Genomic DNA, 51,426 nt, shown 5'->3' with positions numbered 1-51,426 from the left:
AGACTAGCTTGTGCCCGCGACTTCGTCCGCGTGGAATAGTGACTTCCGGCAGAAAAGTATAGATAGCTGTGTCCGCGACTCCGTCAGCGTGTAACTCCTTGTGTATTAAGTTAATGTATTGGTAATATTTATTATTATTATTTATATTGGTAATATTGTTTAGATCACGTTCACATAAGGCTTAACCCTTTATAAGACACAGAACTTAAAAATATTTATAGCTTTTAAACTTTATAATAATGTGTTAAGGTTCAAATTCTGGTGGCAATATAAGTACCACTGCCTTATAAAGGTAAGGTAAAGGTACCTATAAAACGAAAATACTTTAGTGCAAAGCTTCCGGGTAAACTATATTGAAAGTTGACCCGTCCGGCACGTGAACATAAAGACTTTTAGAACTGCTAACACGGGAAAGAGCAACATACAACTGACCATGTGAGAAACAACTGACACTGAGATCTACTCCAGCAACACGAAAAGTCTGCCCTTGAGCCTTGTTAATTGTCATTGCATAACACACCGATACTGGGAATTTGCGTCCTTTTTAAATTGGAATGGAAAATTATTTGGTATTAAGGGTATTCTGGGAATAAAGACGGTTTCTCCTGCACCGCACCCTGTTAAAATTTGAGCCTCGATTATATTTTTGTTGCAACTGGGTTACTTTTAGTCGAGTTCCATTGCAAAGTTGTGGTGGTTTTTAAATTTCGGAGCATAATAATCGGTATCCCAATTTTTAAACAAATTTCATGAGAGGGAAGTCCGGGCATATTTAAAGAATTCTATCGGGTAATTAGTGGCTTCTTGTTCATCGACCATTCTATTTATTGATCTATAAACTTTGCCTTTCCCCCTGTATATTCGACAGTATTTTGTTATTGATCTCAGATGCCTGGTCATTGCGAGGAGTTAAAATAGATCTTTCGCATAGCCAAGAATTGTCCCTATTTAATATATTTGTTACGTCACCGTAAACCGACGATATAAGATGTGGTTGAGATTGCACCATACAACATAATTCAGGCGTCAGTATAAGTTTTCCTTGGTGTAGTTGTGGATAGGTACCTTCACCAATCTTTAATAATGTGTCAGAAAATTGACTATTCATCCGGGTTATCTCCAGTTCTCACTCGCATATTTATAGTCAAATGCACCGATTGTATATCTCGCCATAAATAAGAGCTTTTCAGGCAAGCCCTAACCTCATCAGCTCGGGTTCCCCGTGGTATTACCGGTAAGGTTTGTCGGAAATCACCACAAAATAAAACCGTGATACCGCCCATTGGTCGATCATTTTGTCTTATATCCCTTAAAGTTCTGTCTACCGCTTCTACTCCTTTTCGATGGGCCATCGTACATTCATCCCATATGATTAAACTACACTCGCGTAATACCTTAGCTTTGTCGCTATTTCTTGAAATACTACAGGTTGGATTTTCCGTGCGATCTAAATCAATTGGTATTTTAAACATACTGTGAGCAGTTTACCTCCTGGTAGCAATGTTGCAGCTATCTCTGATGAAGCTACGGCAAGAGCAATTTTACGCTGATTTCGAACATAAGCCAATATTAATTTAGTCAAAAAGGTTTTTCCAGTTCCTCCAGGTGCATCTAAAAACCATATTGTTCCCAAATTATTTTGAACACTATTGCACACGCGGTCATAAACTGAACGTTGTTCTGCAGTCATCATTGGGACACCGTTTTCTAATGTTGTCAGCAGTTCCGTTAAATTGTAACCAATCTCTGCGGAATATTCCCTATTAGTTACCTCTCCGACTGAGGTTGGTGTTGGCAAACCATATTCACAGAGTGATTTACCGCCTACTGCTGTTAAGTCATCCTGAAGAGCTAATAAGCACTGATTTATGGCAAGATCACGGAAATTATCATTAGTTGTGCCTTTATCATTGTTAGGTATATTTCTAAGAAAGTCTTCTGAAAATTTTTCTTTATATTTTTCCCATAATGTTACAGCATCTGACAAATTACAAAATGTGAGTAATGTTACAAATAAATGGCGTAACCGTCGTGGATTATCACTAACACAGGATTCTGCTAAAGCGTCATCCCAATGCTGATCATTTTCAAGCAAATGACGCGCTTGGCAAGCTGCTTGATAAGTGGGATAAACAACATCGTCTACTTTTCTCAAATCTATAAATGAGGTTGGTCCTCGCACGGTATGTAATAATAATCGCAAATAGAAACACTCAGCGTTGTTAGGATGAACGGTGTACACTCTACCAAGAACATGTTCTTTAAAAATACCTGACTCGCCATCTACAGGCCTGCCACGGCGTCTTCGATTAAAGACACCCCGTTGCTTATCGTAGGTATAATACGATGGAACTTCCTCATACAAAAGAGATTTGCAAAATCATCAGTTTGGCAAAGTCGAAAGAATGCTAATAAACTTGTTTGCCTAGGGTTCTCTAACCGTTCTGTGACATTTTCGGCGTTGAAATATATACGTTGGCCGCCTTCAAGATGAACATCCAGATGAGTCACAGGTGGATATCTTTCGTGAATGTTGAAACTTAAGATCCGCCACACAGCTTCTGAAGAACTTATATATCTGCCTGACTGAAATCTTGTAACTTCATCATGTTCATTTCTCAAAGCAAATGTAGCTTGGTCACTGCCCTTATTAATATACTTACAAATATATTTTATTGACTCTACACTATTACACATTTCAACATTTATGTGAGCTTGAAATGCTCTGGACAACACAGGAGAATACGGAACGACCCACCTATTATCTAAAGTAACTTGTTGTCCAGACACTCGCTTTTCAACAGTAAAACCATCATTATCTCTTGAACGGCGACGATATAATGGGTATCCATCATGTCCTGTTACAGTGCCATCCACTAAGGCTTTTGGATATCTTTTAGTGCAACGACCGTCTTGCATGCAAGGAGAATTCCCGTTAAACGAACCACATGGACCATGTATCATATGAGTTTTAACAATGTCGTATAACACGGGATCTGCAATCGGACTTGGAATTTCAGCACTGATTAAACTGTCTACATCATTAGGTCGAACCTTATCTTTTAACCAAAGCAGGATATGTGCGTGAGGTAAGCCGCGTTTTTGCCATTCAATACTATACATATAACACAATACTTCTCCAAAAATTTTATCTTTGGTAAGTAGATCTATCATTGATTTTAATTTTAAATGAAAAACTCTTGCTATGATATCATGGCGGTCATGCGGTGCTTGACCCTCAAGAAGCTCCCGAGTAATTTCATCCCACTTAGGATTGGTAGTTACAGTAATAAATAAGTCGGGACGTCCATATTTTCTTACGTAACAAAAAGCATCTTGAGTACGTTCGTGCATGTATCGTGGACCACCAGTAAAAGAAGAGGGCAAAATAACTAAACGACCCATATTCACCGTATCGTTATCTTGCTGCATGGCGTCGCGAAGGTGCACGTATTCTTCAACGCGCAGCTGCCTTTGATTAGATCGTATATAAACTAATCTTTCGGTTTCAATTTTTGCGTACATGTCTACAATAAACTGATTGAATAAGCCACGAAAACGTTGAAAGTATACAAACCTATTCCGTCTTACTTGCAAGTGGTAACAGTAAAATTGAAGGCATGAAATCTTTTTATTATAATTAGGTGCGCCTGTACGCGGATCAGTTTGGTATAAAGCAAAATTATAACCATCTTCCCCTCGACAGTATATCAAAGGATATTGCAAACTGTCGTAAGCCCTGTGGGTTTCATAAATACGTTGCAAACGATTATCTCTGGAACGGATAACGATATCACGCCTATCACATTCCTGGTCGACCAATACCACAGCAACTTCATTCGTGGATGGAGCATTATAACGCCCAGGGTGTTCCTGAGTTGGACGCCTATCGGCATTTATAACAATTTTATAATTGTTATCATCATCTCGAGGAAGAGCTTCTAATGCCGATTTAAAACTGCATACATACGAATTAACCTGATGCAACATGTTCTGAAGTTGTGATATGAGTTCAGTATTTAAATTCGGGAAATATTGATTTCTTATATTCGACTGTTCGTTGTAGTCGGATACAAAATATATTTGAAGAAACTTAGGTTGGTTTTCAGGCAAAAGGGATCCTATCAAATGGTAAACCTGACCTTGTATCTTAAAAGTAGGCATGAAATGACCTTCTGAGATTTGTTTGAGCGCCAAAGGATGTCATTTGAAATGCACTATTATAAGTGCGAATATTATCTAAAAACTGTTTAGATTGTATATGTTCCCCTAAAAGTAGTGATTTTCAAAGGTTCCGGTGGGTCTTCGAATGAAGGCAAATTTATTTTACCTGTAGAACAACAGAAACCAGCTGACTCCTTACTCCACTTTGAAGCATTACAAAAACGACATACCACGTTCATATCGCCTATTACAGAAGATGATCCATAATCAATTGTGAGGTTATAAGCAAACCCACTTTTATATTTGTCGGACCAAGCCACCGAATTTCTAGATTGATCTTCTATGTGTACATCTAAGTTATTAAGGCTATGTCGAAATCTGTCTGCAGTAAGACGGGCCTCTCGCTGTTCGTCCGTTTCAAGAGACCGAATATTTTCGATTCTTAATCTTTCATTAGACAAACTTACTGATCGTTCTTGTCTCAAAGAATTATAATATTCGCGTACCGACTCTAGTCGTTGTTCATGCTCATGTGCGTCTTCGAGAGATCGAATAACATTATGGTGCACCCTATCATTTGTCAAACGGTCTTCATATTGAGTTAAAGTTTCAGATTCTCGAGATAAAATATGACGTTCGCTGTCAGCTGTGAGACGCAATTCCCTCTCAGTGTAGTTTTCTGACTCGCGAGACAATATATGACGTTCGAGGTCAGCTGTGAGACGCAATTCCCTCTCAGTGTAGGTTTCTGACTCGCGAGACAATATATGACGTTCGCGGTCAGCTGTGAGACGCAATTCCCTCTCAGTGTAGGTTTCTGACTCGCGAGACAATATATGACGTTCGCGGTCAGCTGTGAGACGCAATTCCCTCTCAGTGTAGGTTTCTGACTCGCGAGACAATATATGACGTTCGCGGTCAGCTGTGAGACGCAATTCTCTGTCAGTGAAGGTTTCTGACTCGCGAGACAATATATGACGTTCGCGGTCAGCTGTGAGACGCAATTCCCTCTCAGTGTAGGTTTCTGACTCGCGAGACAATGTATGCCGTTCGCGGTCAGCAGTGAGACGCAATTCTCGTTGTGACGCAGTTTCAGCATCTCGGGATAACACATGTTGTTCTCGGTCAATGGTAAGCCTCAGCTCTCGTTGAGAAGAGCTTTGAGACGCCCGTGATGTAGCTCGTCTCGCTCTGTCAGCTGCTAATCGCATCTCTCTCTCTGGAGAGCTTTCATTGGCTCGAGAGGTTGAGGCACTAACTCTCATAGAGTTTAACCGATGTGCTCTTTCCTCTGCCGATTCTTGAGAACGCGCATTTCTCATCCTTTTAGCATCTCTCGAATTTCGAGATAAAGATGGTCGTTTTTTAGGTGGCATTGTGTATTTTTAATCGACGGTAACTGAAGCTACCTTACACTTACAATTATATATAGTTATTATGTAATAATTACGAAAATAAACTATTAATATAATAAAACACTACCAATTACGAAAATAAACTATTAATATAATTAAACACTACCAATTACGAAAATAAACTATTAATTTAATTAAACACTACCAATTACGAAAATAAACTATTAATTTAATTAAACACTACCAAATTACGAAAATAAACTATTAATACAATTAAACACTACCAAAATAAATAATATAAAAATTACGAAAATAAACTATTAATATAATTAAACACTACCAATTACGAAAATAAACTATTAATACAATTAAACACTACCAAAATAACTAATAGGTGTACCTACTACTAATACTATTAATCTAATACCTATTATATAAACTAACAACAAAACAATTCTAAAAATAAACTATTCAAAGACTAAAAGTCGTGCTGATAAGCACGGTTTGCAAATAACAATTATTGATTGTCAATAAGGTCGAACAGTCTGAACGTCTATTCGCATCAACAGCCAAATATTGTATGACGCTCGAGCGCGGACCCCCCGCCTTTTTATACCTCCCGCCACGACGCGCGTCGAGCGCGGCAACCGATACACAAAAATAATCCTTATAGCATGACTCTGTATTCACGCGCGATTTCTTATTATTTCATGTATAACTTTGGTGTTTCTACACCGATTTACATGATTCTTTTTTTATTGAATAGGTAATAATGTTAACTTTTTTAATTGGGGATGAGTGATAGTGTTGTAAACGTTAGAGTAGACATACAATCAGAAATCTCCGAATTGCTAAGCTATCGGGAGTTTCACGTGTTATTGTGAGTCAACCATAAAAGTTAGACATATGCTGTCGAGGAATATTTTTTATATAATTTTAGGGAGAATATTTCCGTCATACATGATTTCTATGTAGCTTTAACCTATAAGCCTGCACACGTGACGGAAGCTTAAAAAATGGAGTAACTTACCCCGTTTTCCCAATATTTCCCTTCACTGCTCTGCTCCTATTGGTCGTAGCGTAATGAAAAGTATACTATAACCTGCCCAAGAGTATGAAGAATAATTGTGCCAAATTTCGTTAAAATCCGTCGAGTAGTTTTTGTTTCTATAACGAATATACAGACAGACAGACAGACAGACAAAAATTTTACTGATTGCATTTTTGGCATCAGTAGCGATCCCTAACCACCCCTTGATAGTTATTTTTTAAATATATTTTATGTACAGAATTGACCTCTCTACAGATTTATTATAAGTAAGTATAGATAGATATAGATGTACAGAATTGACCTCTCTACAGATTTATTATAAGTATAGATAAATGTAGTTCGAACATCGGTTTTTCAAGTGCCTAGATTAATAATAATAATAATATGCATTTATTTTCTCTTCCACAAAGGTGTCTTACATCTACACTTAATTAAAATTATTTGTTAGACTCAGCCTTTGTGGCTGCCTGCCTTGCCTGTGGGAGACTGGTATCTGCACTAAGAAACCCTGTCACACAGATTACCAGGCCTCCCCATTAGACAGCGAAAACATTTCATAGGACCTTTGTTACTATTTTAGTTTTTAAAATAATATTTAACTTTTATACAAAAGAAAAAGAAAAAAGAAGATATATATGTGTATGTGTTGTGAGTATGTGTGTGTGTGCGTGTTTGTGTGGTGTGTGAGTGTGTGTGTGTCTGTGTGGTGTGTGTGTGTGTGTGTGTGTGTGTGTGTGTGGTGTGTGTGTGTGTGTGTGTGTGTGTGTGTGTGTATTTGTTTGTGTTAATTTATACAGTTATTTTGGTATGGTTAAAAGGTTTTCTGTGTCATCGTAGTCACATGATAATAGATAAGAAGTGAGAGTGCTTGCACTTTAATTTAGTCATAGGGTATATATTTAATATTGAGTTCATTATGTTATACAAATATGTTCCAAGAAAAATGTGATGGCGATGCGAAAGTTCATACTTGCATAGTTTAGTTGTACATACTTTTGATTTTTTACGTTTATGCGTATTTATGTTAGGGTTGTAAGTCTGAGATGAGTGTTTTCGTAACACAGTATGCAAGATAAAAAGTTGACGGACTGTTAGAACTTTGCACTTTTCGTATAATTTTTCAGTGGGGTATAGAAACGGTAAGGAATAAGCTGTTTTAAGTATAGCTCTTTGTGCGCGTTCAACTTTGATCATAGATGTCTTGTGTGATCCACCCCACGCCGTAATGCAATATGTTATAACTGATTGGCATAGCGCAAAATATACCGATTTGATAACCTTCGCATCAGCAACATGTTGTAGGTTCTTAAATATATAAATAAGCTTTCTTATTCTCTTAGCTAGCAGTTCTATATGAGCACTAAAGTTTAGGTTTTTGTCAATTATAATACCAAGGTATTTAATGGAATCGACCTTTTGGATATTTGGACAAGAGCAGGAAGCGTGGGTGTGGTTGCATGAGTGGTGTATTATGTTGAGAGATGTGATGTTAGTATGATGTGAGTTTGCTGGAGAAAAAGTAATGTATTTAGTTTTGTCTGTGTTCAGAGTGAGTAAGTTATTATAGAGCCAAGTTGTTACTTTAGTGAATCCTATCTGTGCATAATTGTAGACCTCTTCCCAAGTATCACCGTAGAAAAGAAGTGCAGTGTCGTCCGCAAAGGTATATATACGGCCATTTCTGAGAGAGATTTTGCAGAGGTCGTTTATAAAGATTAAGAAGAGGGTAGGACCCAAAACACTACCCTGCGGAACGCCGATATTAACCGCACAATCATCACTCATCCATTTATCGACTACAACACGTTGAACTCTACCATTTAGGTAACAGTGAAATAACTTAAGTTGAGTACCACGAATTCCAAGGTGTTCCAGTTTATTCAGCAAGAGTGGTGCAGAGACTGTGTCAAATGCTTTGGCTAAATCAAGAAATATTGTTATAACTTTTTTCTTTTCCTCAAGTTTATGTACTATTTGTGTCCGTGAGTTGATTTACGGCGTCGTTAATCGATCTACCACTCCGAAATCCATATTGATTGTTTGATAGTAATTTGTTTGATTCTAGATATTTAATAAGTTGTTTGTTAATCACTTTTTCTAATATTTTAGATAATGTCGGCAATATTGAAATTGGGCGGTAGTTATTGACACAATCCCTACTACCACTCTTGTGAATCGGATGGATGAGTGATTTTTTCAAACTATTGGGAAACTCACCTGTATACAGACAACGGTTACATATATGTGCAATAGGATCTGATAATTGTTTGGCATATCTTTTTATTACATTACTAGGAATATCGTCACATCTCATTGAAGAGGAAGGTTTAAGACCAGTTATAATAGTTATGATCTCGTGAGCATCAGTCGGTAGTAGAGCTAGCGACGAGAGGCAAGGTTGAAAGGGAGTTTGGTTAGTGATAGGGTCAGAGTTAGGACGCAATTTATTATCTGCTAATGACTTGCCTATACTAACAAAGAATGTGTTTATGTCGTTAATAGATTTAACTGGATTTTTTGTGTCTATTAACTCTATGGGCGACGTATTTACTTTGGTAGTGGAGGTGATAGTTTTGGGTATAATTTGTCTTGGGTATAATTTTTATTTGACCGGGTATTTCACCTTATTTTTTTACAAACAAATGACCAATGACCAATGACACTCATACCCTGATAAGTTATGAAAAAATATCGGTATGAATTTAGGTACTTTATGTTGTAGGTTGCAATGTCGATGAGCTGCACCACGGTACTTGCCTGTTATGTGACAGTGATCTCTAACTCTGTCAGATAACAGCAAGTTTTCACATATATGGCACTTAAATGCATTCCTAAAATCCTCAGCATCTTTATCAGTAAATATCATAGGGTTGATTTTAGTTGGTATTTTATATATTTCAATTACATCCTGAGTAAGAAACTCTATAAATTTTGCAACACAATCCTCACCGCGATAACTTCTATATCGTTTATTATTGTAATCATTAAAAGAAGATACAATGTTATAACCAAAAGCGGCAGGGGTGTGTCGCTGGGTATAAGTTGAATTAGCAGTGTCAAATTCATTGCTGGAAATCGGTACTAGCAGTGTTTCGAAATCGGCATAAATAACGAACGGAATGTCTTGTTTTCTTTGAAATTTTTTGAACATTAGTACTGATCCCTTGTCTTGCAAAATTGTGATAACCCCTCCACACAGATGTGTTTCAAGTTGATTAGGCGTAGGAAAAAAAAATAAACAAGATTCGCAATGATATAATTTACCATGATGTTTAGAAATTTGAGTTCGAACTAATCGAGGTAAATTCTTAATAAAACAGTAATGGGATTTTTTTATGATTTTCTAAATACAATAAGTGGATGCTCCTAAATTTTTTATTTATAGATTTATATAAGAGTCCTACAACAGTCCTATTATTTTTCAATCCATATACGTAAATATTTATATGACGATTATTTTTTTCAAAATTGGTAATGTCCGTGAACGTGATGGGAAATGACAAATCATTAACATTTAAAACATCCTCAAAACGAGGATATGATGAAACTCTATCGACATGCTTGGTTGCGGGATACAAAGCAGCCACAATACACCATGGAAAGCAATACTTGTCGTTGTTCTTAATATTCAAGCAAGCTTTTTTATTTTTTATAAAATACGGTAAGGGAATATATTTGGATTCACTGAGAAGCTGGTATTTATTAATATTTATTTCAAAATAGGAGTTATTCAAAAATGTCCAACCGCTATATCTTTCCTGAAGCTCTTCTACATTTCTAAGAAGTAATGAAATTGTTGATTTAAAAATTGTATCGAAATCGTAATTTAAATTAATAATAAAATTTCTTGTTGCAAATGATTTTATTTCTTGGTGATCGTTTTTGAACAATAGAAAAGTCGAAAATATTTCAAAGTTAACTTTAACAGATGTATGCCTTTTTAGTGCTAGGTCTATCAGATCCTTGACTTGTTCTCGGATTTTTATTAAAAAGCTCTCTGGAAATGTATGGGCTTTACGTCCTTTAAAAGGGGACTTAATTATTTTTACATTACTGCTTAAAGGAGCTATGCTATTATTTTTATGTATATTACTTCGTAAATGACCAGACCACTGACGATTATCTATAGGTACATGACACTCTGTGCAGTAAGGCATTGCAATTTCAGTATGAATGCCCAAATCAGTATTAATAGGCAAAGATTAATGTTTTTTTTTTTTCAGCGTTGAGATACAAGTATCAATATTAAAATCGTATATCTTAATATGTTGTGCATAAATATACCTTTCATACAGATTTACAGCGTCAAATATGCATTAGAACCAGCACCTCCCTCAGAGTAGCTCTCGTTTCTCATCTGTGGCTTTTTCAGTTTTGAATTTATTGCCCATAGTCTGAAAAAATAAAATGCAAAGAATTATTAGATATGAACTTAGATTGATATTTTAACAAACACTTAAAGTAAAGGGTTCTTAATGTTATATTTACCTAAGAATTATGTGTCCTAATACACTTGGAGGAGTTATCAGATTAAAATTACGTAGCTTCGAAATATTTTCCTTATGAATAAACCTTCATATAATTGTAATTTGTGTTTCATGTTTATCTGAAAAAAAAAAAAATATATTGTTATTTAAATCACAAATTTATGATAAGTAACAAAGTAATTTTATAAAAAATGAAATATTAAAATAATAATTACCTGTTTAATGCTCGCGATTTCAGTATTAAACTTTGAATGATACATATTAAGAAGTATCATTCGTCCACCGAAAGAAAACATATTTTTTATTTGTGGAATATTCCACTACGTTAACGTTTCGTAATAACAGATCAACTTTCAGCGTTTCCGATATTATTGCGAAATGTGTACACGTGCAAGCAACGATGCAATCTAATGCAACTTTATTTATCAGCTATTTTACATAGGGCTGTCATTGCGCTGCTTATCTAATACTCAATGTATGAAAATTGTATGAAACGGTGTGTAAACCCCAAGTGTTTTTGATGTATCAACAATTGACCATACTTTAGTTACTTTCATGTTAGGCATTTGCCGCCTTATAAATCACTAAGTTTTTCATTATGAACATTCAATCGTGATCAGCGATCGGTACATTGTTGTACTCAGTCAGTACAGTCAGTGTCGTCAACCGCCTTTAACAACAACAGTTAAAGAAAATCATCGCGCCGCGCCGGCCTGCGCTGCTAACGACTTGAAGTTGAGTAAGTTCAAAGCAAGCCAAGGAAATAATGTAAGTATATATATTCAAAACTCTATAATCACCGTCGACTTATTAATTTATATTATATTAGTGTTAATACTATTGTTAACTTTGTTAAACTAGTGTTAATACAGTTAATACAGCTTTTGACATGGTGTGTAAGTAATTTATGTGTGAAGGATACAGACATCCATCCAACTATCCTCATAAACTTTCACATTTATAATATTAATATGATTAACGGTTGTACTAACATCTTCTTTCAGGTCCGATTCTGAGGGTTCATACTATCAATCACCAACAACCGTTGAACCAAAAACAAAAACGAATTATAAGCCCACAGAAAACAATGGAAAACGCAAATCAAAATCAGCCCGTCCCAGGTAAATTGTATATTATTTTACAAAACTAGAGTAGCATTATGTATTTCTTAAATAATTATTCTTTAAGCGAAAACCCTAATTAATACCAATCATAATTCTTGTCCATATTGTTGGGTTTGTAAGTAGTAAATTAACGAAAGTTTATTTTTTTCAGTAAAAAAGCTACGAGTGATAGGGATATATTCGGTATCAGCCAAAGCCATCGATTGCCTTCGACATGCCTGTCGTCGCTGTTCGTGTACAGAGTGGCTAACGGGTGCGAGAGACGCACAGCTCGCACCGATGGCGAGTACTACATCGACTGCAAGGTGTACCGAGCTGACGACGCGCGCAACACCGATTCGCTGGAGTTGTGGAAGAAGGCAATCGTACGTATCAAGGTACAGACCGACATAGATTCTCCCCAGTGGCGAAAACTACAGGAGTTTGTACGTTCCGCAGATGTTTTGTTTCCCGAAAAACCCATGTTTTATGACAAATGAATAATATGGTTTTATTTCAATGAATGTTTTTTATTTCCCTATCCTATTACACGTATATAATTTGACAAGCACTTCTCATACAGACTTAATTAAATAGTATATAGTGTTTATGACGATACACAGTCACACACATTCTATAGTATGTAATTGTCTCGCTAGAACACGATTCAATAACAGAACGTACGTTGTACGATATCAATAGCTAACATTTTATATTCACGAACGTATTGCGCTTTTTACCACCACCGTGTTGTAAGCGATGGTTAATTGCATTCGAGTATCGATTCAAACTCGAGATACATAACATTCAAATCGACAGGCAAAAACATCTATAGCTAAAACCTTTCGGCGGTAGGTGTAATAAAGTACATATACCCAAGTTTAAAAAAAATATATTTAAATTAAAAATAGTGATTTTTTTAATATACTAATAACAGTTCTGTGGACCTCACTTTGCTAATTTTCACCACTATCGTTGGAGTCACTTCACATGAAGAATTAGTCCACTTGCACACATCACCTGCCAGCATCTCATTACCTCAAACCGGATTTTGGACACTGCATATACAAATTTGAAGAATGTCCCAGTTCAGTGAGATTCAAGTTCCCCAAAACAAGTTGGAGGAGACCTTCTACAAGAGAATGGCTGAACTTGAGGCTCAACTTCACACAAGCTCAGCAAAGGACACCGTGGCAAATGTTGCAGAGGAATTCAGGACCTTCCGTAAGCTAATGTTTAGCATGTTGGGCTTGCTGCGTCAACAAATTGGTGAGTGCGCCCGTTCTGTAGATGTTATTGAGACCCGACATCGAAGGAAAGCGCTCCTCTTTCTTGGTGTAGCCGAGTCCGAGCAGCAGGACAACACTGCAGTTTTGGATATCATCCATGGGAAGATGGGGCTGTCAGAGGTCTCTCCTTCAGCTATCGGAGCCTGCTGTAGAATTGGGACCCGTGGAGAAGTCCATCACCGCCCTATCCTAGTGTGATTCTCAGATGCTGTTGACAGGTCTGCAGTTTGGAAAGCAAAGACCAAGCTGCGGTCTTCTATTGCCATCAAGGAGTTCCTCACGCGGCCCAGGCAGTTGGTCTTCGCTAAAGCACGACTTCACTTTGGGATGCGTGCATGCTGAACTCAAGACGGCACAGTGGTGGTTAAGGTCGCCGAGGGGAGCCGTAAGAAGGTAGTCACCATGGAGGAACTGGACGCCCTCATTGCCAAGCACCCGAAGGCTGGATCATCAGCTGTCCCGGGAGTCGACGGTGGAAACGCGGCAGTGTCTGCGAAAAGTAAACACTAGCGCTTTCTGCTTGCTGTGTGTTGCAGCTCTCGCAACCTGTTTGTCGTGTTTTTCTTTTGAGGACTGTGATGGGGGATGGATAATGCAAGTTACGTTACCCACTTTTTACATTAACCCACTTTATTGTTAACGTTTATTTTAAGTACCTTCTTCACTTTAGTATTAATTTCTTTCTGTCAAATTGTCAATTTTCAACGAAACTGCATTTTGACGTTTACGACGTTCTGTTCTGTATCTTTTGATGTTCAAACGTTTCGTTCTGAAATGTTATTTACTTACATTGTTTTTACTTTATTTTTATTTTAAGCTCTTCCTATTCTAGGACAATTTTATAATTTATAATACGAGTTTTCTTGCATTCTCTTTTCCTTCTTCTCTTCGTCCTCTGCTGTATCTGTGTCTCGTCTATTATATTATATTATGTTCGCTGGCGGGTGGTGCAGAGATACGTTTAGTTTTTGTTATTTTAAATTAACATTTTAAAGTCTACTCTTGTTAAGATTTATCTATAATATAATATTTATTTATTGTATCTATATCAAACGACGATGATTCTTTCCACTCAGCTGACTCTTCGTTGAACGACAGTTACAGTTCTACAGCGGGAACTCTGGGTGACTTGGTGCGACAATCGTTTGTATCTCAGTCCCAGAAATTTTTAAATATATGTCACATCAATGCTCAGAGTGTCCCTAGTCACTACAGTGACTTATTTGACACCTTCGCTGATGCTGACGTTCATGCCGTCCTGATTTCGGAGACTTGGCTCAAGCCTCACCTTCTTTCTACCACTTATCCTCTTCCCGGCTTTATTCTAATTAGGAATGATCGCGTTGGGAAAAGGGGCGATGGTGTAGCCATCTACCTCAAAAGCGGCCTCTCCCACAAAATTCTTGTTTCCTCCCCTGCAAACTCTGCCACCGCTGAATTTATCTTCATCGAAGCATGTGTGACTGGTGCCAAAATTGCTCTAGGTGTCGTATACTGCCCCCCTGTGTTGACTACTTCTCCAGTATCGAGCCGGTACTGGAATCTTTAGGGTGTGAATATCAACATATTGTTATCATGGGCGACTTCAATACCGATCTCCTATCCCACAGTTCCTCTCGTCCCCGCAAACTCCTCGATATTTCCCGCTCCGCCAGTCTTCATGTTCTACCCCTACAAGCCACTCACCACAATTCCGACGGGCATGACACCTGGCTCGACCTGATCCTTACATCCTCCCCGCCTCTTGTTTCATCTTTTGGTCAGTATCCTGCTCCTGGTTTCTCCCATCACGACATTATCTATCTCTCCTATATCCTCAAACCTCCCAAACCAAGTCCAAAAGTTTTGCACTTTCGTTCCTTTAGACGTATGGACGTAGAGAATCTGCGTAGAGACGCCTCAAATGTCAACTGGGAAGGATTCAAAAAGGCCGCTACCATCTCGGAGAAGGTTGCAACTCTTAATCAACATGTAATTAATTTATACGACACTCATGCGCCTATCCGCAAGGTGAAATTGAAGCGCCCACCTGCCCCCTGGATAACTCCTGGAGTTCGTATGGCCATGAGACGTCGGGACAGGGCTTTTCGAAGATTTCGGAGGGAGCGCTGCGACGAGCACTGAAACGCCTTCAAAGCTGCAAGAAATAGGTGTAACCAGATGATACGCAACGCTAAACGCCGACATATTCTCTCTAATATAACTTCTTCCTCCCCTGCTGATGTCTGGAAGTTCCTCGGAACGCTAGGTATCCCCAGGTCGAGGAGTCTAGACCTACAGTGTGCGGTTGGCTTGGATGACATGAATGATCATTTCACCACTTCTTCAACATTGTCTCTCCGGGCCAAGTCGCACACCTTAAGTTTTTTGTCCGATTTACCTCGGCCCGATATCCCACGTTTCTGTATCGCACCCATTTCCATGGATGACATCAAGAAGGTTATCCTATCTATAAAGTCCAACGCTGTGGGGGCCGACGGCGTCAGCCGCCGCATGATTACCACCATCCTAGAATATCTCCTTCCTCCTATCTCCCACGTCATAAATTTCTCCCTCGACACCGGTCTGTTTTCTTCCCAATGGCGGACTGCACACGTCATTCCCTTTCCGAAAATCCAAAATCCCTCTCTCCATAATCACTTCCGACCTATTTCCATTCTCCCCTTTTTGTCCAAAGTCCTTGAGGCTTGTGTTCATCGACAGCTGTACAGGTATGTCGCTGAACATAACCTGTTGAATCCCCTGCAGTCGGGATTTAAGCCTGGCTTATTTCTATTTTAAAGGTGCACGTTTATATAACTATATTAATAGAAAACTTTCAATCTACTCAAATACAACTCTAGAATGTAAGAAAAAAGTGATCAAATGGCTTCTTACTCTTAAGTATGAGGAAACAGAGGAACTACTTAACACGCACAAAGATAATTATCTAACATCCACACACAATCACAAACACAACACACTCACACTCACACGCACGCACAATCACACACACCCCAAAACATTTTCACTTCCATAACTCACTCATCTAGCTCACTCCCAAACTAACTGTTCTTTATTTTGTTAGAACCGACATACTTGTTCGGGTCAAGGAGGCCAGGAGACCCATGTCACAAGTTTTTTACTTAGTATGGGCTCCTGTCTCCCTTCCTTACATTAATATTGTTAAAATGAACGGCATTTGTATTATTGGGAGAAATAAACATATATTTTTTTTTTTTTATATTTTTTTTTATTTAACCCGCCGATTATCTACGACGAATCAGTGATCGATCTCAGCTTGACTATCAAGAGTCTCGGCCTCTCGATTGACTCAACGCTGAGTTGGCGTGCACAAGTTGCTGATGTCTCGCAAAAAGTCACAGGTACACTACGTACTCTATACCGGCTAAAGAATTTTCTTTCGTCCAAGACTAAGGTAATGCTCGTGCAAACTTTTATTTTCCCAGTTATCGACTATGGCGATGTGTGTTTTTTGGACTTGAATGCAGATCTTCTTAATAAACTGGACAGACTTCTCAATAACTGCATTCGATTCGTTTTCAATCTTCGTAATGTTATATATTATATGTAATGTATACGATAGTGCCAACGGCTCTTTCTATATCCCTTGTCAGCACTTTTGATAGTTCATAATAATAAGATGCTCTCTTTGCGACAGTTCGATTCCATCATCCGCGCGTGACACTTGCCCTATTTACCGAGTCCTAATGTAATTAAAGTGTCCTTCAATTTTCATCTAAGTTTTATTTCTTTGTTTTTTTTTTTAAACCGAAATTCCGGAATCCTCATAACAATTTGGTGGCAGCGGTGGGATACCGATGGTGAAGGTATCCCTGGGACGTCTCCTTCTGGACTCATATTCTAAATTATTTTAAAGCATAAAAGTGTCGAAGTGCCAAAATTACAGAAGTAACATTATCTAATAAAGAGAAAAGCGAATTAGTTGGTCGTATAGCGGCTATGGAAGACTTAGCACTCCACACGTTTTTAATTGGCCTTAAGCCCGAAATTTCTAATCTAGTCCGCAGTAGAAACCCATCCACTCTCAACGATGCAATCAATTTTGCCGTCTCAGAGGAGAAGATCCTAAATTCGTATAATAAGCGTAATCCCCAAAGTTCAACATTACATCGTATTGCTTTTAAACCCCAATATCCTTCCCGTCCTTCAAACCATGATGTCAATTCTAAGCCGCAAATGGCTAAACAATATGACCGAGATAATAAAAATCTATTCTGTAGGTATTGTAAAAATCAAGGTCATCAAAAAACGCGAGTACAACAATAATCGGTTCAAGGCTAATCCATCTCCCAAATATCAAAAGCAACCTTATCAGGAGAACTATAAACCTGCTCGTGTTAATTGTGTAAACAGTGAAGATGACTATTATAATCCGGAACCACAACCATCCACGAGCACAAATGATACCCAATATGACGAAACCCACGATTTAAACGAATAGTGGGCTCACGGAGGTGTCTCGTGAGGCCCAAAATACGACCTCTCACAAAATCCTTCCATGTCAACGGCACCAATTTTCCTAAATCCAAGGACCACACGGGTAACCAGCCCCAAGCGAGTGTCCATTCTCCTAAATCCAAAGACCACACGGGTAACCAGCCCCAAGCAAGTGTCCATTCTCCTAAATCCAAAGACCACACGGGTAACCAGCCCCAAGCAAGTGTCCAGTCTCCTAAATCCAAAGACCACACGGGTAACCAGCCCCAAGCAAGTGTCCATTCTACTAAATCCAAAGACCACACGGGTAACCAGCCCCAAGCAAGTGTCCATTCTCCTAAATCTAAGGGTCTCACGGGTAACCAGCCCCAAATAAAAGCCCAAAACTGCTTTACTGACGATTTCCTGGAAGAAAATAAAATATATGAAATATCGTATAATCGTAATATATCCTTACCCCATGTCTGCATTCAAACATCCGTTTCTGAGAAACCACTTACTTTACTCGTAGACACTGGATCTTCAATCTGCCTTCTCCAAAAGACTTCTATTCAATCATACTCCGACCTGAAACTCAATGAAAACATAATTAAATTAAAAGGCATAGATAGTAAAGAAAATGCTGTACTTACCCTTGGTAATTTCGATATGAACCTTATATTTGGCAAATAATCGATATCTTACCCATTTCACGTAGTAGAACCAATTGATTTCCCCTATGATGGTATCATAGGAAATAATTTACTTACCCATTATCAGTGTTCTATTGATTACAATCGTCATATTCTTAACCTAGGAATAAATAAAATTAAACTAAATTTCACAGACCCAATTTATCAAATACCACCTCGTTCTGAAATCACTGTAGAATGTTCAGTAAGTAACCCTAAATTAAAAGAAGGTCTCATTCTTGACCAACATATAAGTGATACGTTATTTATTGCGAATTGCTTAGCTAAAGTCAAAAGAAATAATCGAATTAACCTAACAGTTCTTAATACTTCTGAAGACCCTGTCTCTCTAAACTCTAATCTGCAACTTACCTTACACCCGATCGACTATGAAACTTGTCAAGTACACAATACTTACCAAACAGTTCTCAACAGAACTAACGAAGTCCTTAACCTTCTCCGCGTTTCACATCTAAATACAGAAGAAAGCGAAGCCCTCTATGACGTGTGCTCGAATTATTCCGATATATTTCACTTACCTAATGATCCAATTAGCTCAACTGACAGTATTCAGCATAAAATCCGCACATCTTCTGATCAACGCATTAACGTTAAATCTTATCGCTTCCCGGAAATACATAAGCAAGAAGTCAATTCCCAAATAAAGAAAATGATAGGTCAGAATATTATTAAAACTTCCTTATCTCCGTGGTCTTCTCCAATATGGATTGTTCCCAAAAAGATCGACGCTTCTGGTGAAAAGAAGTGGCGTATAGTCATTGACTATAGAAAGTTAAATGACATCACAATTGGTGAAATACAGGGTGTAAGGAACACCGTACCACCAAAGTCGCATAATGACTTTAAAATAACGTGTTAATTAATATTAAAGAAGTCGCTACCGTCGGAGATTAATATTTATAGATTTAGTCATTTTTGAGCACGCAATGAATTGGTTACCGCGCGATCCTTACGCTCAGCGTACGTACTTACACGAACTGTAATGTGGTAGGAGGGCGACACTCGGCGACACGATCGAAACATTCGAAACGCGCGCGCATTTTATAAAAATGTTGTGATGTAACGAAAAACAATGACAAAAAAATACCAATCAATTTACACTATTCTGACTTCAATCTGTGTCTTGTGTATTATTAAATCAAACCTACTCTTACCTTAATCTCGCTCACTTCTAACCAGATAAGGTTCGAAAATTTCGAAATGTCCGCCATCTACGTGCACACAAATTTTGGCGCGGCGAAAAATCTGCTGCTGAACCCGGGGCAAAAAGTACCGCGTCCAGTAAATGTTCATCGCGAGACTTGCATTGCCACGTGCTTCGCCATAACACATTAGCATGTTGCCATTCTCCCGGGCGGTAAAATAACCTATCGAGCTACTAGGATCGTAATTTAAATAATACGCACACAACCCACGCACTTATATCACTTAACACAATAAAATTGTCTGCCTACACGATAATTAGTCCGCGAATTACCCGATTGCACATGCACATTCGATTAGCGTAAGGAACAAACTGAGTAAAAATAGGGACTATTTTGAAAAAAGCCGAACTTTCGGTTTTACCTTTGAGTAGTGTTGGACCTAGGTACCTATGATTCTTTATCGATAAATTACATGAGGTCGAAGTGAATATCGTAAAATTATTCTTGACAATAAAGTACTTAACTTAAACCTTTAAAATTGATTAATCACAAAATGTACTTTTGGTTAAGAACATAATTGTTTTATGTGACTGGAATAATTATTCAGCAGTTCGTAGGAAAAAAAATGATAAAAATTTTTAGGCAGGAATTTCATTAGTAGATGATGGATATTAGTAACAAAACAGAGTTTAATTTTAGAAAAAATAAATTATTGTTTATAACAACATGTTTTAGAACTACAGAATTCTAAACAATAACAAACTGTTGATAATAAAAGGTTTTAATAAATTTCGTAGTACGATAAGTTGATAAACGCTGAGAAGGTGATTTTCTATTTTATAACATGGAACCCGTGTAACAAAAATCGATGTACTATTTTATCCAGTGTCACAGGTACGTCACTCGCCGATACCGCTGTAGGTGTCGGCGACGCACTGGCGGTGTCGACAAAGGCGGCTAGCGGTGCCTACAAAGCGCGCGGCTTTTTTTAAAGGAATAGTAGGCAGGATTACGAATAATGCGTGCGAGTGCGCGCGCAATAGTTGCGCTATCTCTTACGCTTGTCGCTCATGAGTATTGGTTCGGTTTTGACGTCACTTTCGGTTAGATTTGCAAGAGAGCGATGACCGACGAGTACCTTTACGAATCAGCTGATCGGGAGCAGTTTTTAGTGTTTCATTTACATTGCCTTTTTTTGTGAAAACGGCTTAATAATGAATTTGTTTATGAAAATATTACTGAAATACGTAGGAAAAATGATTTTATGACACATAAAATTAAAATAAGGCGAAAAAAAACTGCAATTTTCATGAAAAGACCGATGAAAAATTCCAACGCAGTGGGGTCTGGAATCATGTCTAGAACTCAGGTCCCACGGAAAAGTCACGGTGTTCCTTACACCCTGTATATCCTATTCCTAACATTGTTGAAATATTAGATCAATTAGGTAACTCTAAATACTTCTCTACTCTGGACCTTGCTTCCGGATTTCATCAAATAAAAATGTCTCCACAAGACGCTTGTAAAACCGCGTTCAGTGTTCCCCAAGGACATTTCGAATTCACTCGAATGTCCTTTGGTTTAAAAAACGCGCCAGCGACCTTCCAACGTTTAATGAATAATGTCTTAACAGGCCTTCAAGGCGAAAGATGTTTTGTTTATCTAGACGATATTGTCGTTTATTCACATGACTTAAATAGTCATATTCAAAATTTGACAGCAGTTTTTCAAAAACTTCGTAGTTTTAACTTGAAATTGCAACCAGATAAATGTGAATTCTTAAGAAAAGAAGTCGGCTATCTAGGACACATTATAACAGAAAATGGCCTAAAACCTGATCCAAATAAAGTTAAATCTGTTCAAGAATTCCCAGTTCCAAAGTGTCCGAAAGATATAAAATCATTTTTAGGTCTTATATCTTACTACAGACGTTTTATCCCCGAATTTTCAAAATTATCGAAGTCACTCTCCTCTCTTCTTAAGAAAAATGTATCATTTGTTTGGACAAATGAACAACAGTTAGCTTTTGAAACGCTTAAAGATAAGCTGATTAGCGCTCCAGTCCTTATTTATCCCGATTTCACAAAATCTTTTAACCTTACTTGTGATGCAAGTAACTATGCAATCTCTGCTATCCTGTCTCAAGGGCCAGTTGGCAAAGACCATCCCGTAGCCTACGCGTCTAGAACCTTGAACAAATGCGAAATCAATTATAGCACAACTGAAAACGAATTATTGGCTATAGTATGGGGCTGCAAAACCTTTAGACCGTACCTGTTTGGTCGTAAATTTATGATCATAACTGACCATCGTCCTTTAAAATGGCTTTTCAACCACACTGACCCGAGCAGTAAATTGCAACGTTGGCGTCTCCAACTTCAAGAATTTGAATACGAAATAGTCTACCGAAAAGGTAAGCTAAATTCAGCAGCTGATGCTCTTTCTCGTTATCCTGTCAACCCTGCAAATCCTGCAGATCCTGATACTGAGCTTATAGATTTAGGTCCATTAGACATTAGCCCTTTCAATGCAGAAGTAGGTGACTTCAGTCCTTTAAATATTCCAAGTCCTATGCATTTACCAGATCCTCTAATTCCTGAAGAAATCCTGAGTCCCTCTCCAGAAGTTTTAAACGAAAATCCAAACATAGAAAGGGAAAATGAATTACAGCCTTCCGCTAACCAAGTTCCCGGAACGCAGTCTCTGCCTTTAGATTCACCTGATACTTACTCAAAGTTCCTGAAAGTTCCTCGGACTGTAACGTATGACACAGTGATTTCCGAGTACAACGATAGCCTACTAAAAACTCAGAACAAAGTCTTAGTAATACCTACATCGCTTGATCTTGACGAATCTATTCCCTACGTCCAAGAAATCTTATCAAATTCGCCAGATTCCGAGTCGTTTATGAATTCAGAGAGAACCCTAAATTCCTATAAACCATTATTGGTCGCTGATGAAACCTACTATTTCCTATTTATTAAAGTACACCACTTTGACAATTGTACCTATAGTGATATCTTCGAATCCTTAAAGAATCTATGTAATCACCTAATGTCTCTTAACGAGGCTATTCATAAAATTAGTATTACTGACTTCAAAAATCCATTTGATAAACATACATATATTAAAATTTATAATATGCTAGCTCACCTCTTTCACAATACATCAATTCAAATTCAGGTGTATCGCAATAAAATATATTATCCTAGTCCTTCTGAAGTTCAGAAAATTCTCCGTGAGAATCATGATATTCCTGTCGCTGGGCACCTTGGTGCAAATAGAATGTTTAATAAAATTCGAGAGCAGTATTTTTGGAAGAATATGAGGACGGAAATAGAAGATTATGTAAAAAAGTGTAATTCTTGTCAGACCAACAAAGCTCTTAGGAAAATTAACCGTGCACCCATGCAGATAACTAGCACCTCCACTGCCCCCTTTGAAAGAATGTCTCTTGATATAGTTGGTCCTCTTCCTGAATCCGGCACAGCCAAAATTAAATATATTCTAACACTTCAGGACGACCTAACTAAATATTCAATAGCATATCCAATTCGAAGTACTACCGCCGAAGAAACCAGCGACTGCCTGATTCACTTTATTTCTTTGTTTGGCATACCAAAAACTATCCTTACTGATCAAGGCACAAATTTTACAGCAGAGCTATTTAAAGAAACCTGCAAATTTCTAAAGATTAAACAACTGTGGTCATCTCCATACCATCCACAGACACAAGGCGCCCTGGAAAGAAGCCATTCCACCTTAAAAGAGTACCTTAAATCTTACATATCTGAAAACCAAGACAATTGGCCAAAATATGTATATACTGCTATGCTCGCCTATAATACATCTATACATTCAACAACAAATTTCACTCCCTACGAGTTGATTTTCGGTCATAAACCAATCCTTCCTAATTCCATATATGAACCTAACACAAATGCCTCGTATCCGGACTATATTAAGATGCTTCAACACCGCCTTAAATGCACGCGTGATAAAGCCGTTGAATTAATAAAGAAGTCGAAAGAGTCTTCCAAAGCCTATTATGATGCCCGCACAAGACCTGTAAGTTACCATGCTGGTGACAATGTGTACCTTAAAAATCACCTCCGTATGCGTAAGGCTCTATCTCCGGTCTGGAAAGGCCCTTATAAAATTATTAAGGTTAATGGTAGAAATAGTGTAACGCTATTAATAAATAGACGACACGTGTCCCATCATTTTGATGAAATAAAATTAGCTCATCGCCGTGACACCGTGTCATAATCACTTTAAGCTTGTTTTAACTTAACGTAATATTTAAGTTTAGTTAGTCTTAGTTTAACTCTTAATTATTCCTTTACAGTTCTCTGTCTTCCGCAAAAGCAATGTTCATCACAAGTTCCACGAATGCTTCCGGCATATATTTTGACCCCATTGGGTCATTAAGAATGGTAGACGGTTTCCTTAGCGTACTAATTCCAATAGATATTTCATTTATTCAACCGCATATTAAGAATCTTAACGGTGTGATAGGCACTTCTAAGTTCCTATGTAAGCAGACTGCTCTGTATACCGATATCGAGTGTCTTAATTTGCACCAGCCGTTATCAATAAGATACAACGACATTATTCGAGATTACGATTCTATTTCTCACTTAATTAAATCAAGGTCTAAACGTTCAGCCTGGTTTGGGGGTATTGGCACCCTATTCAAAAATCTATTTGGTACTATGAACGAAGACGACGCAAAAAATTATAGTAACGCTATTCAATTAATAGAGAAAGATCAATCTTACGGGCCTGTTGATCTAGTGGTTAGTAACCCTGACTGCTATACCGGAGGTCGTGGGTTCGATTCCCACCAAGGACATATGTTTGTGTGATGAGCAGGAACACTTGTCTGGTGTCTGGGTGTAATTTATCTATAATATGTATGTATTTAGAAATATATAAGTATGTATATCAGTTATCTGGTTACCATAACACAAGCTCTGCTTAGCTTGGGATCAGATAACCGTGTGTGAGTTGTAAAAAAAAAAAAAAAACTAAATTATCCGAATTAGTCAAACAAAATATATTAGTAACTACTTCAACACTCTCTTCAATAGAAGACTCAGTAAATAAAATTAGTGTCAACGAGCAGAGATTAAATGATGTAACGGTGAGGGCCGCACAGGTAGGCTGTGCGGACCGTTAACCAATTAGGGAGAAAGAAAACCCGAGGTAGATCTCCAAAAAGGTCTTTAATGGAACTAGGTCCGGCTAGGTCGCGGGTTTGTGGCACAGGTAATTAAGTCCTCGCTTTTATATGAGTGAGGGGGTACCGTCCCTGGGGGGTCCACGTAGGGTGCCCGGTGAGCTGGCTGAAGCTGGCTGAAGCTGCACGGAAGCTGGCTGAAGCTGCACGGAAGCTGGCTGAAGCTGCACGGAAGCTGGCTGAAGATGGCTGAGCGGCCCGGTGAGCGGGCAGAGGCTGGCTGAGCGGCACGGAAGCTGGATGAGCGGCCCGGGAGCTGGCTGAAGCTGCCCAGAAGCTGGGGTCGCTGGCGTGACAACGGCCGCGGCCACCAGTAGGTGCTTAGCCGCCGGCTGGAGAGCGGGACCCGCAGAAGGTAGTGGGACGGCGGTAACCCGTAGGGTGACCCCTGGAAGCGTGTGTCAGAAAATGCTACAGACCACGTTAGTAATGAGAGGCCAGGACAGCAATATAAGCTTTGTTTTGACTGTTTTACTCATGATGTAATTTTGACATTTGACTAATGAATTTTACTACAGGGAAAATGAAATAATTAGGAGAATAATTAGGAAACAAATATGTATCTAAATTTATTTTATTTCTGCAATTTACTGTTTACTAAATGTAAATATAGTTGTAATCTCAAGGTCTATTTTTCATGAAACATGATAACTGTATATTTTAATTATAACAAGGCAAGGGGAATAGACAACTACATAAGTGATATTGCCATTCCTACTTTTATACATAACACATAATGTACATAAAACATAATAATTGTATTGTATAATACATAAAAAAACACATCGTCATCATATCATAATCAATTAAAAATAAAACAAGAGACTTAACTTTGAAGAGAAGTAGTCCGTTCCGTAGTCGAAGCTCAACTGGCTTGCGACGCACCGTCCATCGCTTTTATACTGTACCGTCTAAGTCAATTGACAACTAATAACAGCATCCGTTAAAATAAGTTACATTTTAAAATTACTACTAACACTTTAAATTATTATTTTGATGATTTGTAATTAATATTTAATATTTTACTAATATTTAAATAACCGACATAATAATATTTCATACCGGAAGTTCTGTTAAAAAGTATCTATTTTAATCTTTGAGGGTAGATCAATTGAAAATTTGAATCACATCAAAATAATTTTACAGATACCATCACGGCCATACTGACATGTACTTCGTTCTCGAAGTACAAATTACCTTACATTTAATGATCAACATACATAATACTTAGTCTAATACATTTTTTTACATTGTTACCGTCGATCTTTTCACATTAAGATGACGAAATAACAACGGTCAGTTGTTTTAGACATTAATCTAGCCCCACACCTGCTGCGCATGAGACAGGCTAGAATAAAACAACTAACTTCAGCAGTTCCAATTTCACATTCATCATAACATGTGGTGTTGAAGGAAAACAAACAGTTTAATTAAACATGATCAAATATACATTGTTCTTAACAAATCATTAATTATAATCACTATATGACACAAATACAATTTTTAAACTTAAATCTTTATAATTTTAAACATTATTCTCGTCAACCCATACACCTGGCCATAATCTCAATTTATCTTTAGCTATGGTTATGTTCCTTAGGTTACCTACTCCTCTAAGAGAATACCTATCATGTGGTAGAATGCCAATTATTTCGTAAGGACCCTTGAACCTGGGACTTAGCCTATCACGACGCCTATGGTCTTGGTTTACATATACGGTGTCACCAACATTAAAAACCTTGTTATCTCGCCTTACAACATCAAAACGGTTTTTGAATTTATCGGCCTCTGAACATAAACGCTGATAAGCTAGTTCGCGGTCCGCCCTTACATCAAAGTTATTTTCGGAAATAATAATATCATTTAGATGAGCTTGGATAGACGGAATATTAGCATTACAACCAATGAGCAAACGGATTAAACGGTAGATTTCTGGACAGTGGTATTAATTGACTGCTGTACTTTCCACAACCCGCTTGGCCAGTCTGACGAGCCATTACATGTAGTATTTAACATGTCGATAACAGTACTAACATACCGTTCCACTTGTCCATTACCCCTTGGTGTACCCGTGGAAATCATATGGTGTTCAATATGTAATTCATTAAATAAAGAACGAATTTGGGTGGAGCTGAAATTAGTTCCCCTATCTGTTATTACTGTTGACGGAGTTCCGAATAAAGTAATGGTTTCTCTTATAATGGGTACAAGTTCTTGGGCATTAAGAGTTTTGAGAGGTTTCAATAAGCAAAATTTTGTAAATCCATCCACTATAAGTAGAATATATTTGAAACCTTCGCTGGTTAGTGTAAATGGACCTGTACAGTCTATATGAATCGTGTGAAAAGGAATTGGGCTTTTATTAATAGGATGTAAAAACCCTTGCTTGGGACCTGAATGACCTTTACGTTCGATACATATTAAGCAGTGTTTTAAGTATTTTCTAATGAAAGCGGACATGCGAGGAAACCAAAAATATTCAGAAAGTTTTTTGAAAGTTTTGTCAAATCCTACATGACAGTTCTCGTCGTGAAAAAGTCTTAAAAGTCTAAATCTTGTGCCTTTAGGAACATACAGCTTTGATTGATTGGGTCTGACCTTATAAAATAACAAATGATTATGTAAGAAGTATCGATTTTCATCTAGTTCACCGGATACAACTTGAGAAATCAGATTTTGAGTTTCTGGGTCGTTTTGTTGTGCAATTTCTAACCAAGACTGTGGTTCTTCAATTAAATTAACAACCTTAGTTTCACTTTGAGTCTCATTATTATTAGATTTAAGAGGACTGGGGTTCTCAACAGGATTACGGCTAAGAAAATCAACGTGGCCTATGTATTTACCTTTTTTATATACTATTTCAAAATCAAAGTCTTGTAAAAAGGTCCACCATCGGGCAACACGGGGAGTTAAATCTTTCTTATTCATTGTAGCTTTAATAGAATTACAATCTGTAAAAATTTTGAATTTAATACCCAGAAGGTATACCCTAAAATGTTTTAATGCATTAAAATTGCCAAAGTCTCTAAATCATACGAACAGTATTTAGATTCTGCAGGTGATGTACGTCTGCTGAAGTAGGCTATTACTTTCTTATTATTATTTATTTTTTGTAAAAGAATTGCACCATAACCTAGAGAGCTAGCGTCTGTATAAAGTTCCGTTTGAAACTTAGGATCAAACACAGTTAATAAGGGTTTAGAAGATAAATGTTTTATAACATAATCTCTAGCCGCATCCTGTTGGGCTCCCCACTCCCACTTTTCATTATTTTTAGTCAGTTTTGTTATGGAAGCAGTACGAGCAGCGAAATTTGGGATAAATTTGCGGAAATAACTGGCAAGACCCATAAACTGGCGTACCTGTTTTACGTTACTAGGACAGGGGAGTTTACTAGATCAGCTACCTTTGTATCACTTGGCCTAACACCTTCTCGTGAAATAACTCTACCTAAATATTCTATGCTTTCGACGAAAAATTTACATTTTTTGATATTTATAGTGAACCCGGCATGGGACAGTGCTTGAACAGTTTCGTTTAAATAACACAGACCCTCATCTATCGTTGAAAATGGAATGAGAATGTCATCGATATAGACTAGTAGAAACTTTAAGTGTTGAACGGCCTTCGTGATTGCCCTTTGAAAAACAGACGGTCCATTACAGATGCCAAAGGGCATTTTCAAAAATTCGTAATGGCCGTCGGGAGTCACGAAAGCAGTGTATTTTATAGAATCAGAAGCTACTGGAATTTGGTAAAATCCGTTTTTCATGTCGATAGAAATGAAATATTTAGCTCTACCTAGCCTGTCTATCTGGTCTTCGATGAGAGGAAGGGGTTTATCGATCTTTTTCCAAAATTTTGTTTAATGCTCTATAATCTATACAGAGCCTATCACTTCCATCCTTCTTTTTGACTAAAATAACTGGGTTTGCAAAAGGAGAATCACTTTCCCGGATTATGTTTTGTTTCAAAAGTTCTTGAACTATCTCATTAACCTTCTCCCTCTCAATCGGTGCCAGACGATAAGGGCGATAATATATGATTTCATTCTTAACTAATCGCAATTTTAATTCACCGGTCTTTACTGTACTAGTCTCATCCAAGACGGAAGGATATTTATGAAAAAATTTTCTTACTTTTTCTTGCAGTTCTAAATCAAGATGCTCAATTTTTGAAGTTAATTCATTTAATTCTGATATATCAGTAAGTACATTTACTTCCGTCTTGGTTTGAACTGGCTTCCTAAACAATTGACTACCTAATGAATCTGTAACAATCTGCACGTCTGGGTACTGAACAGCGTTTCTGCCTATAAGTAAATTATATTGAAAATCATTATCCCTGACAACATGTATATCTAATTCTAAACAAACTTCTTGGAATTGGACAAGCACGGTAATGATAGCAAAAACATAAATTTTATTTGATCCTATTCCGTTTAAATAAATTGACGTTGGTGAGAAATGGCATCCCAAGCGTCTTGCTACTGATTCTTTTATTAAACTACAATTGGCTCCTGTGTCTATTAATGAATCAATTGGTACTCCATTAACTATGACACGAGTTAAGTTTAGTTCGGTCTTTCTAAAAAATTAACTGCCTTATTTGGTACTATGGTAATGGATGAAGAATTATTTGACTCGGCTCTTTGCTTATGATAGCACACCGATTCAGTGTGACCTATCTTTTTATAATATGTACATATTATTGTACGAGGATCATTAGGTCTAGATGATTGTGGGGCTTGGAAAGTAGTGGAGCTGTGAACAGATGTTTGCCTATTTTTAGGGCAAAATGACTGTACATGGCCAGCTTTATTACAAGTGAAACACTTCTTTTCACCAGAAAGTTTGGGTACTTTAATTCCCGAAGGACCTGAATCACTACTTTCTAACGGTCTCTTTTTGGATTTGGCATCGATAATGTCCGTAGAAAACTTTTCCCAAGATCTACCTTCTGATGGTTCCCAAGACTCGAACCAAGTTACAGCGGAACCTCTGAGAGACTTACCAGCTTTAGCTGCCGTCTTGATACTGCTCCACTTCAAATCGGCACGGAGAGCTTCAATGCTGTCACACCAACTCTTGGCTCCGCAATCATTCTTGTCAGGGTCAAATAGTGGCAGAGCGATGTCATCATCTTTTTGTTGGGTTGTAGATACAGCATCCCGGATTGCTTTCAGAAGATTGGTAATCACTTCAGAATCCATCCTAAAAATATAATAAAATGAATTAACTATGAGAGGCGAAGGAGGTATCCCACTTCTGATGTCAGAAAATGCTACAGACCACGTTAGTGATGAGAGGCCAGGACAGCAATATAAGCTTTGTTTTGACTGTTTTACTCATGATGTAATTTTGACATTTGACTAATGAATTTTACTACAGGGAAAATGAAATAATTAGGAGAATAATTAGGAAACAAATATGTATCTAAATTTATTTTATTTCTGCAATTTACTGTTTACTAAATGTAAATATAGTTGTAATCTCAAGGTCTATTTTTCATGAAACATGATAACTGTATATTTTAATTATAACAAGGCAAGGGGAATAGACAACTACATAAGTGATATTGCCATTCCTACTTTTATACATAACACATAATGTGCATAAAACATAATAATTGTATTGTATAATACATAAAAAACACATCGTCATCATATCATAATCAATTAATAATAAAACAAGAGACTTAACTTTGAAGAGAAGTAGTCCGTTCCGTAGTCGAAGCTCAACTGGCTGGCGACGCACCGTCCATCGCTTTTATACTGTACCGTCTAAGTCAATTGACAACTAATAACAACATCCGTTAAAATAAGTTACATTTTAAAATTACTACTAACACTTTAAATTATTATTTTGATGATTTGTAATTAATATTTAATATTTTACTAATATTTAAATTACCGACATAATAATATTTCATACCGGAAGTTCTGTTAAAAAGTATCTATTTTAATCTTTGAGGGTAGATCAATTGAAAATTTGAATCACATCAAAATAATTTTACAGATACCATCACACTCAACTAGCCCCCTAATTATGTCCATTCAAATCTATAATAAACTGCCAAATGAAATTAGACAAGAAACTTGTTGTAGTAATTTGAAATTGCCGCGTTCTCACTACATGACGTTTGAGAGGTCGTTGAACGCTTGTGCCGCCATCTCTGCTGTAAAAGTGTTTGCTAATGTGTATTATTCTGTTAAATAAATAATTAATTAAGTATAAAGCCTATTAATTACATCAGGTTATGGGCCCAGAACGTAATCTGTTTGTAATAAGTATCAGTGAGAAGTAATATCAGTGAAATAACGATATACAAAGTCGCCGGTCATTAAAACTGACACGACATAACCTAAAGCCACGTGGTTTGTGTAGAAAAATATTTTTACATACAAAATGTCTTCAAATGCAATGACTCTTATCGAAAAATTAAGTGGTCGAGATAATTATAATACATGGAGATTTGCTGTGATGACGTATTTACAACATGAAGACCTCTGGTGCTGTATCGAAAATAAAGGCGAATCTGTTGATTCAAAGCTCGACCTGAAAGCAAAGGCAAAGATTATATTGTTGGTTGACTCAGTGAATTACGTACATATACAAGAGGCAAAAACGGCAAAAGAAGTGTGGACCAATTTACAAAAAGCTTTTGACGACAAAGGGTTGACAAGACGCGTGGGCTTATTGAGAGATATGATTACAACGACGTTAGAAAATTGTCAAAATGTTGAAGATTACGTTAACAGAATAATGAGTGCAGCACATAAACTTCGAAACATATCATTTGACATCAATGATGAGTGGCTGGGTACATTGCTCCTTGCTGGATTACCCGAAGTCTACAAGCCAATGATTATGGCCCTCGAAAGTTCTGGTGTGCCGATTACAGCAGACTCTGTAAAGACTAAGCTCTTACAAGAAATAAAGAGCTCCGAGTCAGTTGCATTATATGCAAGTAAGCCAAGTAAATATAAACAAAAGGACTCTGATAGTTCTCCGAAGTTTAACAAAGGGCCCCGTTGTTTCAAATGCAACCGTTATGGTCACATAAGTAAAAATTGCAGAACAAAGAAAAAGGACCAAGGCAAAGAAACTGGATATGTCGCTGTGTTCTCGGCATCCGCTGCAGCAAGTGACAGTAAGAGCTGGTTTGTTGATTCAGGAGCGTCCATGCATATGACAATGAGGCAGGACTGGCTATACGATGAATCATCACCTCCAATTACAAGCATCCGTATTGCTGATGATAAAATGCTTAAAGTGAAGAGCTGTGGAAAAATTGATCTGCCTATATGTAATAGTGAAGGACAAACACAAACCATACAAGTAACCAATGTGTTGTATGTCCCTGAGTTAGCAAGCAATCTTCTCTCCGTGAGTCAGCTGATAAAGAAAGAATGTTCTGTACAGTTTAGTAACGACGGCTGTAAAATATTCAACAAATCTCAAAAGGAAGTAGTAGCTTGTGAATTAGTGAATAATATGTATCGTCTGAACTTAAGTAGTGCACAAGCATATGCATGTCATTCAAAGGAAAGTGACAGCTACTTATGGCATCAAAGGATGGCTCATCTCAATATGACTGATCTGAACAAACTCTCCAAATGTGCAGAAGGTGTCAAGCTTACCGACAATAAGCTGGATATGATATGTGAATTTTGTCAAGAAGGAAAACAGTCCCGGCTGCCGTTTCCTAAGGAAGGTTCTCGTGCTAAGAAGGTTCTAGAACTTATACATTCCGATATCTGTGGGCCACTGGAGGTAAAATCAGTTGGAGGAGCGCAATATTTCCTCACATTTGTAGATGACTATACCAGGAAAGTATTTATTTATTTACTTAAAAACAAGTCTGAAGTATTTAATAAATTTAAAGAATTTAAAGCATTTGTGGAAAATCAACTTGAATGTAAAATAAAGAAATTAAGAACTGATAATGGAAGAGAGTATCTAAGTAACGAGTTTATTGAATACATGCAAAATTGTGGCATAATACATGAAACTTCTAATCCATATACCCCACAACAAAATGGGTTAGCGGAACGTATGAACCGTACATTGATGGAGAGAGCTCGCTGTATGTTGCTTAATGCTAATTTACAGAAATACTACTGGGCTGAAGCAGTGGCGACAGCTGCGTACATAACGAACCGCTGTCCAACAAGATCCATTTCATACGCTACACCTGAGGAGTTATGGTCCGGGAAGAAGGCAAATTTGAAACACCTTAGAATCTTTGGATGCGAAGTCATGGTTCATGTTCCTGATGCTAAACGTCAAAAACTGGATCCTAAGGCAAGTAAAATGATTTTTATTGGCTACTCAGAAGTCACTAAAGGTTACAGATTATTAGATACTAAAACAAGAAAAATTGTTATCAGTAGAGATGTTGTATTTCTGGAAAATTCTGTACAAAGAAAATATTGTATGGTTCCGCTAACAGAAAATACTAATGATGTTAAAATATGTGCTGATGAAACAAAGAACATTGATGAATCTGTTGAGCTAACAAATCAAAGCACAAGAGAGTTAAATAACTCATCTGTAACATTATCCGATGATAATGAAGAAGAAACATTTTTCTCCGATGATGATCCCGCATATGTACCTGAAAAAGAAATAAATATTAGTGGACCTAGTAATATGACACTTAGAAATAGAAATAGAAAATATGAAACTAATACTTACCTCTGTCAAGGTGGAGAACATGAAGAAAATGATACTCCAATGACTTACCGAGAGGCTCTATCATCAGTGGATAAAGATAAGTGGAAAAAGTCTATAGAAGAAGAGTTGCAAGCACACAGTAAGAATGAAACATGGGAGTTGGTGAAGAAGCCAGATAGAGAGAGAACTATTGGCTGTAAGTGGGTTTTCAAAGTGAAAGATACACCATCGGGACCACTGTATAAATCAAGGTTATGTGCCATGGGCTGCTCACAGAAACACCAGGTTGATTACACTGAAACATTTTCACCAACTGTCAGGTATGACTCTGTAAGAGTTTTGCTTTCTAAAGTGTGTCAGGATAACTTGCAAATGATACAGTTCGATGTAAAAACTGCTTTTCTCTATGGATACATAACTGAAGATATCTATATGAATCCACCAGATGGTTTAGATGTACCTGAAGGGCATGTTTGTAAACTTAAAAGGTCATTATATGGCTTAAAACAAGCATCCAGGTGCTGGAATCAAACATTTGATTCTGTTTTGAAGAAATTTGGTTTCACCAATAGTCACTCAGACAAGTGTATCTATATTGGTCAGTTAAATGGTAGTAAGGTGTACTTAATACTGTATGTGGATGATGGACTAATAATTTCCAAGGATAAAAGTGTGTTAAACAAAGTTATTGATGATTTAAAAGTAAATTTTGAAATAAAAGTATGTGAACCTAAAAACTTTGTTGGCCTTGAAATTGAGAGAGGAGAAAACTACATATTTCTACATCAGACCACATATATACAAAAATTGCTGAATAAATTTAATATGACTAATGCCAATGGGAACAGTACACCAGTAGAGACAGGTATCAAATTAGAAAAAAATACATCAGAGCTAGATAGAAACATTCCATATAGAGAAGCTGTGGGCTCCTTGATGCATCTAGCTATAGTCAGCAGGCCTGACATAATGTTTGCGGTTAGCTTAGTCAGCCGATATCTGGATAGCTATGATAGTATTCACTGGAATGCCGTAAAACGAATAATGAAGTACCTCAAAGAAACAAGTGATTATGGTCTGTATTATACACCGTCACAAAATAATACACTAGAAGGTTATTCTGATTCTGACTACGCTAATGATACTGAAACAAGAAGGTCAATGACAGGATATGTATTCATTAAGAATGGTGCTGCTGTTACTTGGGCCAGTCAACGTCAGCAAACGATAGCACTATCTACAACTGAAGCAGAGTTTATGGCTGCCTGTAGCGCTACAAAGGAAGTTATTTGGTTAAAGAGACTTTTGTTAGATATAGATGAATATAATCAGGATTCTGTAACACTTAACATAGATAATCAAAGTGCAATCTCTGTCATAAAAAATGAAAATTATCATAAACGATGTAAACACATAGATATTAAATACAAGTTTGTTAAAGAGAAATATGAAAGTACAGATATTGATCTAAAGTATATAAGTAGTAATGAACAAAGGGCTGATATATTTACTAAACCCTTATGTAAAAGTAAATTTAAATATCTAAGAAGTAAATTAGGTATTTGTAAAATGTAACTGTACTTATAAAACTTGATTCTGTAATACTTTGTTTAGTAATACTATGTATGTGTAGAGTAACTTAACCTATTGTTTTTGTTAGTTACTATTATTTTTTTTTCACTTTACAATGAGGAACGCTGTAATTTGGAGAGAGTGTTGTAGTAATTTGAAATTGCCGCGTTCTCACTACATGACGTTTGAGAGGTCGTTGAACGCTTGTGCCGCCATCTCTGCTGTAAAAGTGTTTGCTAATGTGTATTATTCTGTTAAATAAATAATTAATTAAGTATAAAGCCTATTAATTACATCAAAACTAAAATAAGCATATTTATTAATAAATTAAAAAGATTCCTTGTATTAAAGGCATATTATATTGTAAAGGAGTTTCTGGATGATAAAACAATCGTAAATTTAAATCACCCTGCCTAAACAAACCATAATAAAAGTAACAACTATTATTAATATTATACTATTATTATTTATGGCAATATTAATTTTTCTGAATTGCTATTCTGCCCTCTTCCTCTCTCCTATATTTTTTGCGTGCCCAACAGGGACCATATTGAACTGCTATTTATTTTCTACCATCTCTGTAACATATGGAATGCAATAAATGATTGAGTATTGAGTACCCCGGAGACGTATATACCCAGCTGTTATGAGGCGGAGCGTAGTAACGCTACTTCGAGGAATAAGCGTTATAGACCGGATTTTTCGCCAGGAAATGAATTGAAATCTTTTGAGGAGAAAATAATGAACCAGTATAAACGACTCACAGCTGACATCGCCGAAGTTAAGTTGAAAACGGAACAAATACAAAAAACTAACATTGAGCTGGATAAGTCATTAACTTTTATGAGTAAGGGGTATGAGAAGATGCGGCAGACTATTTTAAAGATGGAAGAAGAGAGGTTTAAACAGCGTAATTATATTCTAGAGTTGGAAAGAAAAGTCTCTGACTTGCAAAATAGTTCTCGCCCTTCCACGATCGAAATAAGGAATGTGCCCTGCAGTGAAAAAGAAACCGCAGGCGACCTAACCTCTCTGGTGGTGCAAACTTGCAATGTCATACAAACACCGGTTAAATCATCGGATCTACGCAGCGTCTACCGCTTACCGGGCAAGAAAGTTACAAACAGACCAATAGTTGTAGAATTCCAAACCGTGCCCCTTAAAAATCAGGTACTCCAAGCAACCAGATCCTTTTTGGGTTTACCTTTGGCGGAGAAGTTGAACACTAGTCATATTGGAGTAAGCGGTCCTATTATTCCAATTTATGTTGCCGAACATTAGCCCCGCAGCTTACGCCAGTTATTTTGTGAAGCACGCACGTATTGTAAGATCAATAATTATAAATTTTGCTGGTATCAAAACGGCAAGATATTCCTTAGGGAACGCGAGGGCATGGATTGTATTATCATCAACTCAAGTCTGTGTCTCAAAAAGTTACCAACAAAAAAAGACTGAACGCATAGACGTACTACACGCCTTTAGTGTTATTAAGATTCACGCTTGTTCAAATACTAATTTAAAAATATTTGATTGCTTCTATACTAATATCCCTGTTATTTACCGTTTCAAGATTTTGATAAACCTTGAGGTACTAAGTGTGAAACTTTTTGAATTTACACGTTTTTTACAATATTATTATTATTTTATGCATTATTTACGTATTTTACATACAATATTATTATTATTATTATATTATGGTATATTTATGTTTTTTGAAACTGGAATAAATATAGTATATCATAATAAATACAATATTCTACACAAATTATATTTATACAATATAAAAAATTATATATTTTATACATTTTATTTCTATATACATGTCCGCAATATCTTAATAAAAATTATACTTGAATCCATTAAATACTTATACGGTGTACAGTGTTTAATTTGTTATACTATAGTCGTTGCAATTAGCACTTGTCCACTTCCTTTTGGGATATCGTATTATACACGGTGATTTTTTAGTCGTCTTACAAAAGGAGCCCAGTTCATGTATCCGACGTAAAATACCCCTAGGCGCGATTATTATTTTTTTATCATCAACTAAGACAATAATTACGAAGAAAAATTAAACAAGATAAATTTGAAAATACTCTTAAAAATGATAAAAACGCCGCCGCCCGTGCCCCTGACCATTGTTACAAGGCTCGGACCACGCTCGCAACAGAGCTGTGTTTCTAAAAAACTACGAATTGCATCATAATATTGAAAAAAAATGCATTTTAAATTTATTTAAATCTCAAAAATACCTATTTTTTATCATGAACGTGTTCTAGTCATTGGATACATGAACTAGGCTGCTTTTGTAAGACGACTAAAAAGTCACGGTGTATAACAAATGATTGACATAAATTATTTAACTGACGAGCTAGGCAAAATAGGCACCAGAAACTCAATTATTTGTAAACCCGAAAAGTGTTTCGATATTTTAAGTAAGGGCATTAACTGACACTGCATCACAATCCTACATCTTAATATTCGTAGTGTGAATAGGAATTTCGATGAACTACGTCTCCTGTTAATTACTATTAAAACTCCTATTGATGTTGTAATTTTGTCAGTGTTGGCTTAATAAAACACTGGTAGTCCCAAATTTGGAAGGTTACGCCTCCTATCAGACACGCAATAATTATAATCAAAATGACGGAGTTATTACCTATGTTAAATGTGATATGCCTCATTCTGTAACAGAAGTAACTTTTCTGACTCTAACTGTCTTACTTGCAAATTACATGCTGAACTTAATGATAATTGCTGTCTATCGATCACCAAGTTTTCATAATACGGATAAATTTCTGGACAGCTTGAATAGTGCCCTGGAATCTAATGCGGACACAAAAAATATTGTTTTAATGGGTGATATGAACATCAATATTGCCCCACCAATACAGCAAACACATATTCATGAGTATCTAACATTACATGCTCTCCATGGGCTAATTCCCAAATTTGGGGGGGGAAGCTAGGGTATGGTGTGGTGGGAATCGCTGTTAGTGAGATCAGCATTACCTATAAAATGCCAAAGAGCCTTCTGCTGTACTCGTGGTGGAGTACCGTATTAGCAGAGCCCTAGCCAATCCGCGTCATCCACGTCCCCGTCGTCCTCCCTGGGACCTGCTGCAACTGCGCCGCCACGCGATAACTCAGTTGCAGCTGAGCTAACGGATGCAGGGCGAAAGGCGAGTATTCTGCGCCTCAAAACAGAATCAACTCACAGGGAGGAACCCGAAACAAAACCGAGCAGATCCGCAGGCTCTGAAGCGGCAGCCCCGCTAGCGGATTAAGGCACAGTGGGCTAATCACCTGCTTGCCCGACAATCACTGATTAATGAAACTGAAACAGAGAGAAACCGGACCGATCATTTACCGACGACTATTGGCATGAAAACACGGACACGAATTGCCTTTTGGAATATACGTACGCTCAGCGACGATAGCCGATTAGCCCAAGCAGAAGCAGTAATGCTTAGATACAAACTGCACATACTCGGTCTAAGCGAGGTGAGGAGAAACGGTTTCGGGGAGCTAAGAACGTCTGGGGGCTTAACTTTGCTGTATTCAGGTAAAGAATGTGAGGAAGATGTACGCGAACACGGTGTTGGGCTCCTCCTTTCTAATGCAGCGAAGACTAGCCTCCTGGACTGGAAACCAATCTCGGACCGGATCATGTACGCCCGATTCAACTCAAGAGCCCGGAAAATCTCAATTGTGCAGTGCTACGCCCCAACCAATGCAGCAATAGAAGAAACCAAGGACGACTTCTACAATGCCCTCAACACCACCCTGAGCAAAATAAAGAAACAAGACATCGTCATCGTCATGGGAGATCTGAATGCAAAAGTTGGGACGGATAACACAAACCGCGCACGACATATGGGCACGCAGGGACTTGGGTTGTGCAACGAGAACGGGGAAAGATTTATTGAGATTTGCCAGAATCAAGACCTAACCATCGGAGGAACATTATTTATTCATGGCGACCACCACAAATACACCTGGAAATCACCCGATGGCGTCACAAAGAACCAAATCGACCACTTTGCCATCAGCTCTAAATGGCGTTCGTCTTTGCTCGATGTCCGTAACCGTAGGGGTGCCGATATTGATAGCGACCACCATTTGGTGGTTGCTGAAGTTCGACTTAAGGTTGCGGTGGCCCGCGCAGCTGGAGGACCTGGCAAAGTTGGAAGGAGGTTCGATGTGAATAAACTAAGCGATTCAGTGACTCGAAGATCGTTCCAACTGGAATTACGCAATCGTTTTGCCGCTCTCGGAACAGCCTCAGACTCATTGGACGAAGAGTGGCATAACATCAAGGTAGCGTATACTGAGGCTAGCTCTACCGTTTTGGGGCGTAAATCACCTCACTCAAAAGAGGACTGGATGTCACAACGCACATGGGACCTGATTGAAGACAGGAGAAATCTCCACCTAAGACTCCTTGAGACTCATGATGGTGCTGTTCGAGCCGACCTTAACTCGCAGTACCGCCAAAAGCGTAAGGAGATCTATCGCAGTACACGCAAGGACAGGCGATTGTGGGCCGACGGTATTGCTGAACGTGCTCAACAAGCTGCTAATACTGGGAATTTGAAGGAACTTTACAGCGCAACAAAGTCCTTGGCTGGGAACAATAGGGATAGGAAGAGGAAACCCATAAAATCCAAAGATGGTCAACTTGTTGTGACATCAGAAGGGCAGCTGCTGCGTTGGCGTGAACACTTTGAGGAAGTCTTCCGCTTATCTGCAACATCGACACCTGACGCGATAAATGTTAGTTCCCCACAACCTCAACTACTCGACATTGATACGGAACCACCATCACCATCAGAGGTGGCAAAAGCAGTCCTCTCTCTGAAGACCGGCAAGGCGCCAGGGCTTGACTTGATCACAGCGGAAATGCTACAAGCAGACTTGTCCTCCGCAGTCAATGTTCTGACGCCTCTAATCGAGAAGATTTGGACTTCAGAAGAGCTCCCGGATGATTGGAACAAAGGTCTTATTATAACAGTACCAAAGAAAGGAGATCTTAGTGAGTGTGACAACTGGAGAGGTATTACATTGCTCTCAATCCCCGCCAAAGTTTTCTGCAAGATCATCCTGGGCAGGTTGCTAAAGGCTGTAGATCCTCTCTTCCGCAGGGAGCAGGCTGGTTTCCGGTCAAATCGCTCTTGTACAGACCAGATCAACACTCTGCGTATCATACTAGAACAGGCATCAGAATGGCAGAGAGAGATTTATATCACATTTGTTGACTTCGAAAAAGCCTTTGATACGCTGAAGTGGTCAAGCATCTGGTCTCGTCTACTGGACATCGGGGTGCCTCCGAAGATTGTGCGCTTGTTGGAGAGTATTTATAGAAAATATTCCTGCAGAGTTACTCACGACGGCCTCATTTCGGAGGACATTACAGTGCATGCAGGTGTCCGCCAAGGCTGCCTCCTATCGCCTCTTCTTTTCCTGGTCGTCCTTGACGGGATAATGCTTCGCATCACAGATAAACGGCGCCGCGGGATAGAATGGGGATTATCCAATATCTTAGAGGATTTGGACTATGCCGACGATCTCTGCCTGCTGAGTCACACCCACGCCGACATGCAAGCAAAGTTAGACGATCTACGGCAGGAAGCAGCAAAGACAGGACTGAAGATAAATACCCGGAAAACCAAAGAAATGCGATCTGGTGTGAAGAACAACTCACCGTTGCTGATTGGCACAGAGGTGGTGGAACGCGTCCACCAATTTACTTACCTCGGGAGCGTCGTGTCGGAAACGGGGGGATGTGAGGAGGACATCGCCTCACGGATCGCCAAAGCCCGAGCTACTTTCGCGCAGTTGAGACCTGTTTGGCAGTCACGAAAGCTGACCCGAAGGATCAAGCTCAAAATCTTCGGGTCCAATGTCAAAGCCGTACTGCTTTACGGGTGCGAGACGTGGAAGGTCACAAAAGACATCTCACGCCAAATCCTGGTCTTCGTCAACCGATGTTTGCGCCGCATTCTCGGAATTTACTGGCCCGAGACCATCTCCAACTCAGAACTGTTGGAGAAATGCCGAGAAAGCCCCATTAATCGGCAGATTAAACGCCGCAAATGGGGTTGGATTGGCCACACACTCCGAAGGGATCCCGACCACATTCCCAAGCAAGCCTTGGATTGGAATCCTCAAGGGAAGAGGCAGCGTGGCCGTCCTCGTCAAACCTGGCGTCGCACTGTGATGGCTGAAGCGGCGAGCATCGGTATGACGTGGAGCGAGATGAAGCATGAAGCTCAAGACAGATCGAGATGGAGAACCTCTGTGGACGCCCTCTGCCCCATCTAGGGGACATAGGACTTTAAGTCAAGTAAGTCATGGGCTAATTCCTACTCACTTATTACCTACTCGGGGAGAAAGCTGTCTGGATCATGTTCTACTGAAGTCTGAGTATAAAGCTACGTCTATGGTTCTAGATTTAGTTATTACGGATCATGCTCCGACTCTATTACAAATTGAGTGTAAATCACCAGTTGATAGACGTAATTTTACTTGCACGCGAGTTGACTACCCAGCTATCTTTGATAGCATAACAGGCACAGATTTCAGTCATATACTACATATCTCAGATGCAAATATAGCAGCTATGACTCTGGTGTCCTCTCTAACTCAAATTATTAAAAAACACTCATTTATAACACACATAAGTTCCAAAAACAGATTACTTAAGCCATGGATCACCTTGGGCTTGCTTAGGTGTATACGCAATCGAGACGCCATGAGTCGAAAATTAAAAAATGAACCCAACAATTGCACACTTAAGGTTACGTATACCAGATATCGAAATTTTTGCAATAAATTGCTTAAGAACCTAAAGGCGTCTTACGAGAAACAAGAGTTTTATAAAGCTACTAGAAACAATCCTAAAGCAACTTGGAAAGTAATAAAAAATATTTTGAATACAAACAGTGCAACTAACTCCCCTGTAGAACTACTAAAGCTAGAGTCTTCAAATGAGGCATCAGTCAATAAAGTTAACAACTATTTGCTAACGTAGGCCGTGAACTTGCACAACAGCTTGGACAATCAGCGACATTACCCTCGATAGGCTCAGAGATCGACTCCCCTGTTAACTCCTTAACTCTACTCCCCACGGATGAAACGGAAATTAAAAATATTATCATGAGCCTTCGAAGGGATGCCGCTCTCGGCTGGGATGAAATTACCACAAACCTCCTACAGCATTGTTGTGGTTCGCTGGTGCAATCTATAACACATATTTGTTACGTCTCTATCCAAAGTGGCGTTTTCCCAAAGTATTCAAGAAGGCAATCGTACACCCTATTTTCAAAAGTGGCAATAGACGAGATGTTAATGACTACCGTCCGATATCTGTACTACCAGCGCTATCTAAGGTACTTGAAAAGGTTCTGAACTCCAGGTTGGTAAGTTTCTTAGCAAAACACAATCAATTAGCTCCTAACCAGTTTGGTTTCAGAACTAGCATCTCTTCAGAGGATGCGGTTTCTTCCCTGGTGAATCATGTAGTTGAGGTTTTAGATAAACGAAAGAAATGCGTCGGAATCTTTTTAGATCTAAAGAAGGCTTTCGACACCGTGTCTATGCCTCTCCTGCTAAAGAAACTGGATAGCGATGGAATACGTGGTCATGCATTAATGATATTTAGTGACTACCTCTCTGGTCGGACGCAGTGTGTAAAAATAGACTCTTTTGTCAGTGACGAACTGCCTCTTGATTATGATGTGCCACAGGGTTCTATTCTAGGTCCGACTCTCTTTTTAATCTATATAAATCCCCTTTGTAAACTTCTGCTACCTAATAGTGTAATATTTACCTATGCCGACGACACTACACTGCACTGTACTTTTGAGCTAGCAGAAAAAGCTCTTAGTTTTGTTATGTGCTGGCTTTCGGACAATCTTTTGACGCTAAATTTAAAAAAGACCACCTATTTAACTTTCTCAATAGTATCGTCCACCCAACCTTCAAAAGACTTAACCCTAAGAGCCCACTCATGCGGGACTGATTACTCAGGTCCCTCATGCGACTGTGCCGCTATATCCAGATCTGATATTAAATACCTTGGTGTGCATATAGATAATCAATTAAATTGGAAATAACATTTCGAAAATTTAACTGCTCGTACACGTAAATTAATTTATATTTTTAAAAAGCTTCGTTTATCAGCACCATTTGATATTTTAAAATCTGTTTATGTCGCACTTTGTCAATCTATTTTGGGATATTGCATTACCGTATGGGGTGGGGCGCATAAGACCAGCTTTCTGATACTGGAGCGGGCTCAGAGGTCTGTTTTAAAAGTAATGATGTGTAAACCGTATAGATATCCTACTACTGAACTTTATACAGAATGCCAGATTCTCACGGTACGCCAATATTTTGTACTCCAAACAGTTATAAAGAAACATAAAAGCCTATTGTACGATGACCAAATTATGAATAAGCGCCGATTTTATCAAGTGTGCCCAACTCAGAAGTTCAAAACTGCCCTTGCTGTTCGACACTATCAAGTAATTAGTAGACGTCTCTACAATGCTCTAAATCGCTGTTGTAAAATATACGCCCTAAATAAATATGCCTGCAAACTCACCGTTATTAAGTGGCTTCAGACCTTGACGTATACAGAAACCGAAGATTTGCGTAAACTATCTATTTTACAACTTGTACATATCTATTATATAATATTTATCCTATTCATATTGTATACTATACGCTTAAATTTATTTACATTTCATTCTGATTTTTTAACAAATATAATATTTTATTAATATGTCTTTACAGGGACAACATCGTTTATTATTAGTGTATCTATCCGTTTCCTTTTTTTGTTCTTTACAATATCACTACAGTTAAAGTGACTGAAATTGTTCTGTCTATAAAAGCCCACACTTTTGTTTTATTGTCAACATTAAGAGAGAGAGCTCTGATACCCATAACACAAGTTAAATCTTAGCATGGGTATCAGTGTTTTTCAAATAAACTGTGTATGAAACCTAGTGTAACCTTTTTGATAGAATTGTATATACTGGTTTAGTGAAATAAACGTTATTATTATTATTATTATTAGTTGACTATTTACATGAATTTATGTTAGTATTGAGTGTCTAGCCACCCTTTGCTCACCATTTAACATAGTCTTTGTGTTACATACAAGTGTGTTACGTACACACTTGGTGACTTGGAGCAGCTGTTTACGAGCCGGATGCACCAGTACGAAGAGAAGTTACAGCGTGCCACATCTAGCTCCAACTCGGTGCATCCAGATCTTGCTTCATTGGCCGTCGAGTTCGCAGAGTTTAATCTTTTTGTAGAAGCTTTAAACTCTGCTGTGGATCGTCACGAGACTGCTATGTGCCGCAAGGTTCTTCTGCTGCATGGTGTCCCTGAGAAACCCTCAGAAAAGTTGCTGGAAACGGTCCTTGGGATACTGAAGACGCGTTTTAAGCTATCTGAGGCAAGCACAAATAACACCATTCACGTCTGTCATCGGCTTGGAACTTCACAGCAGAAGGCCAGACCCATTTTAGTGCGGTTCTTCACCATGGAGCAGCGGCGACTCGTATGGGACAACAAATAAATTCTTAAGGGTTCCGGTATAACAGTGTCCGAATTCCTGACCCCCTACTCGTCATGTGGCATTTATGGCAGCCCGCAAGCATTTCGGTAACAACAATTGCTGAACCATCGAGGGCCAGATTGTTGTTGTTTCCCCGGACATGTCTCGGCACAAGTTGGAGACTATGGACGAACTCCGACGGCTAACAGCGCGTTTCCCGATGAGTGCAGGTGATGATTCTGTTCCATCGGAGCAGATCGGTTCGCTCGTTTCGCAGTCAGTCACCTTTGAGTTTTATATATATAGATTAAAGATTATAGATTATAGCAGCTATATGTATGCAAAGTCTCAGCCCGATCGGTTTAAAATTGACAAAGTTTCATACAAACTTTCATCCCCTATTTTAACCCCTTAGGGGTGGAATTTATCAAAATCATTTCTTAGGCAATGCTTACGTTATAGCAGCTATATGTATGCAAAGTCTCAGCCCGATCGGTTTAAAATTGACAAAGTTTCATACAAACTTTCATCCCCTATTTTAACCCCTTGGGGGTGAAATTTATCAAAATCCTTTCTTAGCGGATGCCTGCAACATAACATCTACCTGAATGCCAAATTTGAGTCCGATCCGTCCAGTGGTTTCGGCTGTGCGTTGTTGCATCACTATGTCAGTCAGTCACCTTTGAGTTTTATATATAAATAGATTTATATATATAGATTATAAATTATAGCAGCTATATGTATGCAAAGTCTCAGCCCGATCGGTTTAAAATTGACAAAGTTTCATACAAACTTTCATCCCCTATTTTAACCCCTTGGGGGTGAAATTTATCAAAATCCTTTCTTAGCGGATGCCTACAACATAACATCTACCTGAATGCCAAATTTGAGTCCGATCCGTCCAGTGGTTTCGGCTGTGCGTTGTTGCATCACTATGTCAGTCAGTCACCTTTGAGTTTTATATATATAGATAGATGTATGCAAAGTCTCAGCCCGATCGGTTTAAAATTGACAAAGTTTCATACAAACTTTCATCCCCTATTTTAACCCCTTGGGGATGAAATTTATCAAAATCCTTTCTTAGCGGATGCCTACAACATAACATCTACCTGAATGCCAAATTTGAGTCCGATCCGTCCAGTGGTTTCGGCTGTGCGTTGTTGCATCACTATGTCAGTCAGTCACCTTTGAGTTTTATATATATAGATAGATGTATGCAAAGTCTCAGCCCGATCGGTTTAAAATTGACAAAGTTTCATACAAACTTTCATCCCCTATTTTAACCCCTTGGGGGTGAAATTTATCAAAATCCTTTCTTAGAGGATGCCTGCAACATAACATCTACCTGAATGCCAAATTTGAGTCCGATCCGTCCAGTGGTTTCGGCTGTGCGTTGTTGCATCACTATGTCAGTCAGTCACCTTTGAGTTTTATATATATAGATTATAGATTAAAGCAGCTATATGTATGCAAAGTCTCAGCCCGATCGGTTTAAAATTGACAAAGTTTCATACAAACTTTCATCCCCTATTTTAACCCCTTGGGGGTGAAATTTATCAAAATCCTTTCTTAGCGGATGCCTACAACATAACATCTACCAGAATGCCAAATTTGAGTCCGATCCGTCCAGTGGTTTCGGCTGTGCGTTGTTGCATCACTATGTCAGTCAGTCACCTTTGAGTTTTATATATATAGATAGATGTATGCAAAGTCTCAGCCCGATCGGTTTAAAATTGACAAAGTTTCATACAAACTTTCATCCCCTATTTTAACCCCTTGGGGATGAAATTTATCAAAATCCTTTCTTAGCGGATGCCTACAACATAACATCTACCTGAATGCCAAATTTGAGTCCGATCCGTCCAGTGGTTTCGGCTGTGCGTTGTTGCATCACTATGTCAGTCAGTCACCTTTGAGTTTTATATATATAGATAGATGTATGCAAAGTCTCAGCCCGATCGGTTTAAAATTGACAAAGTTTCATACAAACTTTCATCCCCTATTTTAACCCCTTGGGGGTGAAATTTATCAAAATCCTTTCTTAGAGGATGCCTGCAACATAACATCTACCTGAATGCCAAATTTGAGTCCGATCCGTCCAGTGGTTTCGGCTGTGCGTTGTTGCATCACTATGTCAGTCAGTCACCTTTGAGTTTTATATATATAGATTATAGATTAAAGCAGCTATATGTATGCAAAGTCTCAGCCCGATCGGTTTAAAATTGACAAAGTTTCATACAAACTTTCATCCCCTATTTTAACCCCTTGGGGGTGAAATTTATCAAAATCCTTTCTTAGCGGATGCCTACAACATAACATCTACCAGAATGCCAAATTTGAGTCCGATCCGTCCAGTGGTTTCGGCTGTGCGTTGTTGCATCACTATGTCAGTCAGTCACCTTTGAGTTTTATATATATAGATAGAAGATAGATAGATGTATGCAAAGTCTCAGCCCGATCGGTTTAAAATTGACAAAGTTTCATACAAACTTTCATCCCCTATTTTAACCCCTTGGGGGTGAAATTTATCAAAATCCTTTCTTAGCGGATGCCTACAACATAACATCTACCTGAATGCCAAATTTGAGTCCGATCCGTCCAGTGGTTTCGGCTGTGCGTTGTTGCATCACTATGTCAGTCAGTCACCTTTGAGTTTTATATATATAGATAGATAGAAGATAGATAGATGTATGCAAAGTCTCAGCCCGATCGGTTTAAAATTGACAAAGTTTCATACAAACTTTCATCCCCTATTTTAACCCCTTGGGGGTGAAATTTATCAAAATCCTTTCTTAGCGGATGCCTACAACATAACATCTACCTGAATTGAAACTACTTTTACGGATTTTATCGCGGTTTAATTTTAGATTTTAGGTCCCGACGTGTCACATACCTCTACAAGATGCAGGAGTATACAAACTAGATTGTGACTGCGGCCTCTCTTACATCGGTCAAACCAAACGAAGCATAGGGACCCGCGTTAAAGAACACATAGCTGACGTGAAACACCGCCGCTCAACGAAGTCTGCAGTCGCCGAACATGCTGAAGGTTCCAGCCATTATATTAGATTTGACCAACCACAGATCCTCGCTAAAGAATCCAAATTCCTACCTAGGATGTTTCGCGAGGCTATTGAGATTAAAAAACACCCTAATTTCAATAGAGAAGATGGCTGGAAGATATCACCTACTTGGGATCCAATAATAAATAAACTCAAGGCCAAACCCAAGAGCAGCGCTGCAAGACATCAAGACACAGTGAGCTCATACTGCGTAGGTCGGACCACAAATAATTAATTAAAATATGAAGGTAGAACGAGCAACATCTCCTGTCAAGACGAACGCCATCTCAGTCTGCCCGTGACCATGATACCTGCAAAGGTTTCGAAACGTCGGGAACTAAAATCTAAAATTAAACCGCGATAAAATCCGTAAAAGTAGTTTCATTTCAATGTCTAATATTCGCGTAAACCTAAGAAACCACTATCTACCTGAATGCCAAATTTGAGTCCGATCCGTCCAGTGGTTTCGGCTGTGCGTTGTTGCATCACTATGTCAGTCAGTCACCTTTGAGTTTTATATATATAGATAGATAGATAGATGTTTCTACGACCTACTTTATATTTTATATAAACTCAGGGTTATGTGACTGGACCCATAACCTGAAGGAATAAATAAAAGAAACAGAACGAAATGTGACATGAGAAAATGGCGGTTTTTATTAAGACTTGAAAAAAAGAATGATACCAACTTACAGAAAAATAATCTACTAGAAACAATGTTGGCAATATTACAGTATTACATTATATTACATTGCCGGTATTACATTGATTTATACTAATACTAATCATTCTAACTTCAATGTATCTTCTAAATCTACTACATCTCCTAAATCTACTAAATCGATTACTTCCATATCCTCTAATTTAACTGCTTCAACATGCTCTACTATGTCTACTAAAATAACAACGGAAATTCCTTCTAATTTAGATATTTATTCTAATGTTTATGAAATTAACTAAAACCAAAAAATACATTTGCCTCACTATATTTTTATAATAACTATCGTGAGACTGATTCATTATTAAATGATGTAACGGTTTACTCACGCGTATTTATCGGGGTAGCCCGACTAGTTTCGGACCCAACCGGAGTCCTTAATCATGAGCAGACGCGGCGGGATCGCGAGTTGAACTGACGTCAGCGGCCGCGCATCTCGCTGCGTAGCGTCGCGCTCGCGCCGTGAGCGGCGGTGGGGTCGGCGACGCCGGTGGCGCGGGTGGGGGTCTGCTGTCGTCATTGGCATCGTCCGTGCTCCCGTACTGGCTGAGTCAGTGCATACTATGCTGACCGCGTCGCTTTCCAGGCTTGGCTTCGTATGACATAACGCAGCATTCATTGCTGGTTTCCACGCTGGTGGCAGGGTCCATACACGATCTCTATTGAAATTCGGGTGACGGCTGATTTCTATAGCCTCACGTACTTTTCGCGGCACGTAGTATTTCTCCTTCGCTAGTACGGAGGCTTTGTCGAAACGTATGTAGTGTGCCGTCCCCGCATTACACACATGTTATACTGCCGACTTGTCGGTGTCCATGTTCTTCATGCTGCGTATGTGTTCGCCAAGTCTGGTTGCTACATTACGCCGGGTTTGCCCAATGTAGCTCAGGCCGCAGTCGCACGGTATTTTGTATACTCCCGGGAAGCCTAAAGGATCCTTGTCCTTGGGAGAGCGGATCATCTGTCGCAGTTGTCCGGGGTGGCCGATAGATCGTCTTGATGCTATATCTCCGGCGTAACAAGCGACCTATCTTGTCTGTGACACCCTGCACGTACGGGAAGTACGCAGGAGTCCGCTCAGCCTCCGCCGGACGCTTGCGAGCTTCGCCCGCAGATCCCAGGAAACGTCTACACTTGCGCCACTGATATCCGTTGCGCTCTAATACGTCACGTACATGCCTCAGTTCCGCATTGACGTAATCATGGTCGCATAGAGCGAGTGCTCGGTTCAGCAGCGTACGAGGCACCGAAGATAGGTGTGAGGGGTGGTGATGAGAGTCGGCTCGTAGGTACCGGTCTGTGTGTGTTGGCTTCCGGTATACGCTATGAGTCACCCGTCCGTTCGGCTCTCGGATGACCAGTACGTCCAGGAACGGTAACTTTCCTTCTTTTTCCTCCTCTATGGTGACCTCTATCTTCGCGTGCACCCGATTTAGGTGTGACGTCAGGTCCTTCAATGCGTCCCGGGCGACGACAGCAAAGATATCATCTACATATCGCCACCAGTATCGCGGTTTCACGTTTGCAGACTCTAGTGCTTTTTCCTCAAACCACTCCATGAAGATGTTTGCCACAACGGGCGCCAGTGGTGAGCCCATAGCCACTCCGTCAATTTGGAGGTAAAAATCCCCTCGCCACAGGAAATATCCACTTTTAAGACAATACGTGATACTCTCAACATAGCTAGTAGGTAGTGTAGTTCGGCCTAAAAGGGTTGTGATTATTTGTATAACCTCATCTACTGGTACGTTGGTAAACAGCGACGTAATGTCGAAACTAACCATTATATCTGTGTCCTGCAGCTGTATACCCTCTAGCAACTCAACAAAATGACGGGAGTCTCTCACGTAGCTACTCGTTTTGCCCGTGTATGGTTGTATAGTGTAGCCAGGTGACGCGACAGTTTATAGGTCGGTGCGTCTATCTGGCTAACTATAGGTCGTAGGGGCCAATTTGATTTGTGTATTTTTGGCAAACCATAAATTTTGGGTGGTGTCGGATTTAGTGGACGCAGTCGTGCTACCAGCTCCTTGTCGCCGATGATGTTGAGAAGTTTGTTTACCTTCGTCGTGACTCGGGATGTAGGGTTGTAACGAACTTTACGATAAACACTTGTGTCGCCCACCATTTGCGTTATCTTGTGTTCGTACGCTTCGGTGTCGACGACTACAGTGGCGTTACCTTTGTCGGCTGGTAGCACTAACAATGACTCATCATTGCGCAACTCCCGCAGAGCACTAACCTCCTTGAGGGTAATATTGCTCTTAGGCAGGGGAGACTTACGCAATAACGTAGACACATCTTGGCGCAGGCAATCAGCATCTCCGTGAGGTATTTTATTTCTGAAGATGGTATTTTCAATATTTGTAATAATATCCTCAACGGGTATTCTACGCGGTGTTGGTGCAAAGTTGAGTCCACGGGATAACACAGACACAGTGTCCTCGGACAATTCTTTGGATGACAAATTGACGACCGTCACTGCTTCAGTACTTTTTGTCGCGACCTTGAGCGACTTATGCGGGTAGATGTATTTAATTAGGTTCGTCAATTTGTGTTCTTGCCGTTTTGTTGTCTGCATACCTATGTTCTCAGCCCGGCTGTGTGTCATGGCGTCCAGCGATAACTGTAGATGTAATTCATACACGCACTGACTCACGCACATATATCTACAACGGTAGTCTGATATCGCACGGCACAATAGTTTTCTACTCGTGACGCTAAAAAACTCTTCGTAATCCCGAATGCACTTTATCGGTTTTATCTGGGCGAACTTGGGCACAACATCATTATCACGGCACTGCACTAAAAACCTTAAACCACACTCGAGTCT

At 38.7% G+C, this 51,426-nt stretch overlaps 2 protein-coding genes and 1 pseudogene across 2 annotated transcripts; 2 read left to right on the top strand and 1 right to left on the bottom strand.

The window, feature by feature from the left end:
* The first annotated feature begins 11,257 nt into the window (after positions 1–11,257).
* On the top strand, positions 11,258–12,690 carry LOC113508212. Its single transcript, XM_026891168.1, has 3 exons — positions 11,258–11,825; positions 12,062–12,178; positions 12,333–12,690. Coding segments are annotated over exons 1-3 (447 nt in total). The 5' UTR covers positions 11,258–11,823; the 3' UTR covers positions 12,661–12,690.
* A 1,076-nt stretch (positions 12,691–13,766) lies between these two features.
* LOC113508213 lies at positions 13,767–24,161 on the top strand (annotated as a pseudogene).
* A 24,499-nt stretch (positions 24,162–48,660) lies between these two features.
* Positions 48,661–51,204, bottom strand: LOC113508215. Its single transcript, XM_026891169.1, has 3 exons — positions 50,571–51,204; positions 49,621–50,298; positions 48,661–48,770 (listed from the first exon to the last, which is right to left on the bottom strand). Exons 1-3 carry the CDS (start codon positions 51,202–51,204, stop codon positions 48,661–48,663), a joined length of 1,422 nt encoding a protein of 473 aa, XP_026746970.1.
* Positions 51,205–51,426: the final 222 nt, after the last annotated feature.

The sequence above is a fragment of the Trichoplusia ni genome, unplaced genomic scaffold, assembly GCF_003590095.1.
Source record: "Trichoplusia ni isolate ovarian cell line Hi5 unplaced genomic scaffold, tn1 tig00004111, whole genome shotgun sequence".
Classification (NCBI taxonomy): domain Eukaryota; kingdom Metazoa; phylum Arthropoda; class Insecta; order Lepidoptera; family Noctuidae; genus Trichoplusia; species Trichoplusia ni.
The sequence above is the reverse complement of the archived record's forward strand: the minus strand, read 5'-3'. Positions and strand labels throughout refer to the sequence as shown.

Bases quoted from the DNA above. Each gene is read 5' to 3' on its own strand.
- LOC113508215 (XM_026891169.1), bottom strand. From the start codon at position 51,204: ATGACACACAGCCGGGCTGAGAACATAGGTATGCAGACAACAAAACGG. The intron at 50,299-50,570 runs GTTTGCCAAAAA...CAACCCTTTTAG, and splicing joins GACACCACCCAAAATTTATG to GCCGAACTACACTACCTACT. The intron at 48,771-49,620 runs GTCGCTTGTTAC...TTGTTATTTTAG, and splicing joins GGGTGTCACAGACAAGATAG to TAGACATAGTAGAGCATGTT.
- LOC113508212 (XM_026891168.1), top strand. The intron at 12,179-12,332 runs GTAAATTGTATA...TATTTTTTTCAG, and splicing joins TCAAAATCAGCCCGTCCCAG to TAAAAAAGCTACGAGTGATA.